Source organism: Triturus cristatus, chromosome 2_2 (genome assembly GCF_964204655.1).
Source record: "Triturus cristatus chromosome 2_2, aTriCri1.1, whole genome shotgun sequence".
In the NCBI taxonomy this organism is placed as follows: Eukaryota; Metazoa; Chordata; class Amphibia; order Caudata; family Salamandridae; genus Triturus; species Triturus cristatus.
The window spans coordinates 827095457-827167545 of record NC_140582.1 but is presented as its reverse complement, the minus strand read 5'-3'; positions in this window follow the sequence as shown (position 1 = coordinate 827167545).

The following is a 72089-nucleotide window of genomic DNA, read 5'->3' as shown; positions in this document are numbered from 1 at the left end:
GCATGGCGGTCCACTGCAGCTGCATCGGCGGGAGACAGCGTGGATTGTGTGGACGTGGACGGTCTGTCGGCAGCCCTGAGATATGGTACAGGCTCCCCCGCGATACCCGATGAGTGTGGGGTGAAGTCCTGACTACGCTGGGTCCTTTGATTGTCAGTGTGGTTGCCAGAGTCCTGCCTGGAGCGTGAGTGACCGCCATCTTAAAATCAGGCAGTCAAAGGCCTGTACTGCAGGAGTGCGAGGCTGGTAGATTACTCAGCAGAAGGAGGTGGCCCATGGGAGCAGGAATCAAAACTCACGTGTTGTCCCGTTACTAAGTGCATCAATCTCTCTCACTGGAATAGTAGCTGGCTTAACCGTGATAACATACAGAGGTGACGCTTGCGGGAGTTGGCGAAATATCGGTGTTCCCTCCACTGTAAGCACCCCCTTTGCTGAAAAAGAGCATCCACAAGTACAGCGGAGGCCTGTAAATCAAGCAGAGGCACAGTCAGTGAGCCCCTGACTACACCGACGGCTTGGAGCTATGCACAGCGCCCCATTGAAGGTAATGTCTGAAACCCTTTGGCCTATAGTTGGAGTCGGGGACAACACCGGGAGGACCAGAGTTGGTAGTCGGGCTGAGTGGGCTGTGCTGGTGTTCTCGGGCTGAGGCATACAACCTACATTAGTATTCACGCTGCTCTGCAATGATGGGTAATCAAGATGCAAAACAACTCAATCTGACTTTTGAACAGCGTCGCACCACCAGAACCACGGAACAAGACACAAAGGGAAGTGCAGAGCGTCAGCCGGATATGCAGGTCGATGACCACGGAGAGGACCTATGCACGCTGATGCTGGAAATGAGATTGAGCCTCTGCACCATTGACACCAAGCTAGACGTGCTCATGAATCAGTTGGATGCGGTTAAACAACAGGTGGGAATCCATGAAACAAGGTTAGACGTGCTTGAGAATCGCAATTCCGATTACCATAACTTCCAGGTTGAAACCAAAGAACAACTCCTGAATATGAATAAGGTCTTGGGCCTACTTCGCTCCAAAAATGGGGATTTGGAAGCCCATGCCAGTCGGAACAACCTAAGGATTACAGGTATTCCGGAAACTATGGCCATTTTAAAAATGGAGAACTACGACACCGACCTGCTTCGGTGTTTGCGGTCAAGAGGGCCCATCGCACTTTGGGGCCCAGGCCTCCTGCTGGAGCAACACCCCGGCCGATCTTGGCCATCATTCTCAACTATCAAGACTGGGATCTAATTCTGCGGCTGGCGAGGGAACATGGAACTATCACACACCAGGAAATGACCATCTCATTCTACCCAGACTTTACACCGGCAGCGCAATCAACATGCTGGGAATTCTTGCCTGCAAAGAAATTGTTGTTACAGGCCCAGATTCCCTATTTGCTGCTGTAGCCAGCCAAGCTTAAGGTGTCGTATGAGGGCACAGCTCATATGTTCACGGATGCTAAATCCGCACTTAAGTTTGCAAAGCATGTAGGGGGTAAAAAGAAACAGATGCAGAACCAGAGGACAGACAAGACATCCGGGGACAGACTGAGGGACAATGATTGATAAATGCAGAGACTAACTGAGTCTTGAACAGTGCTCTATTTGTGGTATTGCAGCATGGCACAGTATTGTTCGGTTTGAAGGGGTTGCAATGATAGACTACGATATGTTGGAAGGAAAGGGGAACAGTTCGCTCTGGTCTTAACTTAGCGATTGACTCTTTGGCCACCCTGCCTTTGGTGGGGGTGTATGCCGGCGACATCGCGCCCTCAGGGAGTTTTCACGTTGTTGGGTTTGCCCTAATTGGGATATAACCAATTTCTACCATGTTGGGATGGGAGGGTACTGCACAACCTGTTTGGGGGTTGGAGTGGGTGAGGGAGGGGCGAGTTATTCGTTTTGCTGACAGTCAAGTGTATTTTTTTACAGCTTCAATCACCTATCTGTTTTAATGAAGGTCTGGATTCCTTTGCCTTTAAAGTGGGCAGTTGCAGTTGGTATTCAATTCATTGTAGTGTGAAGGTGTTTTCAACTGAGTCTGGTTAGTGGGTCGCGCCGTGACCCCATGCCTGTATTTTGTAAAACCTCAATAAGTTGTGGCAATAACTAGCCTGAATTTCTTAACATGGAACATCCGGGGTTTGAATGATTGTAGAAAAGCTCGCTTGGTTCATTCCTATTTAGTCAGACATCACATCGATGTTTGTCTGCTGCAGGAGACACACCTGAACAGCGCACCCTCCCCCAGGCTGCAGTACAAGCAGTGGGGACATATCTACTCTTCTATGTATTTCAACTATGCTCAGGTGGTGGCGGTGCTGATAAGACGTGGCATAGACTGGAAGGATTGTCAACATTACATAGACCTAGAGGGAAGCTACATTATTTTGCTGGGTTCCTTGGGTGGGACTCGAGTAGCCATAGTGGCAGTGTACAGGCCTAATGTGTATGATCCCGTGTTCTTCCAGGAGCTGTGGGCCAGAGTGAGGGGAACGGAGTGTGACACCATTATTTGGGGGGATTTCAATGCAATGTTAGATGACACGTTAGACAGGAAGGGGGAGTCCAGATCCCTACACCCTAACGTGAGGGCCGCATTGAAGGCAGTTATGTTGGACGGTAATCTGGTGGACATATGGTGCCAGCATCATCGCCAAACTGGATAGGGCACGTGCTTATCTGAGTTTCATAAGGCCTGGTCTAGGTTGGATTATTGGCTGGTGTCTAGAGATATGGCTACTTGGGTTGGTGAAGTGGCACACCTCCCAAGATCATTATCGGACCACGCACCAAACCTGTTGTGCCTGGTGTTGCCGGGGTCACCCACTAAGATTTTCAGCTCGCGGCTTCCTTCCAACACTTTATTAGATGAGGCATTTAAGGAGGAAATCAGAGGGGATATAGAGGAATACTTTGTCCTGAACGCCAGCTCGGTCACCACTCTATCATCCTTATGGGAACAATTCATGATGGTGATCAGGGGAAAATGCATTGCTCAACAGGCAGGGTATTAAAAGCAATCAGGGGTACACTAGCATCCTTAGAGACACGGATTAAGGAAATGGAACAGAGATTTTATGACACCAATGATCCTATGCTGTTGGCGCCATTAAAAGAGAGAATCCTGGAATTTGAAGAGGAGGCTCAGCGCGAGGTCCGATTCCTCAGTAAATATGCTCAAGCTAGGAGGTATGGGGAGGGAGATAGGCCCGGGAGAACCTTGGCTACTATGCTGCGTACCCCGCGAATGTCTGCCTACATTACTGAAATAAAGGATGACCCCAATCCCGTAATTAGAGGCTCACAGGCCATCCTTACTAGATTCACTCAGTTTTACGGCACCCTCTACCAGACACCACTCTCACCTTTTTTGGACTCACTCGAACTATTGTGGCTGGGGCGGGGGCATAGGGAGTATCTGGATGTACCCATTGCATTGGAAGACGTGATGCAGGTGATTAGGAGCCTTCCATTAGATAAGGCCCCGGGATCGGGCAGGCTGACTACAGCCTTTTACGAGGCTTACGCCTTATATCGCTCTATGAAGAGTCACAGGGCATTCTCCCGTCCTCAATGCTTAAATCCGGGAAGACTGAGGACAAACTCGACTCTTACCGTCCACTTTCCTTGCTCAATATGGATGTTAAAATCCTTGCTAAATTGGTCGCTAACCGTTTGCAGCCTCTCCTTCCATTGATTGCTCGTCCGGACCAGTCAGGCTTCATACCTGGGCGCTCAACATCTCATAAACTCAGGTCTTTCTTTTGGGCGGTGCACTATCTTCACCCAGATACCAAAGCAGCTGTAATATTCCTCAACACTACCAAAGCGTTTGATATGCTGGAATGGCCTTACCTTTTTGCGGTGTTGGAGAGGATGGGGTTCAGCCCACACTTTCTCAGCCTGGTAAGGCTACTATACACTGGACCCACTGCCAGAATCAAAGTAAACAATATGATATTGGACCCATTCAAGATTTTACGAGACACAAGGCAAGGGTGCCCACTTTCTCCGTTACTATTTGTGATCGCAATGGAGCCATTGGCAGCTCGAATCAGGCAACACCACACTGCACGAGGCATAGGCTTTAGCCTGAGAAGTCTTGTGATTTCCCTCTATGCTGACGATGTCTCTCGATACCTCTGCCGTTCGCAAACAAACATAGCCGCTATCCTCAGAGAATTGTTCAAGTTTGGTGGTTTATCAGGCATCTCTATAAATTGGTCCAAATATACCATATTCCCTCTAACCGACGCCACAACGCCCTTTCCACTTGACTACCCATTAAAATGGGCCGAGGGCCCAGTAAAATATCTGGGTATTTGGCTAAGCAGAAACTTGCAGGAAATTTGGGACATGAATTATGGGCGCGCTATATCCTGGGTGAAGGATAAGATAACAGCTTGGGCCAGTCATCTGTTGTCCCTGGCTGGGAGAATAGCCATTACAAAAATGGTGGTACTGCCCAAGTTGTTGTATCTGTTTGTTAACATCCCGATCCCTCCTACGGTCAATTTCTTCAAAACAATACATTCCTTATTGATATCCAGGGTCTGGGCTGGCAGACAGGCTCGGATGTTGTGGGAACTTTTAAGTTTACTGCTGTCCCAGTGAGGTATGGGGGCTCCGGATATCCAACTATACGCTCTGAGTGCACAGGCACAGTTCCTATACCATTGGGTGCACCCAACCCCTTTTCAACCTCACACAGCTGTGGAGACGGATATGACAGTTCCGGTCCCCCTTCAGGTGGCTCTCTATCAGCCTTATAAGAGGCCTCGTGGGGAGATTCACACGGTCGAAGCTCTGAGATGGGTGTGGGATAGACTACGGGACAGGGCACATCTCAAAGTCCTATATGCTCCAGCTATCCCTTTGGCACATAATCCCACTGCACCCACAATGGGGGAGGGAACGAGCAGAGTATTGTGACAGAAGATGGGGCGGCGCACATTCGCAGCTCTGTATTCTGAGGGTAAGTTCAGGACTCCCCCGGAGCCAGGCGAGGGCTACATACCCTCTTTCTATGAATCATTCGTTTATCACAAACTAAGAGCCACATGTAGGGGACTTCATGACACTTTCTCCGACCAGCCGCCCACCTTAATCGCCTTGGAAAATGTGCTCACATCCGACTCCCCTCGCAGATTGATTACGAGAATCTACAATAACATGTAAAACGCCGCTCCCTTACTGACGCCACGCGCATTTCAAGAATGGAACATGGAATTGCACACTGCGCTAACCAAAGAACAGTGGGCATTCTGTTGCAATCAACTTACTGCCCTGTCCCTAAATTATGAACTTTGTTTGATTAATTTTAAATTCATCCATCGCTATTACAGAACTCCTTCCCAATTGCACCACATGGGTATTAGGGCGGACAAGTGTTGTTGGAGGTGTAAAAGAGCCTCAGCTACTTTCCTGCATATGGCTTGGCCCTGTCCCAGATTAACTGTTTACTGGGCTAAAGTGTTTCTCACCATACATGAAATAATTGATACTCCCAATGCTCCAGATGCCCTATTGGCTATACTGGGGTATGTTAAGCATACGCCTCCGAGGACACATAAATTGCACGCCATGCTGCTTCTATTTGCTAAACGGAGAGTAGCTATGCTTTGGGGGAGGAGTGGGATTTCTTCCACGGAAGACTGGCTTCGGGATGTGACATTTGGCCACACACAACTAATTACATTCTGGGAGATTATGCCATCGGCGTCAAGGCCAAGGGATATATGGGAGCCTTCCCTGGAGTGGGCCCGAACACATACACTGGAGGCAGCGGGTGATGCTGAGTTATCAACTGACTAGTAGACATACGGGATGCTGTCTGAAGGAGGCAGAAGGGGAGCCTGGGCACCATTCCATATTTCATGGGTGTGCGATACCGAGGTGAATACAGGGTTACCCGTCACTGCAGTAGCGCCAGGCACTACGGAGATGTTCTTATACAGTGCATACAAACGTTTAACTAGATGTACCATATATGCTCTGTTTGATGGATTTTAAGTTATCTTGTAATACCGGGCACCAAGGTATCAACATTGTAAGTTCCTTATTTCATAAGCTGTATGTAATCGTGATTATGTAGAAAACTGGATGTAATAGACTGCTTTGCTGGTTTATTGTTAACCTGTTTGAAAATGTTAATAAATACAATTTAAAAAAAGAAAAAATATTACCTACTGGCGGTCGCCAGTAGGTAGTTATAGTTAGGACCACGTTTCCATAGGAAATCCGCAACATTCTATTTTGAATAACTTTGGCGCCGGTCGACGAATCCTCGCGAATTTTTCAAAATAGGTGGGGCGCTACGCTCCGCTCCTACCCTGAAAGTCTCGGGGGGATTCGTCAAGCGGGGGCTGAGATAAAAGGGGAGTCCCAAAACGCGTTTTTCCCATGCATTTTTCCATAGGACCTTTAGACAGGGCTACAGCCCGAACGGCTGAACAGAATTAAATGAAATTTGGCAGAGAGGTAGTTCCCAGGTAAAGGAAGTGCCTTTTGTAGGTTTGGTGTAAATCTGTTCAGTAGATTCTGAGAAAATAGCCTTTAAATCAATATATATATCTGTGGCAGCTTACGGTGCGCTTACGGTGCGCTTACCGTGCGCTTACCGTACGCGTACGGTGGCGCGCGCGAGCGCGATTCTGATTGGCTCTTAGATCTTAGTAAACATTCGTATCGGTCGAAACCAGGAAGCGGCGGCCGCCATTTTCTCTCTCGCTTCCTGAGTTGGGCAGCAAAAACGAACCCCAAAAATGTGTAAAGAGGCAGTTTCATGAGATCCTAACCACCCAGCATTGATACAGGGGTCCCCAAACCACCCCCAAGCCCAAAAATAAAAATCAAAATTTTTTTTCGGAAAATCGCCGATTACGCTTACCGTACGCTTACCGTACGCGTGCGGTAAAAAATTGTAAAAAAAAAAAAAAATTATCCACATTCTCCCCACCCCGTGTGCAGATGGTGCTCGAAGGGCACCATTTGTGTATGGCATAAAACATGTAAGAAGTTAACAAAGAATACATTTCACAAAGATGCGCAAAATATGTCACCCATGTGCGCACGGTGCGCGAAGCGCATCGTGCGTACATGGCCCATCCCGCTTAACGTGGGCACGCGGTGCGCGCACGGAACGAACTGCATTAACTGGGCGCGCACGCCACGAATGGCGTAAAGTAACTTAGCATTTAAAAAACCTTGCAAATTCACTGAAAAAACCATAGGTTTCACACATGTTATAGTTAGCTGGACATTTTACTGATAAAAAACCAATGAAATTCCCCCGTTATAGTTACTGCAGGCAACTATAACTCACGCGACCGCAATCTTCTGCTGATGACATATGTGTCTTTATGAAAAAAAAATATTTGTAATATATGTAAAGCTAAAATTTAATGGAAGAAGACATGGGCAAATAAGTGTCTAAATACAGTATTAGCATCAGCAGAGGATTGCGGTCGCGTGAGTTATAGTTGCCTGCAGTAACTATAACGGGGGAATTTCATTGGTTTTTTATCAGTAAAATGTCCAGCTAACTATAACATGTGTGAAACCTATGGTTTTTTCAGTGCATATATATATTGTTAGGATCAAAAATAAGTAGGTTGCTATTCATGCTTTCATGCTGACTGATTGCAAGGAAATATGAATGAAAAGACTCATGATGGAAATTGCATCACACGCAATAAAAAGACCTTGATTATACATAAATAACGTGAAAGCTTCACAAACTAGAAATTGAGCATGATATAATCATTTAGAGGTCCAGAATGGAAAATGCATGAAGGATAAAGGAATCAAACATGTAACATAGGATCTAAAACTGTATACTGGAACGATGCAACAAAGTCTCAATTCATGTTTTAATCAGATAGGAAGGATCGTCAGTGGAGTATAAAATGATCCCTTAGATAAAGGGTATAAAGCCCTGGTCCAATGTCCACACCTCAGTCCCAGTCATCAAAGATGTTTTTCAGAGGAAATATAAAACACTGAATCTACATTTATTACTACTTACTACATATGTATAGTATCAAGGTATATCTATAAATGTGACACTAAAAAAATAAGTTAAATCAAGGTGAGATATTTCTTGGTTCCAGGAGATATCTGTATTCAAGCCATTCATGAAAATATTGAGAGAGAAGAGATCCAGAAAAAATTTCTCTAGTTACAAAACCTGTTACGATTGACATGTCAGGTGGTATAACGAAATCGCCTGCTCCCAGGGGATATCAATAGTAAGGCCTTGCTTAAAAGTGTTGAGGAAGAAGATCCAAAAGACCTCTCTTCGTTTCAATATCTCATCACTAATAATACCTGATCTGGTTTCGATCTTCTCAAGAATGACCCATTTTATATCTTCTAATATATAGCAGAGATCTAGATAGTGTTTGACCAAAGGTTCTGTTATTTTTTTGCTGCGAATGACTGATCTATGTTCCGTTAATCTGGTGCAAAATGGCCATGACGGTTCACCTACATAGCCTATGTGACACGGGCAAATAAGAAGATATATCATGTTTTTGATCTTACAGTTGGTAAAAGTTTTTAAATCACAAGGGTAACCATTGAAATTAAATGTTGCTGTTTCCCAAGTTTTGTCACATGCTTTGCATGAGGTACACTTGTAATTACCAGTTATGGCTTTGCTGTCATCTATGGTTTTTTGAATAAATGTGTTGGATGGTGTCATTCTTGACTGAACTATATGATCTTTTAAGTTTTTATTTCGCCGATAGGCAAACATAGGTCTTGGTATCAATTGATCTTTCTCTCTTTCTGTGTTAAGAATGTGTCAATTTGAACAAATAATTTCTCCCTCATGTCAAGGGCTCGTTGATCACTATGATAATGGTGCAGTTACGACATAACCTCAAGAATTGACCAAACGGTATGCTGCATTTCCGAGATTGAGGATGAACACTGTTGAAATGTAAGAGGGTGTTCTTCGCTGTCGGTTTTATGTATAGATCTACCATTAAGTGTCCATCTTGATGTTTAATAGATATGTCCATAAATTCAACCCAGTCTTTGATGTAAAGTGCAGATTGTCATTGCATGATGATGGCCCTGTGGACCACCACCCCCCTGGGCCAGCAACCTATGTATCAGCGTGCCTACCCCTGGGGCACAGCTGTTTGCTATCGCTTGACAGGAGCTTCGACAGATCCCACCAATTGAGAGCTAACAGTAAGTCTGCTACCTGTGGGCAGGAGCAGGAAATCTGCTACTGCTCACTGGAAGCATACTTTTCATCTGCATGACAGTGGGCAGGAAAACAGATGAGAGGATTTCTCCCACAGGCATGGAGCAGCATTTTTGGCTGCTCCATGCGTGCAGGAGCAATGCTGTCTCCTGCTGGAGGCGGGGAGCTGGCAGGGACCAGGGGGCATTCAGATTTCCCCCGTAGTCCCCAACACTGCACACTGGGTGGGCTTCAGGGCATCCGACATCAAGTGGCCAGGCCCCGGAAATGGGCTCCCTGGGGGCCAGGAAGGTGGGTTGTGTCGCCTGCTTGCCCATGAATGCATGGGTAATCTATTGGGGTGAACTCTTTAGTGAATGTGATGAGTGGAATCTTCCTAGGCCTCTCCTGGTGAGATAGGAGTCCATGCTTTTTCTTTTAAATCACTACAAATGCAAATGTGCAAAAACACCTGGAAGCCTCACCCATTTGACCCCACCCCATCCACCTTAGTAGTATGCCGAGGTCTTCCCACCTTTTGCCAATATGATGGGCAGTTTACTAAATGGTACCCCAGCACATTTCCCACTGATCTTGGTGATGCCTTCTTGATGCCGAAGAATAAGAGGACATCTTCACCAAACAAAGAAGCACTTACTTTATGTAGATAAGAGGAAGTAGGAGTGGAGATTCACTTCTTTGTAGTCTTGTCATCTTCTCTATAGGAGAATTCATGTTATCAGAGATTTCTGGAAAAAGGCTTGAAAAATCACATTTCCAAAATGTGATGCACAGAAGGCAACTGTAGACATCGCCTTCTGTTCCATTATGCAGCTCTCACTCACAGACTCATACAGCCACTCACACACCCACTCAAAGACCCCACCACTCACACACCCGCTCACAGACCCATACTGCCACTCGCACACCCACTCACAGACCCATACAGCCACTCACATACCAACTCACTGACCTATACAGCCGCACAAATACTCACTCTCAAAGGTTACAGGTAAGGACTAAGATTTAAAAACCTCCAAAATTCACAAAGAAATGTTACAGGGACGTTATAGTCTGAAATAAAAAAAAAACTTAGAAATTCACTGAAAAAACTAAAGGTTACAAGGATGTTTTAGTTAGGAAATAAGATTTTAGAGAACTTAAGAAATGAACTTAAAACACAAGGGTTACTGGGATGTTTGAGTCAGGCTCAGATTGTACAAGTACAAATTCAATTGGTCGCACACTGCTCGTCCTATCAGCGTGTTACCCCAAAGCATTATGGTCCATGAAGTCAGCATCAGCGAGTGCGCCTCTGCCAGAGTATTAAGCAAAATTAAAGTTGCGTTGGCCATCCCTGGACACGTGTTTCGGATGTTTGAGTCAGGCTCAGATTGTACAAGTACAAAGCCAGAGAAATTCATCAGTTATAATTACCTGAGCTAACTAAAACTTACACTCCCACAATGCACTGTTTATGAATTCACATATTACACCACTCATGTCATGGTCAGTGACATCACTGATGGCGTCTCTGATGAAATCTCAAATGACTTCACTGATCTCAACTTCTGAATAATGAACTCTAACCTATAGCTTATGTGGCAAACAGTACAATGTGGAAGGCCCTTAGTAGGGAATCACACATCAGATTTCAATGACATGAAAGGTACTTAATTGTGCATAGGATTCATAATTGCTATAACTTTCCCATGACTTACTATTGTTAAATGGTGTTTCACAATGAGTGTTAATATAGATGAAGTATAGAGATTCCTATAAAGAGGGCATCTAGAACATATGTGAGTTGTAGACTACATTGGATCTTTAGAAACATATAACAAATTCAAGACAGTCTGCAAATCAAAATCAAAAGTTTCAATCATAAACGTACTACAGAATGTGATCAGTTAAACATGTACTGCATATCTTGCTAAGAAATACAAACGCAACTTAATATGGTCTCATATACTTGTGCCACGTTAAGTACTCTATATATATATGTTTTAGAATGCGGCTGCAACTTAGCATACATTGGGAGCAGGAAACTAGCAGCACACAAAAGGGTTCTACAACATATTAGGGCAATCAATAACAATGACCCAAACTATCCGGTGGCCAGACATTTCAAAGAACATCATGGGAGCAACCTAAAAGATATAACTTATTACGTTATAGATACAGTTCCACCCCAAAGGAGAGGTGGAGACCCAGAAGGGAAACTGCTTAGAGACCCACTATGGATGCGGCAGGCATTGCAAGCTGTGCGCGCTTTTAAATCACGTAATTTCTTCCATTTGCACTATTGTTTCTATCGTTGCACCATTGTTTTAAAATTTGGAAAACGAAGAACTGAGGGGGGAAATTTAAACCATCTGTAAATTTACCTGTTTGCCTCGCCCAGCACCCCGGTCCGTCGCGGCAAGTGCCGATTGCACGGAGGCTGATTACTGGGACGCAGAATTCCCTCACTTCCTGTTAACTTTCGGATTCCGGCTGGTGAGCGGGCTAGTGTTTCGGCACAGATAGCCTATATAACAATATGCTCAAACGAACGCGCAGCGGACCCGCGCAGCGGGCGCGCCGAAGGCGCCCCAAAGGCAAGCACGCCTGCGCCCGTCCGCGTCTGTACCGAGCCTAGGGCCAGAACCCCTGAGGCAGACGACAGGAATACTGAAAGGGTAACATATACATACAATGAGCTACAAGAGCTGGGTAGGCTAGTAGGCAACCACCATTGCAAACGTCTGGATCCTATGGACGAAATCAAGCTATGTGACTGTTGCAAAATGCCCTTTTATTTTACCAGATTAGGCAAACTGGAGCCACAGAATTCCATCGCTAATAATAGAAAGGGGGCTGCGGTCTTTAGGGCAGTACTAACAAATGCAAGATCCTTAATAAAGCATAATACAGAGATTGCTGAACTATTGGAAACACATAATCTCGATGTGGCCTTTATCACAGAGACATGGGCCGATGGAACATCGGACCCAGATATTGCTTTAGCATTACCACCGGGATATACTGCCACTAGAGCTGACAGAATAGGGAAATGGGGGGGTGGGCTTGCGATCCTATGTAGGGAAGACCTGCATGTCCACAGCTCGATCGTGGGTAACTCCTCCGATTGTGAAATGATTCTATTTCAAATAACACTCTCAAAGAATTACACATTCAGAGGCCTTCTACTGTACAGACCTCCCAGGGCGAGGGCCCCTCTGATATCAATTCTAAGCCCGATCCTAGAATCAAGTTTGCTAGGATCAGACTTCACAATCCTAGGGGACTTTAATTATCATCTTGAAAAACTAACTGACATCAACACCGCCGAACTGCTCGATGCGATGTCTGGACTCTCCCTGGACCAGATCGTTAATCAAGGTACTCATGTGGCAGGACACACACCGGATGGGATCTTCTCGTCCAACTCTAATCTCGAAATCATAGATATACTACCCGTCACATGGTCAGATCATAAAGTTATCTTATTCTCAATTACCATTAGTCAGGTACAGCTTGGTCTGTCCATAAGCCAGAAGCCAGTTATATACCAAGACTGGGCTAAAACTAATATACAGCTGCTTCACGAAATACTCCTCAGGACCAGACCTGAATCAGTATTAGACAGCAATCGGCTAGTCGAGAGGATCTCCTCCTGGCTAAAGACAGCGGTAAATACGGTAGTACCTACTAAGTACTTTGTCCCAAAACGGAAAAAAACATCAGAACCTTGGTTCACAGGAAAACTTAGGGAACAGAAACAAATCTGTAGGAGGGCCGAGAGAAAATGGAGAGCTAACTACGATCTAAACCTAAAAAATGACTATGCCCAAACATTATCTGACTACAAAAAACTGGTTATCAGGGAAAAGTCCAACTACTTTATAAGTAAAATCAATGAGACTAAGAACTCCAGTAAGGAACTCTTCATGACAATCAAAAAATTAGCATGTCCCCCTGTCAGGAATCAACTAGATGGCAGCATTGATCTGTGCAACAAATTAGGAAAGTTCTTTGTGGATAAAGTCGCTAAAGTATTTTAACTATTTAAAATGAACCACACTACCATGACCTCATTAAATTGTCCTAATCCAGAACTAGATACATCAAATCCCAAAATAGGTTTCCGTTTTTCGGTTCCTACAGTAGAACAGATACACCAGGTGCTGAAAACCATTAGATCAGGTAATCCAACAGATCCCTGCCCGCCAAAAATAATGCACTTGTTTCCAGAGATACTCAGTGAACAGCTTCACGGCTTGTTCTTGGAGATAATCCACTCAGGAGTTTTCCCAGATGTATGGAAAATTGCATCAGTCAACCCATTACTAAAAAAAAGCACTCTGGACCCCCAGGACCCCAGTAGCTATCGCCCAATCTCTAGAATACCCTTCCCAGCTAAGGTATTGGAGAAGTTGATTAACCAACAATTGAAGGATATAATAGCATCCAGAAACTATCTGGATAACTCACAATATGGGTTCAGGGAACAGCATGGCACCGAGACAGCTTTGGTCATGGCAGCTGAAGGTCTCAGGAACTCTCTAGACGCAGGAAGGAAGGCCGCCTTGATCTTGCTAGATCTATCGGCGGCCTTCGACACTGTGAATCATGATATCCTCCTGGCCCGTCTGGATGAACTAGGGATCCATAACTCCAGCTGATGTCCTCCTTTTTGAGAGATAGATCTTTCTCAGTCACCTTGGGAGAATATGTTTCTGCCCCTTTCAGGACACCTTGTGGGATACCTCAGGGCTCGGCACTTAGCCCCACTCTCTTTAACATTTACGTTGCCCCTCTAGCCGCAGTTATTAGAAATTATGGATTCACACCAGTCTCATATGCTGATGACACTCAAATAGTGGTATCAGTATCTGGCAATCCAGAGGAAACAGTAGACCGTTTTAGGAACTGCATGACACAAGTGAATCATTGGATGCAATGTAATTGCTTGAAGTTAAATGGCGAAAAAACTGAGATCATGCTGCTAGGCACTATGGCTGATCTCTGGTCCCCCAACTGGTGGCCTGACACTCTGGGCAATTGCCCTTCTCCGGTAGGGGAAGTCAAAAACCTCGGATTTATTTTCGATGAAAAACTAACTTTTAATGCCCAAACGAATAAGGTGTCATCCTCCATTTGGCATACTTTGAAAATGATCAGAAGAATATGTCCATTTATTCCTTTTGACTCACGGAAAACTGTGATTACAGCGCTTGCCTTGTCTAGATTGGACTATGGCAATGCATTATACACAGGAATCCAAACTCAATACCTTACCAAACTGCAACGCCTTCAGAACGCGGCAGCAAGATTGGTGTTGGACATCCCCAGATATGAATCTGTCTCTAATAAGGTAAAGGACTTACATTGGCTACCCGTGGACAAAAGGATACAATTTAAATCCTTGTGTTTGGCATATAAGGCACTTCACGGCTCAGGATCACACTTCCTGAGAACTCAATTTAAATGGTATGTCCCGGGTAGAAACCTCAGATCCACCAACACTAAACTTGTTCAAGTACCCAAATTTAGGCAGAACAGATGGGGAGGAAGAAGTTTCCTGCTGAAAACAACTAAGCTATGGAACCTCCTACCCATCAATATAAAAAACATCCCGACGCTTTTTGCCTTTAGAAAAGCAGTCAAGACATGGCTATATCCTTGCTAATCAGTTCTGCAGAATCTTCCTGTTGTATCCAACATTAGTGCCAAGACGCCTTTTGGCATTCGTGCGCTCTATAAATGTAAAAATCAAATCAAATCAAATCAAATCATGTAAATCAAATCTATATCCTTGAGCTAGATACAAAGCAGCCTGGTGAATTAAATATGAGTGAAGACCTACATACACATTTATAAACAGTTGTAGCAGAAGTTTTGGAGAGCTGTCACAATTCATTAATTTATTGTAATGTTAGGTTCTTATATCACGTACTAGAGCCTTACCTCTTGGCCAAATTTAATTGATAAATGATTGTGGTCTGAACATTTGCACACTTCTTACAATAAAAATTTAGATAATGAGGTTTTAGAAGGAAAATATCTTTTTAAGCATTGAAAGTTTTTTTTTACTGGGTTTTAAGAAAAATTAATTGTATTTATATGAATATATATGTATTTATTTATATATTGTATTTATTTACATTTTTATGGAAATCTATTTATAATTGTGGGAATCATTTGTCTCAGTACAGTAGAGTATTTGGGCTTGTTTTTTCCCTGGACCCATTTTTGTGCATGCTGTCAGCCGCACATGGTTTTAAGGGGCCCAAATAGCAAGTCATGTTGTAATATATTTACATTGTACTATTTGTGGCAACAGACATAATGTCTTTATTTAGCACTAGCACTTTACATAGTTTGCACTGGTGGGGCATTATCGGATTACTTTGTATGTATTTTAGACACTTTTTTTCCTTTTCTCCTTTTCCTTATCTTTTGAATTTTTTAAACTAGTACATAGCTCTTTGTGGAAATTAAATGAGAAATTGCATTTAAGCAAGAAATTTCACGACGTGAGAAAAACAAGGTTGTTTTCAAAAATTAGGTTTTATATCATTCTCTGTTGAATTAATTCCACTTAAATAGAAGACTGTACATAAACAATGTTGATCTAATCAAAAGGATTTCTACTATGTCTAGTATTGTAAAACTGCACTGGCACTTTAAAAACGGGGTCTCACGCAATGTAACGCTGTCATGTGATCAAGGTAGGGATCTTCCGAAACGTGTCATGGCGACATAATGGTGTGCTGATCGAAATAAAATTAAAATAGCACCAAACCTGGGTCTACGCTTGTTTGTTCGGACTAATGAAGAAGCTGAATGTGAGAACCTTGGCATATATATATACATATATTCCTGGGTTCTGCTACTTGTGCGCTCTCCTGAATAAACGGAACGGACCATGAAATGTGCTTTTGTATGTTTATTTTAAAAGTCTCGCCACAACGCGTTTCAGCCTGCCACAGGCCTTGATCACATGACAAGAGGCACGCGTTACCGCCATGTTTTTAAAGTGAAATGTGCTCTAAATGAAAATCACGTGCAAAAACAAGCCATAGAGATAGAAGAAATGTTACACATCTTCTTAATCATCCGATATTCGGGGATTAAAAACATTCACTGCATCTATCAGTGACAATATTCACTGCATCTATACGTGACAAGTCCACTATCTGGTGATTAACAATCAAAATATAAATATAATTTTAAAAGTTAAGAGTTCATAATTAGACAAATTTAAAAGACAAGTCTTTTCATATTAAAGTCCTCAACCACGTAAATTGTAATGTCACATATAACGTGCCCAGTTAGTAATGTATAAATATACATATGGCTATGTCATTTTGTTGTGTAGATGCCAGTAAGAATGCCTCTATGTGTTCTGAATTTAATTGTACATACCTTTCTGGCCTGTCAAAGTGCTAGTGCTAATGAGTAAAGTGCAATAAAATAAAAAGTGCAAATATAATGCTGGCAACATTTCCTTGAAATAAAGTGCATAATGCAAGTTGGCGACTCAATAGCCCCTAATCTATTGAACCAATTTCTCAAAATAGATGTGTGTTCTAACAGGATTTAGAGCCCTAAATCCATGCGAAATATATAATATATATATATATATATATATTGAAACAATCTCGGTATGAATACCTTAATGTGCTAGTGTACCTGATCTCATATGAATTGAGGATTTGATGATACCTGTAGCAATACACTTACAGATGTAGTGGCGGATGCAAAAACAAATACAACTACAAATACAGATACAACTACAAATACAAAGATCCAATAAATATCTGATTGAATAAATAGATAAATGACCTAAATAAGATATATATATATATATATATATATACATATATATATATATATATATATATATATATATATATATATATATATATATATATATATATATATAGCATGGACAAAGGAAAAAGCTAAATACAAGCCCCAAATAGAGAGTCGATAATTATTGCCATAGTTGGCTTTGAGTGCTAATTAAATATTTTTACTGCAAAGAAACTCATCTATCGGAACGGAGACCTTATTTTGCATCATGTGAGTCCTTTACCAACTGCTATACTGCTGTAGTATCTGAACATTTAATAAATTTCTCAGTCAGAAAGATTACTATTTCAGGAGAAGTGCACTTACCAGAAATGTGTGCTCAAAACAGCTATTAGGCCCGGATAGCGTGAGGGAACTGTCGTGGGGTTTGCAAACTATGAATATAAATTCAGCAGTTATAGTTATTTTAAGTCACTAAAACTCGTCCCCTTAGGTAACTATAACTCACTCTCCTGCCATGCACAGTTTTCTCATCAATAATTTCAGTGCAAATGCTGTGCTAATATTATCATTGATGACCACGAGTGATGTAATATGTGGGGTAATAAGCATTGTATGTTGAAGGCAAGAGTTATATTTACCTTAGGGCATACATTATAGTTACTTGAGATAACTATACCTATAATTGCAGAATTACTATGGTTTTGTAGGTTTAAAATCTGAACCTAACTATAACATCCCAGTAACCTTTGTTTATTAGTGAATTTCTAAGGTTTTTTAAATTGGGAAACAACCTTTACAACGCAACTTTTACAACGCTATGCTATTACAACGCATTTTTTACAACGCAAAAGCTTTTACAACGCATGCATTTACAACGCATGCTGTTATATGGTAAGTACTTTTACAACGCATATACCATTACAACGCATACATTGCAAAAGCCTTTACAACGCATGCATTTACAACGCATGCATTTACAACGCATGCTGTTATATGGTAAGTACTTTTACAACGCATATACTATTACAATGCTTTTTTTTTTTTTAAGAATATTGTGTTTTGAAAAAAATTTAATTAATATTGTTTTATTTGAAATAAATACTATATTTGATAAATAAGAAAGAGTAATTATTGAGTATAATTTATTTTTTAATTTAGAAAAATTAAAAAATGTGAGTAGTTTAACAAAAGATTAATACTTGAGTATTTTTCTAATTTCAAAGAGTATTTTTTAAGTTAAATTAAATAAATATAAATTTAATAATAAATGATTTGTCTTATGAGAAATTAATACTTGAGTATTTTTTATTTTATTTTAATATGTTAATAATTTAAAAATAGAATTATTATAAATTATTAATACTAGAGCATTATAAAGAAATATATATAAAAAAAAAATTAAAAAGTAGTATTATGAAAGATTCATACTTGAGTATTTTTACAAAATCAGAGAGTTTTTTTTAAGTTAAATTAAATAAATATAATTTTAATAATAAATGATTTGTATTATGAGAAATTAATACTTGAGTAATTTTAATTTTAATTTAATATGTTAAAAATCAAAAAATTAGAATTATTATAAATTATTAATACTAGAGCATTTATTAAAAATTAATATCAATAACAATGTATGTAAAAATTATTTTTATGAAAGATTAATACTTGAGTATTTTTAACCTTCTTATATAAAGTGTAATGATTGTTAAAAATTTTTTTAAAAAAGTAAGAGTACTTTTGGAGCATTATAATATAAAATAAGAGAAATGTTAAAAAAAAAAAGATAAAAAACTAAAAATATTTTTAATATTAATAGAGTAATTAGAAATGTATTTAAAAAATAATTAAACCAAAAGAAAATAGAGCAAAGAAAATAGAACTTACTTTAAAAAAAAGTTCCCACGCTTTTGCATTGAAGTCTATGAGCTTATTTGTCCTTCATTTATTTTGGCAGCTTCAGAATATACAACCCGCGGAACAAGAAAAGAAGGATCAGTAAGAGAAGAAAGCGCAAGTTTGGAAGGAAAAAGAAAATAGAGTCGAGGTAAGGAACACATTTAGTAAATTTACATTTAAAAAATAACATTTTACATGATTAAATTACAATTTTTATAAATAATAACAGTAAACAAATAATGTTTATAAAATATTTCTTTATTGGAACAAACTTAAAAAATAAACATAATTTTTATTGATTTTTGGAACATAATGTACATTTTTTAGAAAACATAGAAATAATTTATTTACATTTATAAACATTTATTTACAGGTTAGATAAATAAAGTAGTCCGTTATAAACATTGAAGCGCGCGATGACGTCATGACGTGAGCGTCGACGTAATGTGCCATTTGAAGAGCATCGGAGGAGGAAGCAGCAGGAAGCTGATCTGCATCCAGGTAGGAAACATTTTCACTTTTAATTATAGAATAAACCTTTAATAGTGATACATATATAGTAAGAAAAGAATAAGGAGAGGTTGTGGAAAAACTAATTGATGTTGTAAATGTTTTAAATCATGTCCACATTTATGTCATTAATGTATGCCTATGTCGGGTCGCGCAAAGGAATTGGTTCATTACAAAAATGTATGTAACTGTAAAATTATTTTTAGTTACTGTTCACAAAGTTTATTTCTTAACTTAGGAAACAAAAATACTGATTTAGATCTTCATTTCTAAGAGAAAAATAATAGCGTATTCGTAAATTTTGGAAAAAAGTGATTGAATATAAATTGGTGTTTATGCAGCAATGTGCATTTTGGATAATGGCTTGACTTGTACAATTTTGAGTAGTTTGATTTTTGGTGAATTTTTAGGCCGGTAATTAATAAAGAATTTTTCTGAAATTAAACTAATGGCGTTTGGTTGTTGAAAATTTGGTCCAATACTATGGAACAGTAGATTTGATCACATTGGTAGTTTTGCTATAAATGAAGATTTGAAAAAAAATAAATAAATAAATAAAAGACCCGACTTGTAAGTTTGTAAAAATTTTTAGAAAAACATTGTATGCCAATTGTAATTTAAAAATATTTAAATTTGAAGCAAAGCAAGAAAGTAAGTACAAAACTAATTTTAGAAAGAAAGAATGTTAGAAAGATTTTCCAGGTAGTCTATAGCCACACACAACGAAAATTGTTGTACAATAGCCAATAGTCTCTCAGACATTTCCTTAGTTTTGACAGTTACTCGTGGGTTTAGACTACCTGCAAGTGTTTGGGCTATTCTCATTTCTTGAAAACTTTGCTCCTTCTTCAAAGTTTCCAAGAAAGAGTAGAAATTTGGATGAGGTTTGCCAATTGTGTGGTTGAAGGAGTTATGCCATCCCTCAATGGCATTGTTTGTTTTTGCTTCTCCCTCTAAACAACTCGTGTAGCAGTTCCACCACTCCACATGGAATCGTGGCTTCCTCTTGCGACCCGATCTGCTTAGGTGCCCAATCCACGTGTCCTCGAAATAATTTAGAATGGGTGCCAATTTTTCTTCGTTACTTGTATAATAAACATATTCTATAATTGCAGTGTAGTACTCGTCCACACTATCGGGAGCAACAAAACAAAGTGCTGTTAATTTTTTTAGTTCAAATTGTAGTTTGCTATCATGAGAATATTCTGCAACTAGGGATGTTTTCTGTAATTTACGCCAAAATGCCTGGGAAAAATAAAAAACACATCCCTGAATTTGGGTATCCGTGTACGTTTTATTGATCACATTGATCATGCTCAATTCAAAATCAATAATTATTTTCCTAGGACTTTGAGATGTTTTACTTTTAATAACTGATAAAAGTTCAGTGTATGTTGCAGAAGTCTTATCAGGTAGCAAACTATATACTAAGGGGATTACACTATTGTTAATTTTGGCATGTATAGTGTAAATTTGAGTGAAAGGATGGGGTGTACTTTTAAACGTCCCATCCATCATCCAAATTTCACTACTTATTAACTTTGCAAGGTTACGTGGGGTACTAAAAATGAGAATTCGTTTCTGAGGGTTTTCGTTATCATGCAGAAGGAAAGGTTCATCAGAAAAAGAAATAGAAAGATCATGTGGAATTCTAATGTCAGAGAAAGAATGTGGTGTAGATAATTGAATGTTACTTGCCTGCTTTTGTCTTTGAATAATTCTTCTCAAATTAGGAATTATAGGCATGTTACTAGCAACATGACTGGGGACATGCTGTGCAACCTCTCTTAAAATGGATCCTGTAGAATCATTGGAGGTGCTTGCAATAGCTTTCATTTCATTAACTGTTTCTCTTATTTCTACCTCCATTGCAGAGGCAGAGTGGTTATGTTCTGTTGTTTTCACAACTAAATTATCAAGAGTAACCGCTCTGCCACTGCAATGGGTAGTGTAGTATTGTACACACCTCCAATGATTTCTAGGAAAACGTATTCTTTCCTTACTATATATGTATCCTCCATGGTTTAATAAATTTTTGCCCTTCCTGGATTTAATGTACTTCGCAGCTTCAAGACTAGACATTATCTGAAAAGAGAAGAGAAGAAAAACAAATTAGGATGAAAAAGTAAATGCTATACCTCAAATGTTACCCTTACACCTTCCAACACTTTCCCTACTGCTGCAACTTCTTGGAGTTAGAATAGTAAATTGGACCCCTACACCATCCAACACTTTCCCTACTGCTGCACCTTCCTGGAGTTAGAATAGTAAATTGTACCCCTACACCATCCAACACTTTCCCTACTGCAGTACCTTCCTGGAGTTAGAATAGTAAATTATACCCCTACACCATCCAACACTTTCCCTACTGCTGCACCTTCCTGGAGTTAGAATAGTAAATTGCACCCCTACACCATCCAACACTTTCCCTACTGCAGCACCTTCCTGGAGTTAGGATAGTAAATTGTACCCCTACACCATCCAACACTTTCCCTACTGCTGCACCTTCCTGGAGTTAGAATAGTAAATTGCACCCCTACACCATCCAACACTTTCCCTACTGCAGCACCTTCCAGGAGTTAGGATAGTAAATTGCACCCCTACACCATCCAACACTTTCCCTACTGCAGCACCTTCCTGGAGTTAGAATAGTAAATGGTACCCCTACACCATCAAACACTTTCCCTACTGCAGCACCTTCCTGGAGTTAGAATAGTAAATGGTACCCCTACACCATCCAACACTTTCCCTACTGCTGCACCTTCCTGGAGTTAGAATAGTAAATTATACCCCTACACCATCCAACACTTTCCCTACTACTGCACCTACCAAGAGTTAGAATAGTAAATTGTACCCCTACACCATCCAACACTTTCCCTACTGCAGCACCTTCCTGGAGTTAGAATAGTAAATTGTACCCCTACACCATCCAACACTTTCCCTACTGCTGCACCTTCCTGAAGTTAGAAAAAAAACTTCTTCCAACTGAAACCCTTATGTTATATATTTTGGGATTATATTAACATTAATAAGTAAATGGTTTGTCTAACAAATTGATGGTTTAAATACAATGCTGTTTAAAAATACCTTGTTTTTTTGGAATTGGTTTCCTTGGTGAGGCTTCTGAAGTGGAATTGGCCTGCTGGCTGGAGTTGTCACTTATGTGTTGGACGGAATCGTACAACAAAAACAATTGTCTGGAAAAATGAAAAAAGAGAAAATGAGAAAACTGAACGTTGTTGACAAATGCAAATTTTGAATAACTTTTTGAAAATATGATATTCAATATAACTAATAGTACATGACACTTTCCCTACTGCTGCACCTTCCTGGAGTTAGAATAGAAAATTTGACCCCTACTCCATCCAACACTTTCCCTACTGCTGCACCTTCCTGGAGTTAGAATAGTAAATTGGACCCCTAAACCATCCAACACTTTCCCTACTGCTGCACCTTCCTGGAGTTAGAATAGTAAATTGGACCCCTACACCATCCAACACTTTCCTTACTGCTGCACCTTCCTGGAGTAAGAATAGTAAATTGCACCCCAACACCATTCAACACTTTCCCTACTGCTGCACCTTCCTGGAGTTGGAATAGTAAATTGCACCCCTACACCATCCAACACTTTCCCTACTGCAGCACCTTCCTGGAGTTAGAATAGTAAATTGGACCCCTACACCATCCAACACTTTCCCTACTGCTGCACTTTCCTGGAGTAAGAATAGTAAATTGCACCCCAACACCATCCAACACTTTCCCTACTGCTGCACCTTCCAGGAGTAAGAATAGTAAATTGCACCCCTACACCATCCAACACTTTCCCTACTGCTGCACCTTCCTGGAGTAAGAATAGTAAATTGCACCCCAACACCATCCAACACTTTCCCTACTGCTGCACCTTCCTGGAGTTGGAATAGTAAATTGCACCCCTACACCATCCAACACTTTCCCTACTGCAGCTCCTTCCTGGAGTTAGAATAGTAAATTATACCCCTACACCATCCAACACTTTCCCTACTGCTGCACCTTCCTGGAGTTAGAAAAAAAAATTCTTCCAACTGCAACTCTTATTTTATATATTTTGGGATTATATTAACAATAACAAGTAAATGGTTTGTCTAACATATTGATGGTTTAAATACAATGCTATTTAAAAATACCTTGTTTTTTTGGAATTGCTTTCCTTGGTGAGGCTTCTGAAGTGGAATTGGCCTGCTGGCTGGAGTTGTCACTTATGTGATGGACTGAATCGTACAACAAAGTTACAAACAATTGTCTGGAAAAATGAAAAAAGAGAAAATGAAATAACTGAACGTTGTTGACAAATGCAAATTTTGAATAACTTTTAAAAATTATGACATTGAATATAACTAATAGTACATAACACTTTCCCAACTACTGCACCTTCCTGGAGTTAGAATAGAAAAATGTACCCCTACACCATCCAACACTTTCCCTACTGCTGCACCTTCCTGGAGTTAGAATAGTAAATTGTACCCCTACACTATCCATCACTTACCCTACTTCTGCACTTTACTGGAGTAACAATAACAAAAGGAATGACTATTCCATTGTGGAATTTATAACACTGAAAATTTAAAATACCTTTTTCTGTTGCTGATTGTTTTCGTGGCTTTTTGGTACTGCTGGCTGCAGGATTAAGTTATTTTTTAAATTGATTTAATCCACAAAGTTGCAACCGATTTACTGTGGAAATGAAAAAAAAAATTAAAATTTTATGTTACTTAGCCAACGTTGCTTAAAAAAATAAAAAAAAAAAAAGATTGTAAATCTGATATTTTATTTCACTCTACATCACATAACATACTTTTCATGGTGCTGCATGACAAATGAGTATGAGTAACAATTGGTAAAGCAAAACATAATACACTTTCAATGCATTATTAAATAAGAGTAATAATGGATACCCCTACACCATCACTCAATTACTCTACTGCTGAACATTCTGGGACTTACAATAGTAATAGTTACCCCAGTAACATGAAACGCTTTTTCAAATGCAGTACCTAACTGAAGTCATATTAGTAATTGTTACCCCTGCACCATCTCATAATTTCGTTTACGATGCAGTGTGAATGTGTAAAAAATTAATATAATCCCCTTTACCATACAACACTTTTGCTAATGCTAAAAATATATTTTTAAAGTAAAATAATTACAAATAAATAACATTTACCTTCACAATAGTAAAGGTGAGTCGATTACGTTGAGGTGATGCAAAATTAGGTACACGAATTCTTGAGTTTTGAAAAATAACAAGTTTCTGTTTTTGGAAAAGAAAGTAGTTGTTTTAAGTTGGTATATATTTTTAGTGATAAAAAATTAGAAACAGTACATTTTATAAGTTAATATAAAAATTTTAAAAACATATTTTGTATGGAAAGCAAACATATTTTACGCTAAAGCAAGGTGTTAAAATATTTTAGTGACTTACTAGTAGTTGCAAACTAACAATGCTTTTCCAAACGAATTCAGTGCTCTCTCAGAGGAGGTCGCAGTGGAGGTGTCAGAGGGTCAGGTTTTGACGTCTGGTCTCTCTGGTAGTTGATAATCAACTGATTGCAAAATGGTGTCTTCCTGGTATTTATAATTTTTTGTCAGTGTCACTATTAATTTTTTTAAAAACTGCGTTCGTTGTGTTTTTTATTATACTTCATTTTACTGCGGAAAATGATAATTTAAAAAAGCATTTAAAAATGTATTGTTTTCATTCATTTGCTCCGTTTTGGCATCCATTTTGGAACATGTCTTTTGCTATTGTTTTCACAGAAAGTGTTGTAGGACAAGTTTTACAAGTGAGATGGATAAAATGGCGCCTATGTGTATGTGTCTTCTGTTTTACTCTGTTTACTTATTTTCCGATATATTCATGATAAAAATGTGTATGAACTGTTGTTAATTTTTTCGTTCTTTGTGTAAAACTTTGAAATGTGTGAAAAAGGAATTTTTGGGGGGAATTGGAGTATTCATTTTAATACTCGAGTATTAATTTTAATACTCGAGTATTAATTTGGTAATGCATTTGAGTAGATTTACGTACAGTTTATCTCCACATTTTAATACACTTCCCCACCCTAAAACCCCTAATTTTCCTGCATCCCGTGCCAGATTTTATTGTACTTTTTAGTAAAAAAATATTTTTTTCGCGTTGTAATGGTATGCGTTGTAATGGTTTTCGTTGTAACAGCACTTTTAAGTATTTTAATAGGTTTAGCGTTGTAAAAGTATTCGTTGTAAAGTAAAGCGTTGTAGTAGTGTTTGCGTTGTAAAAAATGCGTTGTAATGGTAGGCGTTGTAATAGCATGCGTTGTAACGTCATACATCCTTTAAATTATATTTCTTAACTATAATTTCCTTATAACCTTTGTTTTTTTCTGTGAATTTCTACATTCTTTTAAGGCTATTTCTTAACTATAACGTCCATGTAACTTGTTTTTTTCTGTGAATTTCAATTTTTTTAATGTTATTTCCTGACTATAGTTTTCGGTAATGTGAATATATCAGTGACTGTATGGGTGACTGAGAGGGTGTGTCAGTGACTGTATGGGTGTGTGAGTGGGTGCTTGAATTTGTATGGGGATTTGAGTGGTTCTCTGGGTCTCTGAGTATATGTATCAGTGCCTGCATGAGTGTATGAGAGGGTGTGTGAATGACTATATGGGTGTGTGAGTGGGTTTATGGGTGTATGACTGGGTGTGTGAGTTGTTGTGTGGGCGTATCAAAGAGTATGTGACTGGATCTGTGAGTGGGTGTATTTTTAATTAGGATCTGGATTCACAGATCTATTGCAGATTCACAGAGGGGGTGTTGTTTGAATGTCTGCATGTATATATCAGTGGTTGTGTGAGTTTCTGTGTGGGTCTGTGAGTAGGTATGTGAATAGTTGACTGGGTCTGTGAGTGGATATATCAGTGAATGTATGGATATGTGAGAGGGTGTGCAAGTGAATGTATGGGTGTGGGAGTGGGTGTGTGGGGTGTGAGACAGTGTGCAAGTGAGTCTGTGAGTGGGTGTATTTTTTCTTGGGATCAGGATTTGTGGATCCATGGTAGATTCAAACAGGGGTGTTGTGTGACTCAGTATGGGTGTGTGAATGGGTGTATGTGTGCCTGTGTGTATGTTTGAGAGTGGTTCTCTGAGTCTGAGAGTGGAAGTATCCATGACTGTATAGGACTGCGACAGGTTGTTTGAGTTACTATATGGTGTGTGAGTGGGCATATGGATGTGTGAGTGAGTGGGTGTGTGAGAAAGGGAGTGAATGGGTCTGTGAGTGGATGTTTCTTTTCTTATTGGGATCTGGATTGTGGTGGATCCACAGATCCTTGCACACCCAAAAAAAAAACATTTTGAGGCAATTTCTTGCCCATTAGGGAGCCCTCACAAACCCTTCCATCAGTCCCATTAAGTCAGGACACTTCTATCATAAACCATCATATTCTCTCTTTACTAAATTTTCCCCCTGGGATCCAGGTCCCAATTCACAAATTGGTTGCTGCAACTTTTCTCTCAGATTGCTGCCAGCCAATCATCCTGGACTCTTCCCTCACGATGACCAGGCAAGTCAACGCCGTCTTGTCCTCCTGCTTTAACACCCTGCGCATGCTCCTGATAATCTTCAGGTGGATCCCCACCGAAACTAGAAAGACCGTCACCCAGGCCCTCGTCACCAGCCGACTGGACTATGGAAACGCCCTTTACGCAGGAACCACCGCCAAACTTCAGAAACGACTTCAACGCATACAGAATGCCTCCGCACGACTCATCCTCGACATCCCTCGCCACAGCCACATATCCACCCACCTAAGAAACCTGCACTGGATCCCTGTCAGCAAGAGGATCACGTTCAGGCTCCTCACCCACGCACACAAAGCGCTCCACGACATGGGCCCCGAATACCTCAACGGCCGCCTCTCGTTCTACATCTCCACCCGCCAGCTCCGCTCTGCCAGCCTCGCCCACGCCATTGTCCTGCGGATTCGCAGAACTACCACAGGAGGAAGATCGTTCTCCTACCTGGCAGCCAAGACCTGGAACTCCCTCCCCGCACACCTACGACTGACCCAGGACCACCTCACCTTCAGGAAACACCTCAAGACCTAGCTATTCGAATAGTAGCAGCACCCCCCTCCCCTCAGCGCCTTGAGACCCTCACGGGTGAGTAGCGCGCTCTACAAATGCTCTGATTGATTGATTGATTGAATCACGCCATTGCTGTTGGTGCATGGATCCGCAGATCCACCTTCATTCGTGTCTCTAGATATACATATTTTTCTTCAATAACTCCAAAACCATTGAACAGATTTACATCAAATTAAAAACACACTCTTTCTGGACAAGATCTAGCTTTCTGTCAAATTAGGTGTAATTGCATTCAGCTGTTCGGACTGTAGTTGTATCTAAAATCCCTATGGGATATTGCACGAGGGAAAAGCATTTTGGCATCCCCCTATATCCCGGCCCCTGCTTGATGTATCACTCTGAAACTTTTAGACAGCAGTTGAAATGTGTGGCAAACTAGTTTTGAAAATTTCGTGAAGTTTCATCAAATGAGGCAAAAAAGGCTTTTCCTATGGAAACTAGGTCCTAACTATGACTACCTATTGACGACCGTCAGTACGTAATATGTGTGTGTGTGTTTATGCCCTGAATACCCCGATTTTTTGACAGATACTGATAGTTACTTATTCTGAATGTGCCCTGGGCCCTGCTAACCAGGCCCAGGACCAGTGTTGTGTTTAAAAGGTATATGGTAAGTGGTGTAATTACAATTGGTTCAGACAACATACCTGTAAGTGCCTAGAATATGGTAAGGCATTTAGATTTAGAGGCCCCAGTGGATTTAATGCATTTACGTGTGTACTGCTGTAGTGTCTTCTGTCATTTTAAAGCCAGCTCTGCCTTTACATCGTGGTTTTAAAAAAAATAAAAGTGTGTCCAAATTCAACTTTGGAATTGAAAGAACTCTAAAACATCCTTTTTATTACAAATGTTGCCCTTAAGGTCTGCCCTAGGTGCCATAAGGACAGTACGGTATCTTGTTATAAAAAGTAGGGACATTATTTGAAAAAATGTATATGCCTTGTTGAGGGAAAAAATGCTACTTTCGTTGTCCCCATTGAAATGCTGCTAGCACCATAGGCCTACGCAGGAAGGCTTTATTAAACTTTAATAAAGTCTAACTTTTGACAGGGTTGAGCTTGAAAAAAAAATCAAAGTATCAAAATAATAGTTACAATTTTAGTTTTAGAACTTGCTTTTCTGAAGTTACCTAAAGCAGCCATGTAGCAATCTCTTCTGATTGGCCAGTCTTTGACAGCCTGAGTCAAAGACTGTTCCAGATTAGGTGTGAAGTGGCAGCCTGGGCTGAAACAATGCACCCCTCTGCTGGGAGGAGATATGCTGGCTGAAGATGCCAAGGCAGGAAAGATGCTGGGTAGTCAAACTGGTCTTCAAAGTGAGAAGCACAGATAGCACAGGAAGCAGGCCCACCCCCACTTCCTGTACCCTGAGCCAGATGGGTGCCCCTCTAATTCAATTAGGAGGGGGGCTGGAAGCAAACAGTAGGGAAACATTAGCCACACCTGGGGTTGGGTTAGCCAGACCTGAACTCCCAGGAATTAATTTCTCAATTTTTATTTTTGCTGAGATATACGTTCTGAGACAGAAATATGCCACACTTCTCAAGAAGTGGTCATCACAGAGGGTGGCAACTTGAACCCCATTGGTTAGGGGTGCCCCCATTGCCTGCTCAGAATATGGAATAAATATGGGAGAACTGCAATGCACCTCAGACCCCTGCTTGGAACTATCTGGAGAAGAAGGACTGTCCTGATGGACCCTTGGACTGCACAAATGGAGGACTGTACTCATAAGGACTGCACCCACTGCACTCTCAAGGCTTCACAAAAGAGGACTTTGCCTGTCTTAAAAGATCAAGAAGTGGACTCACTCATCAGCAACATAAAGAAAAGTAATGAAAGAAGTCACCTGCATCTTTTACAACAAGCCAGCTGACCAGCTATACCTGGACTTTCCTTGAATTAGACAGGTGCATTGTAAGAGTTAGAGTCCCCAATCCCAAGAGGGAAATCCGAGCTTTTGGACCCTTGGCTGTTGTTATGGACACTTCCTGACTCTCAGAGGACCTTTTCAGAAGACGTTCTGAAAGTTTGGACACTTATTGACAACTTTTGGTAAAATGCTCCTTCAGAAGACCAACCTCGACAGAGTCAAACAAACAACATTGAACTGTGACTCGGCCTGATAGTGCAGGTTTGTCACAATAAAAACACCAGAGCTCTTTAACTTTAATGGCAAAGAACTCCAGGATTCACCGATGCATTACACTACAGCAGACTGCCGTCATCTAACTAAAATCCGGATTGATGAAACTGATTGCTTGACGTCGAGAGAAAAAACACCCAAAAAGTACGAAGGTAAAATCTTTCCCCCAATCATTCAATGTATCTGACCCATGCTCAATCTAAGTTGGCCTAAACATTGACTTGGTCCCGGTCCAGTGTGACCGGCTTGACGAGCTTGGCACTTTTCACGTTTAGGAGCTAGAAAGCATATCTTCGGTTCCCTACATTGTCGTTTTGGTTTCATTTTATAAATAAATAACCTGTCAACACTCACTGTAGTAGCACTAAGGGGGTTGTGTAGGGTTAGGAAATTACCAGCTTCCACCACTATTAGTAAGTCACAGCTCGTGAAGTCCCGTACAGCCTGGTCAGATGCCCAGCGTGTAGAGACATTCTCTGAGACAGAGGAGGCTCCAAAGGTAGAATGGTAGGGTGAAGTATACCCCTCCATCCTCAGTGATGAGGAAAAACACCTGTACACTTACACAGTAACCAGGCCCACATAGCCCACAAAGCTTTAGAGGCAGAGAAGTTAGCCCTTGCTAAAAAGAAGTGGGTGAGGGAACAACAAATAGATGGTGGCAGAGAAAAGGACATGGGGATGTCTAGGGTTGGTGGATTAGACCCAAGTGTAAAGATCCAAGCAAGATAATGTGTATAAATCTTCTTTATTCTCCCAGCACAGTACAACAGGCCTGCATGCAAGCTCGAAAAAGAACAATTGATGGACAGAATGCAGATCAATGTCATACATTCACCCCAGTACAGAAATCTAGGCCTAAATCCATAATTTTTTTGCTCACCATGCCATTCCAGTTTGGACCCAGCCATATGCAAATCAGTCTAGACCCTGCGCCCAATGGGAACAGTCTAGCCCGAACTGTCAGGCCAGGTCCTCCCTGGACTGAAACAAGCATCCTAGGATCAGTTCCGGGCTTTCAGCCCTCATCGGCCAGGATAGCTTGACTCCAGTGGCATGGAGAGCACAGGACCCACGTTTGGGCATACCCATCCCACTCGGGTTGACAAATGCAAAAATAACAATTGATGGACAGAATGCAGAAAAATGTCATACATTCACCCCAGTACAGAGATCTGGGCCTAAATCCATCGTTTTGTTGCTCACCAAGCCATTCCAGTTTGGACCCAGCCATATTCAAGCAGTATTGACCTTGCGCCCAATGGGAACAATCCTGCCCGAACTGCCGCAAGCTGGACCACTGGAAAACAGTGTGCTAAGGTATTCTGCAATACCCCTGGAAATAGTGGAACACTAACTATATATTAATGATGAACATGCACATGACTAAAAAGACAAATGTAACACATCCCCCCTTCAAAAAAAAATAAAAAAAATGCAATAATAAAAACCCAAATGAAACTTACCCCAACCTTTAATAGAAAACCCATGGTCTCCACACTAAAGCATAACACTAGCTGGAGAACAACAAAGTGCCTCCTGCGCAGACAGCTGCAGATCTTCCTCTATACCTCTGCACTTAACAACTCTCTTCACATTCAACACTTCACCATCCTGAGTGAACGAGCTATTTTTATTGACTTTCACTACTTTAAGAGCACAACAAAACTTGGAACCCCCTTTCACAATGAAACAAGATTTGAGTATCCTCACCCAATCCCACACAACAAAAGTAAGTTATCTCACTCTTCATTTCTCATCATACCTCACTTTCATCTTACCCTGCTTCTCTCTCACCTTCTCAGCCACCATTCCAAGATCAACAACATTCACCATTAACTTCTTTATCCACCATGGACACAGTTTGGAAATCGGATCTCCTTTCAATAACTGTAAAGGACTCACCTCAGAGAAGGCATTAGGTGTAATGCGATACATTTAGAGTCTTTCACTCAGTACTCTTTTCCACTCACATCCTGAATGACCTGCCACTTCAATGCTGTCTTTAAGGGCACGGTTGAAGCACTAAGTCTCATCATTCCCCTGTGGCTCCTATAAAGATGTAGTGACATGATTGATGCTACATTTAGACAGAAACTCCTCCATCTCCCATGACTTAAGATGCACTCCATTATCAGTCACTAACACTTCTGGTCACCCTTCAAAAGCACAAATATCTCTATAGAATTCAATCACAACAGTAGATGTGGAATGTGCAACAAACTTGACTTCAGGCCACTTCGAGTGATAGTCATTCATAACCAATGCAAATCTGGCTTGCTGGTGCAAACTGTTAAATGGACCAGAAATATCAAAAGTCACTTTCTTCCATGATGAATTTGGCCAGCACACAGGTTTGAGAGGAGCAGGGAATATTTTAATCATTCTGTCACTGTTCACACACACCGTGCACTTCCGCACCAACTGGTCTACCATAGCATCAATTCCAGGCCACTAAAAATTAGCCCGGATTTACCGCAGCAACCGATCTCTTTTACATTTGTAATCTCCAGCCCCACTGATGAGCTTGAAAGGGGATGTGCACCACTGGAGGGATCTGCAACTCTCCTTATTAGGGTGAGCAGCCCTTTTCAAAATGATGGCGCTACCCTAGATTCTATCTATACTGCAAAACACACCGTTCCCAGTCCGTACATCATACTTTGGAGCAATAGAAAGTGAACAGAGAGCATTACTGTGGGATGGAAAACCCACATGGATAGCTAGAAAGAAACTGGTGCAGGGATGGTTTGATGGGGGAAAGCATTGCCCGACATGCAGAAGTACTGCTGGGAAGCACAGCAAACAGTAATTAATCAATGGGTACACTGGCCATACACGATGGATAGGTCAAACCCTAACTAAAATAGGTAGGGGATTGGACTTTAGTTGTAGGAGACAGTGTGGCCAAGAGGGTACATTTTAGCACATCATATGACACTGTCCATTTGTAAAATGGTATTGGATAGCAATCACTCACTGTTTGAAATATCAGGCGTGAAGATAAAGCCAACGCCCAAGTGGCGCCTACTAAATGTGTGGGAAGCAACTGACCTAAATAGCAAGGAGTGAACGCGGGTGACACTAGGAATAGTAATAGCAAAGCGTAATATTGCAAAAATGTGGGGAGCGCCCAACGCACCAACGCTCCGAGAATGGGTCAAAGACAGCGGTGGCTAGCACAGGTAAGTGCGGCGGGCTGGTGAGTGGGGCAGTGGGGCAGCATCGGTTAGGGAGGGGAGAGAGGGGGAAGTCGACAAATGACAGAATAGGTATAATTAAATAAATAAATAATACCTATTCCGTTGTCTGTCAACTTCACCCCACCGTGCCCTGTCCCACTGCACTTACCTGTGCCGGCCGCGGCTGGTAAAAGATATGGATTGATGTATGGTGGCAGAGAAAGTGTTGTATGAAAGTAGGGGCTGTCTCAAAAAATGGGAACAGATCTGAGGCAGATGGAACATTTATCGGGAGAGTGCATGACACCCTTGATGCGAGCACCCAGTTTGACAAGTCTGTGAAAGGTGGACACTCTAGGGGAGTGGTTTGAATTGAATTGGAAACTGTGGACAATGAAAAATGTGTTGTTCAATGTATATAGCAAGTTATGCTGGCTCTGAGTAACACTAATGTCCATACTGTCGCATACCCTATCAAAGAAACTTTGCCATGTCAAGCCTTTTTATGGATAACATTCCTTGGTTCCCTTCATGTGCAACTCCAAAATTTGCCCTTGCATGGTGTTGGGAAGAACACACTTCCCTCCTTTAAAGATTAAATCACTCTCCATTTCCAACTCACCCGAAACTTCAAAGGGAGGCTGCACCTCAGAATTCATACATTTCTTCTTAGGCCATCCTTCCATCTAGTATTTCTTGATCAGCAGCCACACTACATCAGAATTTGTCTCTTTTGTCATGCGTACGCTGACAAACCCCTAAGTTTCTGATTCACAAAATCACTAACTGTTGTAATCATTTCACCTCATTGTGCTCTTCACTCTTGCCGGCCACACGCTCGACCCCGTCTTCTCCTCAAGCTCCCACGTCTCCGTCAGCCACACCACCGAACTCTCCTGGACCGACCACCGCTGCATCCACTTCACCTTTCAGAAACCCACCACACACCACCGAACCCAATAGATCACCCGCCGCTGCTGGAGCAAAATCACCGAAGACCAACTACACGCAAACCTTGCTCTCAGCCCACCCACCGAACTCTACAACACCGATGACGCTGCCCACAACCTCAGATGCTGGATCGACAACTGCGCCAACACCCTCGCCCCACTGAAGAAACCCTCCTACAGAGACACCAGCAAGAGGGCCAGCTGGTTCACCCCTGAACTCCTAGCCTCCAAGCGAGCCTGCCGGAAACGAAAGAAGAAATGGCACAGTGAGCAGACTGCAGATAGCCACGCAGCCCACAAGGATGCCACCCGCAACCACCATCACCTCATTAGGACTGCCAAGAGGACCTCCTTCAAAGACCACCTCAACAACAACGCACACAATAGCAAGGAGCTCTTCAACATTGTGAAGGAACTTTCCAACCCCAGCTCCAACCCCAACGACATTCCGCCGTTGCAAGCCCAGTGCGACTCCCCCGCTGCTTTTTTCCACCGCAAGATAGCAGACATCCACGACAGCTTCAACACCCAGACAGCCCCAACAGACATCAACACAAAAGACTCTCCCCACACCATCGACCATGACCCCCTGCTAGCCTGGGCTAACGTGAGCCTTGATGACACCATCAAGACCATGAGCACAATCCACTCCGTCTCCCCGTCAGACCCTTTCCCGCACCACATCTTCAACAAAGCCTGCAGCTCCATCGCACCCCATCTGCGCAACATCATCAATCTCTCCCTCGAGACCATGACCTTCCCAGAGAGCTGGAAACACGCCAAGATCAACGCCCTACTCAAAAAACCCAAGGCAGACCCAAGAGACTTCAAGAACTTCCGGCCCATCTCCCTGCTTCCGTTCCCAGCCAAGGTCATCGAGAAGATCGTCAACAGACAGCTAACTCAATACCTTGAAGAAAACAGAATCCTGGACCCTTCCCAGTCACGGTTCCGCAGCAACCACAGCACCGAGACTGTCCTCATTGCCGCCACCAATGACATCAGGACCCTGCTGGACAACGGTGAGACCGCGGCCCCCATCCTCCTGGACCTCCCCACCGCCTTCGACACCGTCTGCCACCGCACACTATGCATACGCCTCCACACCGTAGGGATCCGAGACAAGGCTCTGGAATGGACCACCTCCTTCCTCTCCGGCAGAACCCAGAGCGTCTGCCTCCCCCCTTTCCGATCCGAAGCCTCTGAGATCATCTGCGGCGTACCCCAGGGCTCTTCCCTCAGCCCGACACTGTTCAACATCTACATGGCCCCGCTCGCACACGTCGCCCGACAGCACGACCTCAACATAATCTCCTATGCCGACGTCACCCAACTGATTCTCTCCCTCACCAAGGACCTCATCACCGCCAAATCCAACCTTCACGAAGGAATGAAGGCCATCGCCGACTGGATGAAGATCAGCCGACTGAAGCTGAACACGAACAAGACGGAGGTCCTCATCCTCGGCTCCAACCCTTCAGCCTGGGACTGCTCCTGGTGGCCGACGGCACTGGGGGCAGCCCGACACCCACCGACCACGCACGCAACGTTGGAATCATCCTCGACTCAACGCACTCCATGACCAAGCAAATCAACGCCGTCTCCTCCTCCTGCTTCAACACCACCCGCATGCTCCGCAAGATCTACAGGTGGATCCCGACAGACACAAGAAGAACAGTCACCCAGGCCCTCGTCAGTAGCAGACTCGACTATGAAAATGCCCTATACGCAGGAGTCCTGACCAAGCTCATCAAACGACTGCAACGCATCCAAAACGCCTCTGCACACAAGGCACTCCACAAGACCGGCCCAGCCTACCTCAACAGATGACTTTCCTTCTACATCCCCAACCGCCAGCTCCGCTCTGCCGGCCTCGCACTCGCCACCGTCCCTCACATCCAGAGAACAACCACCGGCGGAAATCCTTCTCCCTCCTTGCCGCCAAACCTGGAACACCCTCCCACTGAGCCTACGACAGACCCAACATCTGCTGACCTTCAGGAGGCTACTCAAGACCTGGCTGTTTGACCAGTAGCGGCACCCCACCCCCACCTCCCAGCACCTTGAGACCCTCGCGGGTATGTAGTGCGCTCTACAAATGATTGATTGATTAATTGCCATATGGGCATGGCAGTATGGAAAGACAATGAGCAGTGACATCACATTTTCCAGGCACATATTTAACATAAAAAATGTATTCCTGCAATCTTGAGTTAAGTCTTGCAGTGCGTGCAGTGGCATTCCACCCATCCCCTGGTGATACAATTCCCACCGGAGTCTTATGAACAGTCCTCAGAATGAACCTACTACCCCACACATAATTTCAGGTATGTTTCATGGCCCGCACACAAGCAAACAATTATTTTTCAATTACCGCAAATCTTCTCTCGGTTTTCTTGAGCTACTGAAAATGACACACACCATTCATCTTTACTAGTCTTTTGACCCAAAACTCACACCAATACCATATATGCTGGTATCTACAATAACAATGCAGACTTTGTTAAGGCAAAAAGGTTTAAGAGTAGGAGCATGTGTATTTTCCCCCTTGAAAAGTTGGAAAGCTGCCTGTTGATTTTCTATCCCAATGAAACCAGCTTTATTCCTCGGTAGTTCCCTAAGAGGTTCCATTTTCATTGCAAACACCTGTATAAACTTGCTGTAATACTTACACAGCCCTGCAAGGGACAACAACTTATCCTTGTTGTCAGGGGATGGAGCATTTACTATGGAATCAATCAATGATTTCTTTGGAACCACTCCATTTCCAGCCAGCGTGTGTGCGGGGAAGTCAACAGAATCACATAAAACTTGCACTTTACTCATTTCAACGTTAGGCCATGACACTCCAAGTGTTTGCAAACCTCCACAACATGCTCCATGTCTTGAGAAAAAAATCTGAATATCATTGTAAAAACATTTTAGGAACTTCTCCAGGTCTCTGAAAATACAAACCATTGCTCTCTGAAAAATGACTGCTGCAGACGCCAGGCCAAAAGGTATCCTGATGAATTGGAAAAGGCCTTGTGGAGTATGGAATGCAGTAAAATGCCTTGGCTCTTCTTTTAACTCAACCTGGTGGTATGTGGAAGGTCAGATTTTTCATTGCGAATGGTTGCATATGCTCGCCACCACTCACATTGAGAAACCGTCTGTTCGGGTCGAGAAAAGCTGCAGCTCGAGTAAAAATCTACCTGAGCGGCAGAAAGGAAGCAGCAGCCGCTTGCACTGTGCATGGCGCCGTTCTCGATCATTGCACATTGCGGACAAGCAACTGGCACTGAAAATCACAGCAAACTGGCATTTATCTAATGCACTTCGCTGCTCGTGGAGCTTCGCGCAGTGAAGCGGAGTTTTTTTGCACTTTGCGGAGTTCTGCGTAGTAGAACTCCACGAACTACATCCAGGCTTACTGCCACAACACTTTAGCAGTGCTGATGGCAAATTACAATTTAGTATCACCCAAAATCCACAACTGTTTCTGAACTTTTTACTCTTAGCATGCCCAATGATCTGGTCTCTTATCATCTTGTCAGTGATGGGTCCAAAGTTGCAGTTGGTGGATAAAGCTCGTAGGCTAGTAAGAAACTCATTGAAACTTTCACCTCCCTCTTGGGCCCAGGTGTAAAATTTGAACCTGTTCAGCTCAACACTAGACAAGGGCTGGAACCGATGTTCCATCCTCAGCATGGCCTCCTCATACACATTTCTGTCACCCTGGCCCTCCATAGGTGGTAAAGTCCTGAAAACCACCTGATCCTCTGAACCCAAACAATGTTAGAGAATGTTTTTCTTTCCTTACAAAGCCATTCTTTCTCATCTATGGCCTTAAGATAAGTCGCAAATTATTCCTTCCATCTCACCCACGGAATGGGTGATTCACCTTTACTCTGCCAGAACTTAGATGGAGGGTCAAACTGCATGTCGCTGGTATGCCATATCTAAATCCAGAAAAATATATGAAAAGAGTTAAAAAAAACTCAAATAACAGTGCTCCACCCAGCTATAAAAATAAATGAGGTAACATCCACAGTGCTGAGAAAACTAACATATCCAAAATGTTGCTTAGGATTTCCACTGTAACACAAGAGCTGCCAGTAATATGGGATATTATTTTCTTATCATTGATTTTTTTTCATTTTCAGAACATCCAAACACAATAGAAGGTTATGTGGCCCAAATAAAACAAACGCAAAAGGTTAAAAGTGTTAATAACATGAAAGTACTTTTGCACCACTTACCACTGAGCTGAACCTTGTCCTTTATGCGGTGCAGATCTACTGGAGACATGGTTAAATTACATGCTGGACAAAGGAATGAGGAACGCAACACTGAGCGTACCCACAGTGACGTGCTGGAAACCGGCTACCACCCAGCATGCATGTCAACACAAGCATGTAACCCTTCACGTCTTGATGAATGCACTCTCACTCGCAGGCTTTACCGTTGCTTGGCAATGCAAGCATAGCAGTATGTGGCACTGAGGAAACAGCACATTCCTGTAATACCATTGCTAAGCAAGCTCCTCCAGGCACAGCACTGGTAGAAAAATGACTAGACTCACCCAGAACCATGTATGCGCTCCGATGACAGATGAGCCTCCAAAATACTGTAAAGCACTTGAAATTGTACAAAAAGGGCATACAACATCCGAGAATTTCAGGTAAAGAACTGTAAGTTTTGGGTAGCAGATTACCATGTGATGAAATTATCCTGAAGCACGAACAACATAGAACAGTACTTATAAAGATGATATCACTCCTGTTATATGGCCCTTAGGGTCATTGTCGACATTACTAAATTAGCATGAGCTTTGCTACCATGATGCTGTTTTTGCGCATGTTACTACATGACTTATTTTTGCAAGACTCTGTTTATGCCTTTCACATGAGAACTGTCTGCCTTTCACGTTCTCTGCTGATTTCTTAGAATTTAATCTGAACATGTTGTGCAAGGTCGATAAACAATGCCCCTTGTTATTCTGTTCTGGTCAATCCCTAGCACCTAGACATAACATGCTAAACACGGCTGCACAGCTGGAGACTCGTACTTTGATATTACTTGGATGCATGTTGTTTTAACACACACTTGGAGAGCGCCCTTTCCATGGTGAAGAGCTATGCTGTTCCTATAATGTAAACCTTACATCCAGGCTTCAAGGTATGGGGTCTGCTGACAAAGCCCAGAGATCTTCCTTTTTATGATAAACTTCTTCCAGCCAAGGGGAGGGTGGTTAGGCCTTATAGTCCTTTTTCCACTGTCTTTATGTAATGACTTCCCCTTTTGTACTCTATGGAATTGTAACAATGCTAATTGTTTTGAGTTTATGCATTTTGCTGCTGGTAGTGGCTCGTATATTGTACTGTAGAGCATGATAGCTAAATAAATATTTTGAACTATTACAGTAACTCTACCAATTCCTATTGTGGACAAGTACGAGTGAGCAAGTGAAAGGGTGTGTCTTGCTACCGCGATTCCTGAGAGAGTTGTGAGTGTTGTGTTCTGGGTTGTCTAATCATTTGTAGCTTCGTGATTTTGGAGGAGAATGAATGAGATACTGTAGCTAGTCGGTTTTGGGATTTTGGGTCCTAAGGTGATAGGTTGGTACACCTCTATACACCGAGGTCCTGTTTTCCAGCCCCGAGTTATGTGTAGGAGCAGAATCCCAGCAACACTCCTGTGCTGCAAATGTAGCCAATACCTCTTCAACTTGTCACCATTTGTAAAAGATTCAAGTAAGATAATTGGTATAAATCTTCATTATTCTTATAGCACAGTACAGCAGGACTGCATGCAAGTTGGTCCAGTGGAAAACAGTTTGCTCAGACATTCTAGAATACCCGTGGAAAATTTGGAACTATAACTATATCTTAAAGATAAACATGCACAAGGCTAAAAAGACAAATGTAGCACAAAAGAGATTGTCCCTAAATATGAGGAGGGTGATGGTATTGATAAATGGCTGACAGCAATTGAGAATGCCCTGAGGATGAGGAGTGTGAGCTCTCAATACTGTTGTTCACTCCTTTGGGAGGTGATTCCAGTAGCTGAGAGGCACAGGTTCTTGACCTTAGGGGGGGGGGGGGGAAGCTGAGTCCTATTCCCACATGAATCAAAGTCTTGTCAGGAGAGTTGTGGCAGTACAGTGAGTGGCCCAGGAGGAAGAAGCTCCTGACTGCATGAGTGGTTTATAAATTTCACTGAGATGGAGTCTTCTTCTTCTGTTATACTCATGGGTTTTGTTAAATTGCGTGACAAATGGCAATTTCCAGATTCACTAAAACCACTTGTGCAGTGTCCTAGACACATAAGTCCCTTGGTTGGGGCTACCTAGTCCTACCTTATTACACTGTATGCTACTGCTTGGTTTTCAGAGGGGGTCCTGATTGGGATGATTCTGCAACCACTCGGTAGTCCATGTATAGGTTAGGCCTTTTATTAATGCACTTGAGTGAGTGAGACCTTCTGGGAAATGGGAAGAAGGTTACAAATACATTAAGGATAGCACATGTGTTTGGCAAATGAAAAGAAAAACTTCATTGTGGGCACTAATTACTTACCGCTACCTTCTCTGTTTTCCTGAGGGCTCTGGTGGTGGCAATCACCTTCTGAGATCTATGGAGAAGGAGGAAGAACAGCATTATCACCTACTACCTTGCCTGGAGAATGAATAATGACACCCTCCTGAGCCACGAAAGACCCCTGTGGAAAACCAAACCATACATTGTTTTGTATATAGATCGTACCAATAAGAAGCAAACATACGTCTAGCTGACAAGCCTCCTAAGTAGGGGTGGGCGGAATTTGCGAAAGCGACTTTCGCAAATTATCGCGAAAATGTTAAAAATCTCCGCAAACAAGCGGAAATATCGCTAAGATGCGGAAGTTTTTTTCCCGCCCGTTCGCGATATTTTTTGCATGGTTGTGGGTCGCTAACTTACCCCTGTGGTTGCTCGCGGGCGTGGCCATCTTGTTTTCAGTTGTCTCGCGGTGCATGATCGCGAGAAAGAAGACGTGATCGCGCGACGCATGACGTCACTGCGGACGCGAACTGTCGCGAGACAGCGCAAATGGCTAAAACAATACAACATCTCATGGAGAACGCGACCGGATCGGGAAAACTTGTCGGCGAACGCAGGGATTCAGGTAAGGCGATCGCGCGCGCTCAAGAATGTATTATTTTACAGCGCGAGCAAGAACCAAATTATCGCAAAGCTGCGGAATGCGGAAATTTTGACATTTCCGCGCTCTCCGCGGAACGCGGAAATGCCAAATTATCGCAAATTCCGCGAACGGAACGGAAATTTTGCCCAGGCCTACTCCTAAGCTGTATTGCTGCCTGTTTCTCAAACAAGCACATATTGAGTAATTGCCCCTTAGGGAAGTTGCACCAGTATCTAGTTAACTTTAAACTGTCTAATCCGAGGGAACTGGATGTGGAGTAGATGAGTGGGTTCGCACCAGGATGACCAAGAAGAACCAGGGAGGTCATCAAAAGAAATGAGGATAGGTCCCCTGCCAGGGAAAAGCCCTAGGTACCCAAGATAAAAAAGCAAAATCGCCCTCTAAAGAACCACAAACCCCTGCATAAAGAGAGGGTCTCTGGCTCATTCCACTTTCAAGAGGAATGGGTATCAGGGAAAGTTCTTTGACCCTACAAATGCAGGGAAGTGTTTTGACTGCATGCAGCCAGGACACAAGAGAGGAGATGCTGTCAGTTACAAGAAGCCCCCACTGGTAGACAGTCTCAAGGGATTGCTAGTGTAGGTGTGGGGGTAGAAGTTGGTCCAGAGATGGGGAAGGTGTATCCAGTGGTGATCTTAGTTTTTGTGGATGGGGAGGGAGTGGCAGCCCTGACAGCCTTACCATGCCACAAGATATCCAGAGGCAATACCCCTCAGGTGGGTCACTACTCCCACACTGGCCAGAGCCCTACTCGGTGTCTTCATCAGCGTGGATTTTCCAAAGGAGGTGGTCTCAGACGGTGGGAACAAACCTTATATCTGCTTAGCTGGAGATGATGTGAGAGGAATGTGGTGTTATCTACAAGTTCGCCACCCCATATCATCCCTAGACCAATGGTCTGGTGGAACGTTTCAATAAGATTCTGAAGGGTATGAACATGGGCTTGTCTGACAAGCTCAGGAGAAGATGGGATGTTATCCTCCCAGCCTGCTGTTTGCTTACAGGGAGGTACCACAGGAAGGGGTTTGTTTTATCCCTATGAATTACTGTTTGGGAACCCTGTAAGAGGGCCATTGTGTTTGATGAGAGAGTCTTGGGAGAAGCCTCTAAAGGAATCAAAGCAGAATGTACTGGATTATGTGCTAGGCTGAGGTCTCGCATGGCTGAGTAAATGAGCAGAGCAAGCAACAACCTGGAGGTCAGCCAATAGTTCATGAAGCTTTGGTATGGCCAAAGGGCTACTATGCCTGAGTATCATCCAGGACAAATGGATTGGGTCCTATCCAATTTTTGAGAAGGGTGAGGTAACCTATTTGGTAGACCTTGGAACCCCCAGGAATCCCCACAGGGTTCTGCATGTCAACAGACTGAAACCCCACCAAGACAGAGCAGACTTGACCATGCTGATGGTCACAGATGAAGGAGGGGTGGAGTCGAGTGAGCCTTTGTCAGACCTCATCTCCACCAATGTGCAAGATGGGTTAGTGGAGGAGATTTTAGTCTCTCCCAAATTGACCGACTAGCACTAAAAGGACTGCAGACATGTATTAAAGCAGTTTGCTGGGCTGGTCTAATTGACCCCTGCGATAACCATGTGGTGTGCCCATGATATTGATACTGACTCAAAAACAAGCTGTACAGTTTGTCTGACCAGGTCAGAGACAGCATTTAGGCTGAGCTAGCCAAGATGCTGGAGTTTGGGGCAATTGGCCCCCCTGACAGTCCTTGTGGCAGTTCAGGGGTACTGTGATTAAAACTAACCCCCAAGGGGGAAGAAAGAACTGAGGGTTTGGGAGGCTACAGAGGTTTGAATGCAATCACCAAGACTGACGCTCACCCCATATCTATAGCTAATGAGCCCATTGATAGGTTACGGGCTACAAAGTACATGAGTGCCTTTGATCTGCCCTCAGTTTACTCTCAGATTGCCCTCAATCAAGAAGCAAAGGAGAGGTCAGCAACTTCCTCTCCAGAGGGCCACTTTCAGTTCAAAGTGATGCCCTTTGGTTTCAACAATGCTCCTGCCACCTTCCAGACAGAGTCCTGTCTGGGTTTGAATCTTTCAGTGCAGCTTATCTTGATGATGAAGCTGTATTCAGTCCCACCTGGGAGGAGCACCTGGCCCACCTGAAGGAAGTACTTCAGGCCTTGCAACAGGCTGACTATCAAGGCACGCTAGTGCCAGATAGAGCAGAATTTAGTGGTGCACTTGGGCCACCTGGTTAACCTACCCAGCCCAAGATCAAGACCATCCTGGATTAGGAGGGTCCTAAAACCCAGACATAGGTCAGGGCCTTTTTTGACCTGACTGAGTACTAGAGGTGATTTGCTCAATATTATAGGACCATTGTGGCTCCCCTGACAAAACTCACCTCAAAGAAGCAACCCAAAAAGGTAATTTGTGTCAGATGGCCTATGACACTCTGAACTGTATGGGTTTAGCACCTGTCTTACTGGTCCCTGACTACACACTAAGGAGTTTATGGTTCAGAACAAGGGATAGGGGCAGTGTTGATAAATTAAGAGGGACAGGATCAGCCAGTTGCATTCATCAGCAGGCAACTACTCCCCAGAAAACAAAGAAGGAGTGCCATTGAGAAGGAAGCCTTTGCTGTGGTCTGGTCCCTAAAGAAGCTGAGACCATATCTGGTTGGAACTCTCTTCCGTGTACAAACTGGCCACAAAACCTCCATATGGCTCATGCAGATGGGGGGTGGGAATCCAAAACTGTTGAGGTGGTCCATTTCCCTACAGTGGATGAAATTCACAGTGGAACACAGATCTGAGATTGCCAATGCAGATGGACTTTTCAGGTTTTTCCACTTGGCTGACTAGGACTACCTGGGTGTAGGCTAGTTACCCATCACCTTTTCTCTCGGGGAGTTGAGAAAGCCATCCTTTTTGCCCTGATCTCCCCCATTTTTTGACAAATACTGGGGGTTACCAACTCTGAATGTGCCCTGGGCCCTGCTAACCAGGCACAGGGCCAGTGCTCTGCTTAAAAGATATATGGTAATTGCTGTAATCACAATTGGTTCCGACAACCACTCTGTAAGTCCCTAGTATGCGGAAAGGCATGTAGGTTTAGAGACCCCAGTGGATTTGATGCATTTAAGTGTGCACTGCTGTGGTGTCTGATGTCATTTTAGAGCTAGCACTGTCTTGGATTTAAAAGTACGTCCAAAGTTAACAACGACCTCTTTGCATATAAGTCATTACTAAGGCTGCACTATGTGCCCCAAGGGAAGGGTGCCTTGTTAGAAAAAGCAGGGACATTATAGAATATGTTTTATTTGCCTTGGTGGCGGAAAAAACTGTACATTTCTTTTCACACTATTGTAGTGCTGCTAACTCCAAAGGTTAACATGGGAACGCTTTATTACACTTTAATAAAGTCTAACATTTGATAGGAGTGAGCTAGAATAACAATCAGTATCAAAATATCAGTTTCAATAATCCGTCAGTTTTCCAAGGTTGGATTTATTATACCTATTCCAGGAAAGTAGTTTTAGAGCTTACTTTACTGAAGCTACCTAAATCAGCCTTGTCGCAGCCTCTCCTGATTGGCCAGTCTTTCCCAGCCTGAGTCAAGAAGTTCCTGATTAGGTATGAAGTGGCCTGTGCTGAAATAATGCAACCATCAGGTGGGATGAGATCTGCTTCCTGCAGATGCCAGGACAGGAAGGAGGCTGGGTAGCTAAACTGGTCTTCAAGGGGAGAAGCACAGATAGCACAGGAAACAGGCCGACCCACACTTCCGGTACCCCTAGCCAAATGGGAGGCCCTCAAATTCAATTCGGAAAAGGGCTGGAAGGAGAGTGTAGGGAAACTTTAGCCACACATGTGAATTGTATTAGCCAGACTTGAACTTCCAGGACAGAATTTCTCCATTTTTATTTTTGCAGAGATTTGCAGTCTTGGACATAAATATGCCACACATCTCAGGAAGTGGTCATCACAGAGGGTGGCAACTTGAACCCCATTGGTGTGGGTGTTCCCAATCTTGCCAGCCCAAAAATGGAATAAATATGGGAGTGCTGCACTCAACCTCAGATCCCTGCTTGGAAATATCTGGTGAAGAAGGACTGCCCTGATGGACCCTTGGACTGCACAAAGAGAGGACTGCACTCAAAAGGACTGCATCTGTTGCACTCTCAAGGCTTCACAAAAGAGGACTTTGCCTGTCTTAAAAGATCAAGGTGTGGACTCCCTCATCAGCAACAGGAAGAAAAGTGCTGATAGAAGTCACCTGCATCATCTACAATAAGGACAAGTTCAGCTGGCCAGCTTCACCTAGACTTTACTTGGACTAATCAGGTGCATTGTAGGAGCTGGAGTCCCAAACTCAAAAGCCAAATCAGATCTTCTGGATCCTTGGCTGGTATTATGGAACCTTTCTGACTCTCAAATGTTTTTTCAAAAGAGGTTCTGAAAGTTTGGGTACTTCTTGACAAATGTTGGTAAAAACATAAGACCGACCTCGACAACAAGAGTCAAGCCGGCAAGTCAAATTGCGACTCGGCCTGACTGTGCAGGATTGCACTGTTGCAAGCTCCGGAGCTCTTTGACGCCAACAATGAAGACAAAGACCCCCAGAACTCACAGAGGCATCACACTACAGCAGGCTGCTCTCATCGAACTGAAATCCGGATTAATGTAGCCAATCGCTCGATGTCGAGATAAAAGGCTCCAAAAAAATGACTAAGTGCGGAGGTAGAAACTTGACCGGCCCCAACCACTTGACGTATCCAACCCGTGCTCCATTGTGGTAGGCCTGAAACTTTGACTTGGTCCCGTTGCCGCACAACCAGCTAGCCGCGGTTGGCGCTTTTCACTTTTAGGCGCTAGAACACATGTTTTTTGCATTTAATTTTCAAAGATTCATAACTCTGGTTTACTACCTTGGATTTTTGTCGTTTTGGTGTTATTTTAAGGATACAAATATTCTCCATTTTTATAAATTGATGTTGGATTTTTATTGTGTTGAGTATCTTACTTATTTACTCTTTTGTTGATGTTAAATGCTTTACACACTTGTCTCCTAAGTTAAGCCTGACTGCTTGTCAGTCAAGCTACTCAGTGTTGAGCATGGATTAACAAATTGAGACTTGACTGGACCTTATTTGTAAATGTGGTGTTATTACTAGCTATAGGTGCCCACCTGCACATACTAATAAACCACCTTCCAAAAATAGACAGACAGACAGACAGACAGACAGACAGACAGACAGACAGACAGACAGACAGACAGACAGACAGATAGATAGATAGATAGATAGATAGATAGATAGATAGATAGATAGATAGATAGATAGATAGATAGATAGATAGATAGATAGATAGATAGATAGATAGATAGATAGATAGATAGATAGATAGATAGATAGATAGATAGATAGATAGATAGATAGATAGATAGATAGATAGATAGATAGATAGATAGATAGATAGACCGAGAGATAACATGTTTCACTTTTAAGGGCAGCTGTTTTGTATATGAGACAACGGGTAGACTGAGTAAACAGATGTGGAAAGGGCAAGCTATACTTATGCAGACATCTCTATTTTTAAGTATTTTTAGTGCTTTTAAAAATTACATCATGCCTCAAATTACTAAAAACCCATACCTGCTCTCACACTTTTAACCTACTAGCTTAATGTGGGCCGAGGCTTAATTTTATTTACGTTGGAGGAATCAGAGGAATTTTGATAATTCCTTGGTACTATTTTACTATACTGATAATAGATGCCGGGGGGTAGGTTGTGGAAGCGTTCTACCCAAACAGCACATTTAGCGCTATTTCTTAGCACAAAATACCTCCTTGCACCCATTTTGGATACAAGGGGGCCGTTTTGTGATGGAATAAATTGCACTTAATGCCAGACTAAATTAGTGGAAAATCCTACCCTAAGATCACAATTAGCAAGAACAAGTGGCTAGTCCACGCTTGCTATTCATGTTCTGTTGCACTTAGCACAAAAATGCAATCTTGCACCTATTTGGAATGTGAGGGGGTATTTTGCGATACGAAATAGTGCAGAATTACTCTTCACGCATATAATTATGCATAGTCTCGCAGAATATTTAGCTAATTCCGCATGAATATGCTACACTGAAATACACGAGTGAGCACCACCCCTAGTTTAATGCTGGTATTAAAGTGTCAGTTCTCATTTACTTCAGCCTGCTCTTCAGGAAAGACTATAAATTCAACAGCTCCTATTCAAACAAAATGGCATTCAGGAGTCCCTCATTTTTGTTTTTTAACACAAAAATTTGGCGCTTCAGTTATTTATTAGAACTCTGAGGTAAAGCTGCAATTGGTTACCAGGAAATTACCTTACAGACTGCTACTGGTGTTGGAAGTGTGTTTCACTGTGCTTGTTTGAATATTTTACTCACACATATCAGAAATATTTTTGAGAACTCACTGGAAATGTGTCCTCAATTTAGCTTTTTAGGGCACTAAACATAATTTCTATTACAAAAAGACTCCCCTCCTTTAGCTTATTTACTGCATGCAGTATCCTCTGCGGAAAATTATCTCAGCTCAGTTTTACAGCTTTTGTTCCATCAAGATGATGTTCAGAAGTGCCACACATTTGTCACAACTACAGAATATTAGAACTCTACTTGTTCATTAGAACTCTGTTGTGGTGCTTCTAGAGAGTAAACCAACAGACTGCTGCTGGCTTTGGAAGTGTATGTTTCAGAACTCTTAGACAATGTCTTAAGTTTAGCTTTCCATAGCACTAACCATTTTCATTACAAAATGACCATCCTCATTTTGTTAACTTCTAAATGATATACTATCAGCTTTAGAGCTGTGATTATATCAAGATAACGTTCAGGTGTTTTATGTTTATGGAATGAATACAGAATGTTAGCCCTCTTGTTGTTTATTAGAACACTGTAGTGAAACTACAGAAGAAAACTGAATACATCAATGGACAGTCTGCTGCTCCTGTTGGAAGTACTTGTTTTAATAATTCGCTATTCTTGTATGCTTAGGAAGTTTGCGTGCAGTTATGGAAAATGTGCTCTCAATTTAGCTTCTGAAACTCCTTCCATAACCTTTGAGAGAAAACAATTTTCTCTCAAACATTGATGATTGAATCGAAGCATAGGATCAGCATTTTACACAATTCGTATTCCTAAAATGCGTAGGACACCACTGACAAATGACTTATATTGTGAGTAAAATCTATCATCCTTTTTGTCACCCTCAAAACCTGAAATTCATTACAACGCATTTCAATGATGACCCTATCCCTGAGTCCTGTAATGGCCTATACATATGTGAGTGTGCTTCACATTGACCTATTTTTCCTTATTTTCATTGTTTGTTATGAAGCACTTGATTTCTTACCCTGCAACACACAGGCCATGTAAAGTGGTGTTTGGCTGGAGGGCAGGTCTGGAAGCAGCCAATTGCCTGAGATGCCTAAGCATGACCAGGACCTGCATCTATCCTGATATGGGCAGTCAACTCCCCACCGCCTAGTGGGGGCAAGGAGGCTGCATAAGATGCAGCATCAGCTGTAGTGTTGTGTGAGTTAGCAATGCAGGAACTCTTTCGGCTCCTAGTGGACTCCATAGAACTGTGATGTAAGTGTTAGAGCATATCGAAGTGAAGTGTTGGCAGGTTTAGAATATTGAGTATGCGGTGACATACAAAAGAATAAAGACTTGTTATACTAAGCTCAGTGTGTGGCGAGGTCATTAGCGGGTACCCAGGCTGGGTAGGAATCTACAAATGGCAACCAGTTAGTAACCTGAAGATCAACAGTGCTCTGCCAGATATTTTGCCGTGGTCTAGCAAACTGCTTGTGTGTGCCATGTGTGCCTCAGTCGAAATACGAATCGACACTAGGCGTACGTGGAGTCAAAGCATAACTTCCGGCTGTGTAAAGCATTTGAAGAGAACAAAAGCTTCACTGAGAAGTCTACAAATCTTTTGCCTAGAGCCTGCATGGAAGGCCGTAAAATGAGGCCTTCCCTACACAACCTAAAGGTACACATCTTACAAAGTGATAACGCTAAAGGTGGATAGAACCAGATTTTGAAAGAGCAGCAAATAGTGACAGCCAATTGCAAGATAACGCTGCGAACTGAAGCACTGCAAGGCAGAGAGAAACCAGGTATCAGGCATTACAAAGAGAAGCTTACAAGCAAAGCAATTCAAATACAAGAAACGGTCATCTGCTTACCAGAAGTAAGTAAAGAGAGTCATCGTACCACAGAGTTTGACAGAGTACTCCAGAAGAAGTGCCCAGAGTTGTGTTTGCATAGCTCCCCATACCCAAAGTGGCACACTTTCAGAGCTGCTGAATGGCAGCTCAGAGCAACTCCAGTCTGTCCCCTTGGCCAGTCGGTATAACTGTGACCTCCTTTCTTGGTCTCCATCGGAGCCCTTCCCTTTTCTGCAGCCCAAGAAAGGAGGTCACAGTTCTGCCGACTGGCCAAGGTGACCCAGAGGCTAGAACAGCTCAGGGCCTTAGACATGGTATGAATGAAGCAGGTTCTTGTGGAAAGCATACAATGTCAGGGAGAAATCCACTCTCAGTGTCAGTCAATCACACAACTTGCAATAATTCCGCCTCCTTCCTGATACCACCAAAAAGCTGGATAATGTGGACAGATGGATTTGCTAGATAAAGACATTAGATGATTTTATTGATGCACTAAAAGAAACAGATAACTTGCAGTTTATCAAATAACTTAAGAATTTAGCTGGTGAAGGTGTAAAAGTAGTCATAAAGAAAATGCTGCGCGTCGAAGATGACTTAAATCTCAAGTTCAATCCAACACCAAATGTAGATTACGAAAGAGATGTTCTCTGTCAAGAACACCAGATTGATGGTAAAACCATCAGCAAATTTTGGGATACATTGGAGCCACTCATCGAACTCTGTAAGTTGAATCAATTCAATGATGAGGAAGCTATATGCCCCAGAGTTATGGATCAATGGCTGTCAGATTCATTCAAATGATGAATGCTGAGAAAAACTCTTAGTCTGGAGTGAGTTCTCATGACTGCCAGAGCTGAAGAGCATGCCGATCGACAAGCTGCTAAAATGGATTCTGGCACGTAAAAAGTAAGCCAAAGCACAAGACAGAGGGACCAGAGTGATGAGAGGAAGTTGTGATGGAGGTGTGGATTTTCATTTCAACATGAAGGTAAATGTCCCACCATTGAACAGGTTTTGAAAGCCTGTGGGAAGGAGAACCATTGTGTAATGGTTTGCAAGGCAAAGGAAGATTAGGCGTTTTTGCCTAGTCTGGCGGGCAGGCCTTTGGCATTGTAATGGGAACACCAAAGCATGTTCCTGAACAGCATGGATTGTAAAGTCTATGCTGTACAGGAACTGGGCATGCACGCAGACAGGGGGGCACACCATGGCATGTGGGACAAGGTGGCCCTGTAGGCCCCCCTTATTTGCCGTACTGCAATGAGATTCATGACGTGAACACCGCCATGAGACCGCTGGCAGTGAGGAAACTAGTAATATGTTTGGCAGGGCCGCAGAAGCCCTGCCAACCTTACTGCAGCCTCACACCACCGCACCACTGTAAGAATAAAATTATGCTTCTTCATTGTTTTACATAAGTTAGCATTTGTGGCGTTATTTTGTGTACAGGTGCCATTTTGTATCATGATTGAAACTAATTCTTTGCTATTTCTGGGAAGCAGCCTTCACTAGGTTATGTTTCCTTGGAGCTGAGTTCTGCCACATTAATGAATGTACTGTTCTTAGCAACGCATACCTTTCTTCTTAGATGTAAATCTTCTCCCACTTGTCTAGTGGCGGGCATGGGCAGAGTAACCTTGAGAGATAGGTAATGTGTGCCCAGCTTCGGAATCGATACTTACTCCTTTGTAATTTACTGTCCAGCTGCATCCCTCTGGAAAATTCCATGTTGCGAGTGTTTTCATTTGTTCTGAAATGTACATAATGTATCGTTAAGCTTGCTGATTTCAGATTCTCTCTGCAGCACTCTTAGTGACTGGGCAGACAGGGCTCTGCTTTTAGCGAAATTTGAATAAACTATTATCGGTTTGTATTCTATACTGTCTGACCAACTCTTCCTTTGTATGGAAGGCTGAGAGGTTGTCGTGAGTGACCCTAGTGACCCTAATCGGGTCACTTCCTTCAGTTGGTGCCTGAACTGGGACTCTTTCGGGTGAGTGGCACTTCCCCTTCAGTGGACAGGGGGAGACGAGGCTATCGTCGGGTTGGACAGATGGATCAGGGATCCTGCATGAGGAGTTTCCGATAAACGCAGCTGCCCCTTCTGTCGGGCCGGTCGGTGCCTCACCCAGTGGTCATCCTGACTGGAGTCCTGAACGGCGAAACCCTTGGATATGACCATGTAGTCTGAAGAGTCGACAGTGGAGAATAAATTAGTATGACCAGCATATATCAGGTGAGTTTGTTTTGGTTCTTTGTTGATATTGTGCTATTTTGGTTTGTATTTGGTACGGTCTAATGAACATCCATGGGACAAAAGCAATTGCAATTATTTTGCTAGGCATAAAATAGTGAACTTGTTTTCTTTTAAAAATGCCTAGTTTTATCAAATTGTTTGTCTTGTGCTGTCGTTGTTGTTCTACTGATGCTCGGTTGGAAGAAAGTCAGCCAGCGCCTCCAAAAGGCACTCCGAATTTTGGTATGTATGTGAAGCATGGTCTTGGCCCTATTATGTTTAGTACATTATGGCACAAATTTACGAGGGACAATGCCCAGTTGCAGTGGCCGTTGACGGGCACTTTTGATGAACAAAAGATTGAATATTTACAAGAACAGTTGTTTAAGAAATGAAGCAGGGAGTCTATGTTTGATTCTCTCAGAACTTGGCAAAAAGCAGCTAAACAGAGATGAATGAAAGCAGAGAAAGAGGCCCGGAAAGGGAGAATGCAGATGCTGTCTCACAAGGCTATAGCATATGACACGGAAGAGCAGGAGAAGGGTATTGAGCGTGACGATAGACGGTTTCAATTACATATTGACAAATCATATGTGGCTCAGGAGGAAGATGATGCCTTTGTAGAAGAATTGTTGGATGCTCGATCCCCACCTCCATATGCCCCGCAGAGAATATATCCTACTGTTCCTGCGACTGATAGTACCCCCGTCACGCCTATTGGTTCAGCATCCCTTTCACCAGCTCTACTCCTGCGACGCAACCCTTAGCATCAATAGTACCTGGCGCTTCCGTTGCTTCTCCTTCTCTGGTTTCTCATCCTCCAGTTTATTTGAGCGATGGAATGCCTGTGTGTGGGTTTGGGATGGAGATTGGACAAAGTTTAAAGAGCCTATGGGTCCATATGTGCGGTCGGAAGTAGGAGATGAAGAGAAAAAGGTAGTGACGTATCAGGCTGGATGGTGGGGTCATAATCCCATGTATAGTGTGGAAGATGTTTGGAGCGTAATGAAAGATTATGATCCCTTAGTACAACAGCATGCCCTTAAGCAAATGTCTGCTACGCTTATTAGTATTTGGGAGCAGTGTTTCAAGGATGCTGCAACACAGATTTTATATGATATTAAAGATCGTGTGTAGGTTAGTAATATGAAGGCTGACCAAGTCCTTGGTAGTGTTATGACATTGATTGCTTACAGGGGTAGGCTACTTGAGAAGAGTCGCACCACAGTGTCTCAGTTTGCAGTGAGAGTGGTTCATCCCATCTATCACCCCGAGGTACCAGCATTAACAGATGGCCGTGGTAATGTTACTCTCGCTGCAGTGGCAGCCCGGTTTCACGAGCAATGTGTTTATACTTTCTTTGGACTAATTTCTCTGATCCTAGGAAGAATCCCACTGCTTATTATAATGAACTGACTGAAGCTGCTTCCTCCATGGTGATGACTCTTGCTGATAAAGAAATGTTCTTTGGTTTGCTTGTTCTGGTTGATATTTGGAGGGAGATGCATACTTAGGATCATGTTCCAGACCTGGGTGGTACTTGGGATCAAATTAAGGCATGGAACCAGAAAAGAAAGCCAGGTGATAAGCCACGGGCAGAGATACTCGCTTTGCCAGGCTGCATCATTACATACATGCATTCTCTTATTCCACTGAGAAAGGTGGACTGAGATAAATTGTCAGCTTGTTGACAGAAGAAAGATGAGAGTTTGTCTGATCTTTTCACTCGATTTGATTGTACATTTTTAGATTATAGTGGACAGGATTTGTCTGTCGAAGGAGGTGTTCGTTGTTTGTTTAATAGATTTGTTTCTAACTTGCTCTCCGAACATTTGACGCGATTGCAAGCTTCTTAGAGTACTTGGTCCACCTCCTCTCCCTCTGTTAATTTGAATATGGTATAATATTATGAGCATAAGGACAATGAGGAAAAGGAAAGGACAGAAAAGAGGCGTAAGGATTTAAAGATGAAGGTGTTATTGCAGCAAGCTTTTAGAGGGAATGGAAGAGGACGTGGTGGTCCTGCTCGACAGCTTCCACGCACTAGTATGCAGCCCACTACCTCTGCTTTGGGTCCGAATCAGTGTGCGTACTGTAAAGAGGAGGGACATTGGCGTAGCGAGTGTCCTGTGCTTTTGCAAAAGGTAGCAGTCCCGAGGGGATGAGGTCATTGTGGGCAGGGTTGTGGAGCTGGTGTGGCCTCACAGGGTCATTTTGATTCTAATTACTTTGATGACCCTCATGACGGACAGTATTACCATGATGATTTTGATGTAGAAGAAGTGACAGGGATGTCTTATAGCTAGGACAGCCAGGGGCAGAGCGAGGGACCAGTTCCGATACCTGTACACCAGCGTGGTCCTTATGTAACAGCAGAACTGCAAGGTTCGACAAAGGAGTTTTTGGTGGACAAAGGTGTGACAAAAAATTCTATTTCTCAAAATATGGTCCCTGGGGCAGCTTGTCTGGCCATTGGCCATAATAATGTGACAGTTGGCTTCTCTGCTGTACCGGTTGTAAGCCCCATTTTAAAACCCCTTTTATTGACCATTGGTCCTTTTACTGTGGATTCGCCATTCTTGTTGACATCCAATTGTGGTGAGAATTTTATGGGTTTGGATTTGTTAAAGAAACTGCATGCCACAATTTATTGTTTTCCAGCAGGTGTCTATATGACCATGGGCCCAGCTGTGGCACGCGCTAAGCAGTGTTTGTCTAAAGATGCACCCCTTCCTGTTGAGTTTAAAGATGTGCCACCCACTCTGTGGCCGACAGGTGACACAGATGTGGGATTGTTGCAGATATCTCCAGTTTCAATTCAGAATAAGGACGGTGCTATGTTGCCTCGTATCCCTCAGTATGAAATACCACAGGCAGGAGAGCAAGCCTAATTGCAAAGTATACAGGATTCAATTCAGAACAGGGTGGTTGAGGAGACAACTGCTATTTTTTGTAATAGTCCTATTCTCAAGAGGACGCCTTCAGGTTTCCTGATGACCATGAAGATATTTATTGTTTCGTGATGGATTTGAGTGAAGTTAATAAAATAATGGTCCCTCAGTTTCCAGTGGTTCCTGATATTGCTACTCTTTTGACAATGGTTACTTCTAAAATGTTTCTCCGTCACTGATTTGAAAAATGCGTTCTTCATTATTCTTTTTCATCCAGATAGCATGTTCTTTTTTGGTTTTACCTTAGCTGGTAAAAGTTTTAGATTCTGTCGAGCTCCTCAGGACTATACTGAGAGTCCAAATATTTATAGTCAGGCTTTAAAGAGCCAATTGGATTCCCATTCACTTCTCGCAGGTAATGTGAAGTATGTTGATGACTTGCTCATCGCTTCTGATATGGAAAAAGTTTGTAGACATAGTACAATTAAATTGTTGTTGCATTTGGCTCAACATGGCCATAAGGTGTCTCTTTCTAAATTTCAATATTTTCGACTGGAGGTCACCTATCTAGGTCACCTAATGTCGAAAGAGGGTAGGAGATTGACCCAGGAGCGCATCAGTACCATTGTAAAAATGCCTGTTCCACAAACTCAGAAAGATGTTTGCGCTTTTATAGGTATCACTTCCTACTGCTGCAGTGGATACCTAGCTACTCGCTATTAATCAAACCCTTGCTTGCTCTAACATTAAAGGACGTGCATGAGCCCCTGCCTTGGATGCCCAAATGTTAGCATTCTTTTGAACAATTGAAAACTGTGGTTTGTTCGGCTCCAGTACTTGGCCCCCTAGACTACACGTGACCATTTGTGTTGTACATCCATGAGATGGCTGGTTGCACACTTTTTGTTTTAACACAAAAATTTGGAGATAAGCAGTGGCTGGGTGCTTATTTCTCTGCTGTCCTTGACCCTGTCGCAATAGCCCTCCCGAGTTGTCTAAGAGCCGTCATGGCTGTGGCCGTCTCGATAAGACAATTGGCTGGACTCGTAGCTGATACTGACGAGGGGTGGGTAGATTTGCGTAGTCGGGCTACGCAAAGCTCCGCAAAGCTCCGCAAAATGGTAAAAAATCTCTGCAAGCACGCAGAAAATTCTGCAAATACGCGGAATTGCTTGTTCGCAATGCTTTTTCCCTGTTCGCGAACGCTCTTTGCGTGCTTGGGGGGAAATATCTCGCGAACACGCATTTTGAGAATGCAAACAAGCAAAAAATTCCGCGAAGCCGCGGAAGGCAGAATTTTGGGCAATTCCACATTCTCCGTGTAACGTGAAATTACCCAAATTCCGCGAGCAGAACGGAATTTACCGCCCAGGCCTAATACAGACCTCACAGTCATGGTACCCCAAGCTGTGGATATACTTTTGAATCAGACAAAGATACAGCACCTCACCAGTGCATGTCTAACTGGCTATGAATTAAATTTGTTTGCAAAACTCATTACGATTAAAAGATGTGCCACTCTGAATCCAGCCACTTTACTACGCCACATTTCTGAGAACGATGCAGTTGATAAACATGATTGCATCTTTCGGACAGAAGAAGAGATGAAAAGACAGGTAGACTTATCTGATGTTCCCTTATCTGACCCACAAGGGGAACTTTATGTTGATGGCTCTTTTTTTAAATTACCAGATGGCACCACAACTGCTGCGTATGCTGTCACCACGCTGTGTACAGTAGTTGACACATGACAAGTTCCCTATCAGTCAACCCAAGCTGCAGAGCTTGTTACCTTGATCCAAGCTTGCGAATTAAGTGAGGGGATTGTTGTTAGTATTTGTACTGACAGCCAGTATGCCTTTGGAGTCACCCATAATTTTGGGTGACTCTGGGCTGAGAGAGGATTTCTTACTTCGCATGGCACCAGGATCCAACAAGGGCACCTTATATTGAGGCTTTTGCCTGCTTTGGCACTCCCTAAGAAATTGGCAAAAGTTAAGTTTAGTGCCCATGGGAAAATTACTGATGATGTAGGTAAGGGAAATGCTTTTGCAGATCAGACAGCTAGTGAAACAGCCCGGACCAAAATCAAAAGACTATTTGTAGCAGGTCCTGCTAGGTGGGTGCCTGAAGTTATTTTGTTTGAGGACCCACTTGAGAATGTGAAGGAGATACAAAGTGAGACCACAACAGAAGAGTTAGCAACGTGGCAAGGAAACGCTGGACAATTGAACAGTTGGGGGTGCTGGATTGATAAGTCAGGGAAACAGAGATGGATGCTGCCGGATGCGTATGTGCTCCCTGTAGTTACGATGGCTCAAGGCCCAGCCCATATTAGGGCAAAGGGTATTTGCAAGCTGCTAGACACTGTATGGCAGAATGATAATATCGCAAAGACGGCTGCACATTTAGTGAAATACTGCATGGTGTTATGATGCATAATCCTGGGAAAGGTACTCCTACACCTCCTGGTAATTTTGCACCACCCACTTTCCCTTTCGAGGTCCTTCAAATTGACTATATCGAACTGGAAAAGTGCAAGAATTTGAAGTATGTTCTGGTGGTGGTCTATGCATTCAGTAAATGGGTTGAGGCTTATCCCACTAAAGATAATACAGCCATTATGACTGCAAAGGTACTCCTAAAGGAGTTCTTTCCTTGTTTCGGCTTGCCCCATTTGATTTGGAGTGATAACAGAAATCATTTTATTGCCCAGGTGATTCAGCTGATTTGTGATGGCTTGCATATAAAACAGAAGTTTCATGCTGCCAATCACCCACAGTCAGCGGGTTTGGTTGAGAAGTACAATGGTAATCTCAAACTGAAATTGGCAAAGACTCAGGAGACAACAGGGTTACAGTGCTCAGATGCTTTACCTTTTAGCTTTTTTGTCGACAAGAACAACAGAACATTCTAGGGCAGGATTGTCACCGTTCGTGTTTGGATGCCCGGCAAATGTCTGGGGCGTCCAGCGTCCCCTCTGATATTGAGTACCCCTTGTTAATTGATTAGCTGTGCCAGTTAAATAAAATGTGCATTCTATTCACCAACAGGTCTGTGAGTCTCTGCCAGCCACACCAGAGGAGCACGGACATGACATTCAGCCTAGTGACTTTGTCCTGGCTCGCAATTTTCAGAGAAAGAAGAGTTTAGAGCCACATTGGAAGGGACCGAAACAAGTCCTCTTGGTTAAATTCACTGCGGTCGAGGTTGCCAGCTGTAAGAATTGGGTGTATTTCACTCATTGCAAGAGGGTTCCCCTGCCTTTGCCTTATGACCAATGGATCAAAGATGGAGTAGGAGACTCTGAGTGTGAGACGGTGCCTCCGTTTGTCCCTTTCAGTGATGCCAAGCTGACTTGGACCAAAACGGATGCGGAGAATGATGCAGTGCTGTATGCAGCAGTTCCATCGGAGATACAAGCTATCCAGGAGCCCTTTTTTATTGAAGTAACCAGGCAATATCTGCATCCTCGGCTGAGGAATAATGCGCCAAAGGAGAAGTCAGATTAGTCAGGGATGGACTGTGTAACTTAGGGTGTACTTTGGTATAGTACCAACGGAATTAGTTTAGGTTGTTTAAACATTGGACAGGATAGATTGAACGTACTTCCTTGGGGGAGGGTGGTGCATTATCCTGATCGGCGTGGGATACATTAAGAGCTTAGGACAGAGCAAGCTCCACCACCAGTGCTCAAGTGCGCCAACGTTTGATGAACAATAGGAGCCTGTACCAGTGAGGCTCTGACAGACACTGGGAACTTGTATACTTTTCTTGCTGGCAATTTGCCCCTTTGCTTTATCATTTGTAATGCACCCCTTTGGTAGAATGGTTGCTAACGAAAAGAAGCCAGAAATTCCCTTTGTTCAAGTACGGAGATTTTGGTCTACCAAAGAAAAAATACTCTGTGCTGTTCTTGCATTACTGCTGTTGTTGATTTTGGGTGGGATGTCTTGGGTTTTGGAAAGTGATCAGAATGCCCCATCATGTATTACACAACAGATTATTTCTCAAGTTTGTCCCAAAAGGATAGTCAAAGCAATGTATTCCTAAATACGCATAAGAAATCACCTTAGTGGTTTGGCGTTATCAATATTGGATAGTTTCTCGAAAGGCAGGTTATTACCCTGAATGTTGTCGGATAGTAAATAGTACTGACACTTTTCTATAGTTAAATTGTTCCGGAATAGTATTGTTAAAAAAGATAATGTCTTTAGTGAAAAAGAAGGATCCGAGTACAGTGGGAATGAACACCAGATCTGCTCCTGTAGATTATCTAGGTCCACTTTATGCACACCCAGGGTTTTATTTTCTGTCCAATGGTACTTACTCAAACGTTTATAATGGTACAGGCGACATTGCTTTAGGATTGGTGCTTCCTCTTGGTGTGCCCTGTAAGTGTAGTAAGCCAAATATAAGATGGGTTAAAAGAACACTGACGAAGGAATTTTGCGATGGAGTAACAGACCTTGAGGTAGATAACTATAGCAATGGTATCATCTTTGGGTATATTCTTTCCTCTATTATTACCTTTGGTGGTACCTCTATGGCTAGGGGTGAAAGGGCTAGGGAATATTTTGGATGTAAGCTGCAGATACTGTCAAATTCCACAGTAGCAGCTTTACGTGACATCACCAACCAATTGGAAAGTATGGGAATATATTTGGAGCAAACCAAATATGCTGTTGACTTCATCCTAGCTAAGAGCATGGTGTGTGCGCAGTCGTAGGAGATCAGTGTGTAGTCGGGATCACAAATATGGAAAAGAATATTACTCAACATATTTTAGACATCTTGGAAAATGTTAAAGGGATGGAGAGTGGAAATTGGAGTTGGTCCCTCTTTGGTGGATGGAGTTGGATCCTTGAAAGGGTGATCTGCTTTATTGTGATTCTGATTGTTGGCTGCATTCTAGTGCCGTGTCTCCCCTTATGTTGCTCTTATTACACCACCCTTCTCGCCCCTAAGAGTATATTGAGTCATGATACAAATGCGACAATCATAATCCAGAAAGAAGTGACCGATCTTATGCAGATAGACAAGGGTATTTTTTAGACTTCTTCCCTCCTTACTATTTCTCCCCTTGAAGCTGAAGATTTGGAATGCTCCTAAATCAATTTATCATGTTTTATTGAATGATATGTATTTTGTTATCATATATAATTGCTTAGCTCATGCTAAAAGGAGGGTCTGATAGAATAAAATTATGCTTTTGCATTGTTTCATGTAAGTTAGCATTCGCTGTGCCATTTTGTGTACAGGCACCATTTTGTATCATGATCGAAACAAATTCTTTGCTATTTCTGAGAAACTGCCTTCTCTAGGTTATGTTTCCTTGGAGCTGAGTTCTGCCACATTAGTGAATGTGCTGTTCTTAGTAACGCATACCTTTCTTCTAACATATAAGCCTTCTCCAACTTGTCTAGTGGCGGGCACGGCCAGAGTGACCTTAAGGGGTAGATAATGTGTGCCCAGCCTCGGAATCGAAACTTACTCCTTTGTAATTTACTGTCCAGCTGCCTCCCTCTGCAAAATTCCATGGTGGGCGTGTTTTCATTTGTTCTGAAATGTACATAATGAATCGTTATGTTTGCTGATGTCAGACTCTCTCTGCAGCACTCTGGGCAGACAGGGTCCGGTCTGAGCAAACTTTGAATAAACTATTATTGGTTTGCATGCCCTACTGTCTGACAACTCTTAATTTGTATGGAAGGCTGAGAGTTGGTCGTGATTGACCTGAGTGACCCTAAACGGGTCACTTCCTTCACCACCACCGTTCCTTGGCGGTTGTAGTGGTACAATGGTGGTATGACCACCAAAATTGCAATACGGCGGTCCGACCTCTGGTGCAGCGGTGGCTGGACCACCACCGCTTCTTCCCCATGATGCTCGTAATCAGCCCTAAGTTTTGGTGTGTCATCAGCTGCAGAGCTGTTTCAAGGTGTCATTCAACTTATCAGACAACCTGTCATGTATGTGATTAATTACAATGATGACATATTGGTTTTTGGAGCTACATAGTAGGAGGGTGATAAAGCTCTCACGCAAGTGTGTCATTTACTTGCAGATGTGGGGTTGACTTTGAATGTCCACAAATGTGAGTTCCATAATAAAAAGCAAAAATTATTTGGCTATATCTTCTCTGGTGGGAGCATGACACCCAATCCAGTTAAAGTGCAAGCGTTCAACTATCAGTCCCCCACAAGATGTTTCTACGTTTCGTTCATTCCTTGTCATGGCCAGCTACTGCTCTAGATAGATACAAGACTTTACCACCGTAAGTGCTTCGGTGATGAAAAAGAATGTTTAATTCAATTGGTCACATGAACACGAGCAAAGCTTTAGGACGATCAAACAAGCTATTGAGAATGCTACTGCAATGGTATGCTTTGATCGAAAGCTTAATATAGAGGTTGCTGCTGACGCTAGCTCAGTCGGGTTAGGCACAATCCTTGCACTGCACAGTAGGCCACGCAAATGCTCTAAGGCATATTGTAGAAAATGCAAGTAGACGTTTGTCCAAAACTGAAGAGCTTCTTCAGACCCTGAGAAAGAAAGTTTATCAGTGGTGTGGGCTTGTGAAAATTCCCACATATTCTTATATGGAAAGCCTTTCTAGATTGTGACAGATGATCAAGCATTGTTGACCATCTTTAGCAATCCACAGGCCAAGATGCCTCCTCACATTTGAAAGTTGGGGTCTACGATTACAAGAATACCACTATGCAATTGTGCACCATCCAGCGAAAATTTTAAACCCTGCCGACTGCTTCTCACAAGGGCCTATACAGTGCCATGTACCCCTTCTAAGACAGCTGAAGCCTACATAAATTTCATTGTGAAATATAGCACACCAGCTGCCATTTCGTTGGGACAAATTGTTACTGTCACAAATCAAGATAGTGACATGTTAAAATTGAAAGACATTATTGCACATCAGTCTAGGAACCAGCCCTTATCAGCGACAGTGAATACCATAAGTTTAAAAATGTTGAAGATGAACTGTCTGTTACTCAAGAAGGCGTTATCTTGAGAGGTTTGAGAATTGTTATTCGGGAGAGTCTGTGACAACAGGTAACTGGGCCCATGAAGGAGATCTTTAAATTGTTGCAACAAAATGAGCTCTCCAAGACTGAGTCTGGTTAATCCATCTCGATGAGAGAGTGGAAAGAGAATTGAAGTCCTGTCATTTATGAAACTGCCTTTCATCAGAAACCACTCAACACACCTTAACCATGTCAGAGTTGCCAAAGCATGCATGGGAAAAATTGCAGTTGACTTCTTCAGTCCTCTTGGCAATTGGCATCATTTGAGGGTGATTGTTGATAAATAATCCCATTTTCCATTGATAGAAGATCTCTCCTACATCACTCAAGAAAGAGTCATTGAGAGATGAGACAGCATCTTCACGACATGGGGTGTTCTTGCACACTTAAAATCTGACTCCGGCCCAACTTTCAACAGTTGAGAATTCAGTGACGTTCTCAATCATCGGAATGTGAAGCATCAGAAAAGCACATCTCTTTGGCCTCAGACCAAACGTTTCATGAGTACTCATAAGTAAGCTGTTCAGTGTTTATGTACTGGAAAAGCTTGACCTTTAAACTGTCTTGGATTCTACTCTTCCAGCTTACTGTTTGACCCCTCATTATACCACAGGTGAAAGCCCTGCAACCTTAATGTTTGGTAGAGCCCTGATGACCAAGTGTCCTCAATGGACCAACAGAAGATCAAGTACCGAGGAAGAAACTCGTATAAGAGACTTGGATTGTAAAAGAAAAATTAAGGCCTATAAAGGCAAGCGCCAACATGCAATAGACATCACGTTCACTAGAGGAGATCTAGTTCTTGTCTGATAGCCTAGAAAACAGAAATCTGATGCTTCCTTTGATTCCATTTCATGTTATGACCAACAACGGACACAAGGCGACTGCCCAACCTCCCGTAAATTTAATTACGTGAGATGTGGCTTAATACTTGTTAGGCACTGATGTCAATTTCGAGACTGGGTCTGAAACGACAATTCGGCCCCCGCTGCTGTTCCTACATCATCAAAGCAGGTCATGGACACTTCGACTTCCTATCCCCAGATTCCAAAGACCCGGTTGGGACGTGCGATCAGAGCGCCACGAAGACTCATTGAAGAGCTATGAATGTATATATTTGTACAAAACTTGCAAAAACAGAGGGGGAAATGTAGTGTTGTGTGAGTTAACAATGACGGAACTCTTTTGGCTCCTGATGGACTCCGTACAACTGTGATGTAAGCATTAGAGGGTTGTGAAGTGAAGGCAGTTTTAGAATGTTTAGTTTGCAGTTACATGCAGAAGAATAAAGAATTGCCATACTAAGCTCCATGTGTTGCATAGTCATTAGTGGGTCCCCACGCTGGAGAGGATGCTACATCTGCTGCATACAGTCTTTAGAAGTGTGTTTTTGTGTATTTTGCAGTTCTATTTATAGAAACTGTTGAGCTGTTGTTTTTTAAAGTTTTTTGTTTGTTTGTGTTACTCAAGATCTTTAGGGTTTTTTCGGTTCAACCTAACATGGACTTCTTTTTTTAAGAATGCTTTCAGCTATTGTTTGTCAAAAAATGTTTAAACATTTTTGAAACATTCAAAGTTGCAAACTTTTTGCTGGTGATAATTTTTTTAATGCCCTTTTAATCAATGTGTAGATCTTCAGTTTTCCTCTCCAAACCAGATGATCTTTTCAGCATGTCTTGCATGATGTGTCAAACATGGTTGGCGTGGATCAGACTCCTTCTTATTTGCCTGAAGAACATCGGCTGGAGTGCGTTCGGCTTGTTCCAGCTGTTTACTCAAGAGCTCTGTCCCTGTGCAAGAACACTTGTTTGGTATAAAGCATTTAGATCATACAAGTAGTCACAAATGAGTATGAGCCAGGGTAACCTCTCCAGTACTTGGTCACATAAAATGCACACCAACTTACAAGCATTCCCTTTTTTTCTCTCCTTGCGTTTGTGGGCAATTTCCAGTTGAGTAACTCTCTGGATGTGTTTTCTGGGGCTTTAGAAGTTGAAGGAATTTCTTTTCTTCTTCCTCCTCCAATGGTTGTGGGAAGCTGCTTGCTCTGTTATCACTCGGAGGTGCTGACTTACTAGGACATCTTCCTTCTAGTGTAAAAGGAGTTGCATGTGCTAAAAATATATTCCTCTGCACAGAGTGGAAGGCAAAATGGTGCCTTTCAACAACAGTCTTGGGCTCCATGTTTCTTGAGGCAATGGGCTTGTTTTTTTGATAGTGCAAGATGTGTAGCTAATTGGATCCCTTTTTTCATGTTTGAACTGTTGCAATATTTCTGGTTACTCCGGTATTCCGCCACTAGAAACAATAGTACGATGTTGCGAGTCTTTGTACAGGTCCCTGACCCTTGCATATTTCTGCAAATCCAAAAACAAGTTCAGTGAACCATAGACAATTGTGTTAAAGTTGTATTTGATTTCCAATTGAATAGCAGTTCCTTGTTTGAGGGCTGGGGTTACCTAGGTGTGACTAAAAAGCCACACCAGTAGTGGTACATTTACATTTTTCCACATTTTAAGCCTCGGTAAATTTGTTGTACAGAGAATCAGAACCACAAGTCCAGGCCATGCAGGATCCAACTATTCCCATTCTTTGGAACCAAGGGGGCCATGGCAAAGAGTTTGATTTATTGGATATGTAGAATGTATTGCTCCATATAGAAATAGTTCTTGACTTTTAAACACAGATCACTACACTCCTCAACATGGAAGCATTCTGCAGCAAAGGAGACTAGTTGGTTTCATTTGCTGTACTATTGTTTTTTGAGGAACTAAATCTTTTCCTACTTTTCTGATGACTTCTAGTCAAGGATGATAGGGGAGGAGAAATCCAGAAGAAAAAGAAGATGAAAACAAAATTAAGAGCAGGAAATGTTCAGAATCAAGATTCCAGTTCACCACCTGAATTCATTGTCTGGATGTTTCTGGCCATTCCACTCATCACCACACAAATATGTGATATGCACTTTGTGTGATCAGAATTTCAGCAGCTGTAGCAAAGGAAAACACAGCGTCAGAAACTCAGGTGATGCACAAGTATCTTTATGAACGCCATGAACAGCAGACCACTACTGACAAAATGAAGAGTAAGAGGGATGCTGAAATTGTCAGTACATCTTCTGCAACCATTACCTATGCCGTCCTTTCTGGAAATTAACTGCCAGAAAATGATTACTGGGGGAGCAGTTAGCCACCGATGTCTGTTATCAGTCTGTGGGATTACATTGTTTTCTGTGTGTCACAGTCATCTTCTGCAGTGAGCAGTTTTGGCATTCCCACGGCAGTGCCTAAGAAAATGGGAAGCGCAATGGGAAAGTCAAAAACAGTTCCTGCATGGCATAGATTGAAAAGTCCATGCCATGCAGGAACTCGGTGCAGGCACGCAGGCGGGCACATGCTGTGCCCCACTACATGCATCCACATGCGAAGATGGCACAGGGGGCCCTGCAGGGTCCCCTTTGTTTCCTCTCCGCCATGGTTTTCGTGAAGTAGGAACCTCCATGACACTGCTGGCGGAGGGTAAACTTGTAATATGCTTGGTAGGACTACGGCAGTCCCGCCAAGCATATTGAGGCCTCCTGGCTGCAGTGACACCGTCAGGGAACAGTGATTCCCTGGTGGCTGCAGCAGTGCAATGGCGGCCCGACTGCCCTATTTGTAATAGGGCGGTCTGGATACCCCCACTGCTGCGCCAGACTCGTAATCAACCCCTAAATGTTTGACTAAAGTAAATCAAAGAATATGTGAAGATATGCAAAAATATTTTCTCTTCAGTTATTCCACTTTTTACTCCCTTTTGTATTTTTTGTGAGACCTATTAGTATTGTTACTTTCTAAATGTTTTCGTTTTATACAAAACAGCAAAACTTTAAAAAATAAATGTCTCTAAAAAATGGTTTGAGTACCCTCTTTACTGGTATAAAAAGATCAAATATATGGTGCTTGTTTTAAACATGAGAGAGTGAGAGAAGTAAAATACCAACCCCAGTGTGCACGACCTTTGACCACATGCAGAGAACATTAGACGCCTGCCCTTGCCTGCTAGATATCGTTATCAACGAACAAAGAACAAATACCATGTATTAAGCTTCCTGCCATGTTTTTCTCCTGATAACAATTTTTTTGTTTTTTTATGCCACTGGTAAATTTGTGTTTTAATCACGGTAGGCGCGTTAGTTGGGGCATATGTTGAGTGTGTACTGATAATCATTACTGGTGATTTTCAGTGGTATTACACGTTTGGATCAGAGTCAAAACCTTGTTTTTAAATTTGTTTTTTTTCAATGAATTTAATTTGTTTTTAAGTGGTACTTAATTTCTGACCTCTGCTTCCACAGTGCAGAGCTGGTTGGATGCAACCCAGAGCAGTTGGACGCTAGGCCTGGCAAGTGACCAAGCCCTGCAGCAACTTGAAGGAGGCATTGCTCAGGGGAAGTTGGTGCAGTGTCTTGACTGTGGCCAGAAACTACAACCCACACCCTGTCCACTAAAGAAAGCCAGACACTCATTCAAGTGTTTTTTCTTTGCTTGTTCTATTTTTTTATACCTCACGAATCAAAAGGGAATGGATCACTTGTAACTGAAAATAGGGGTTCTTAAACCGTTGTTTGAACCATTAATACCTGAATAGGTATTATGAGAACCCTCAATCACGTATTTTAGGTGGTATTGGCGGTTTATCTAGATTCTCCGCCTTATTCATACGTGTCAGCATTATCATTGGGTCTCTTGTGTATAATGCTTCCTCCACCTGGAGGGAACCACTGATTCTCAGTAGTGATCAGAAATATTTGTGCAAAAAGGTGATATGGTGATGTTAAAAATGTCTTACTCACACTGCCCTCAAAAACAATATTTATTCTGTCAGGTGTGTGAGGAGACTCTTAAAAAAATAAAAATAGTAGTGCAATAGGTCAGATAATGTAACCAAAGCACTTTTTTGTGTCCAAATCAAAAAAAGGTCGACATGTTTCTGCCCTTCTAGTGCCCCAGGAGGGGGTCGTTGGGCGTTCTTCAGGACCTAGTGGTTGTGAGAGCCGGTAATGCCCAGTTCTGAAAATAGGTTTATGATTGTCTTCATAAACATGAGGTCTAACAGTACCTCAAGGTTATTGTTATCTACAAATAAAAAGACAAGTGGGATTGAAAGAGACAAACAATGATACGGGCACTGTACTAGGTGCTTGTAAAGCAGATACTATTGTGAAAATGGCAATTCTTTATAATACTGTAAAGCAATGTTTAAAATGGCAAATCTTTATTGTACTCAGAGATATCGGCCAAGGGAGTGGGGGGAGAGGAGGAGGTTTCTGTTAATGTGAATCATTAGCACAATAGGAGAAGGGTTTCTCTATCTAGACCATGGTTGTTGCGGCAAAGCGATCATAGCCAAGGGGGTAATGTTAGAACAAAACATAAAGAGAGATCGCTAAGTCATAGTTCTCTAATGAGGAATTGCTAATCTTATAAGCGGTATTGTGCGTTTATACTCGGTAAAGCCCCTTGGTGATTAGTGCGTTAAGAAGAAAGAAAAACGAAAAACGGGTTACCTTGGAGCAGATCCGTATTGCGGCTGCTGCCTTGCCACCGTAAGCGCGTAGCCTATTTTGTGGAGAAACGGGGAGAGGCAGAGAAGGAAGGAAGAGGGGGGGGGGAAAGGGAAAGGAAGGGAGGGAGGGAGGTAGGGAGGTTGGAAATACCGTTAGGTAGTTGCTTCCAAAGAGACTGGTTGCCGTCGAGAGGATTCTTCCTTGATGATCGTACCTCCTTTGTGGGCTAAGCACGACTTGTGCTGACGCTGGCTTGCAGGGCTCATACTGAACGAGATCCCGTGTTTGGCCGATTTTTACCCTGTCAGTGAAAACTGAGGGAGGACTATGAGAAATAGTGTTTCTTAAGAGTGTAATGCAGAAAGGAGTTGGGCTAACGATTAATTACTGCGAGGTGGATCCTCGATGTGAAATAAGTGGAGCCTTCTTTGAGATGTGTAATTAAAAGGTGATTTACATGAATCGATGGTTTTTTAGTAAATTTAATATTTGGCGTTTGGAAGTTCTGTGGGGCTGATACATATGTATAGCCACATGAAAAGGGTAGAGCAAGTAAAAATCAAAGCTAACCATTAGCGTATCAATCAGAATATTTTAGTCAATTTTCAGGCACATAGCTAATTTGTAGTGATATATCAGCCATATTACTTAAAGTTCAACCAGGGTATATTATCATTCAGGCCCTTGGTGTCTGTACTGAGACGATGTACCCATCTCTGTTCTCTTTCAAATAAGATTTTCTCTGCATTGTTCTTTGTTCCTACTAGTGTTTCAATTATGATCCATTTTAGGTCATCCACAATGTAATGTCGGCTCATTTTTGTGGTCTCTCGTTTGCACTTCACGTTGCTTCTGTGCTTGCAGATTCTCACTTTGACTTTCCTGCACGACATGCCGATGTATCTTAGGTTGCAGGGGCATGTGATCATGTAGACAACATAGGATGTGTTACAGTTTGTATGTTGTTTTATGGTCCACTTGAGGTTGTGTGTTAGTTGGACAGTCTTGGTTGATGTTGTAAGGTGACATACTGAACATTGTCCACATGGGTAGTGTCCTATGACTGGTTGTAAGTCCCACAAAGTATTAATCAATTTTGGGGGGGCAGGAGGTCGTGTACGTACCAATATGTCTTTTATATTTCTTGTCCTTTTGTTGACAAATCTGGGTTTATGCCTTTTTAAGGTGCTGGCTTTATTATTATAAATGTTTTTTTTGTTGATTGTGTAAGTTCGCCAATTTGGCGAACTTACACAATCAACAAAAAAAAAAAACCATTTATGAATCTAACCAAAGCTGAAAAACAAGCTTTGGAAACATTGAGAAACCACAAAGACATGATAATAAAGCCAGCAGATAAGGGAGGAGGTATTGTTCTAATAAGCAAAGAAGGCTATAATCAACAATGCCTAGACCTACTATCTGATGTTAAATTCTATACCGTAATTACAATTGACCCCACAGCAAGACTGCAACAACCAATTAAGATCATGGTTGAAGAAGCTGAAATCAACAGGTGGATATCGCATAACGAAGCAGATTTTCTGAAAACGACCTCTCCAAGAATACCATACTTCTACTCCCTCCCCAAAATACACAAAGAGAGGAGACCACCTCCAGGCCGCCCAATCGTTTCTGGCATAGGATCAGTCCTAGAGCCACTTTCACAATTTGCGGACCAGTTCTTAAAACCACTGGTTCAAAAGACACCAACCTACTTGAAGGACACTCGTGACCTACTGAATTTTCTTAAAAATGAAAACTTCTCCTCTGACACAATGCTCTTGGCGGGTTTTGATGTAGAAAGTTTATACACCAGCCTGCCCCAACAGAAAACCCTAGAAACCCTTGAGGCAATACTTTTTGACCAAGACTGGTCATATCAAACCCCACGGCACTTCATTTTACAATGTTGCACGTTGGGGCTTACTGAGAACTATTTCGAGTATGAAGGGAAACTGTACCAACAACGACACGGAACATCTATGGGCAGCACATTTGCGCCGAGCGTAGCGGGACTCTACGTAAGCACTTTTGAAAAAATGTACATACATAATGCAAGGAACCCATACCAAACTAACATCCGATTCTGGAAACGATATATTGATGATATCATGGTGATCTGGGAAGGTGACCAACAAAGCCTGAGTAACTTTCATGAATGGATGAATAAACAAGATGAATGCTTGAGATTCACCTACACAGCTAACAACACACAGCTAGACTTCCTTGATCTTACTATTTACATTGAAGAAGATACTGTTAAGACACGAACCTTCTTCAAACCTACTGCCAGAAACAGTCTACTGTCATTTAACAGTTTTCACCCTCGCCCGTTAAAAGAAAACTTACCATACAGCCAGTTTTTACGGCTGAAACGCAACTGTAGCGATCTAACAGAATACAAAAAAAAAGCAAACGAATTAAGCTCTAAGCTTTTGAAACAAGACTATCCGACAAAAATAATATCTAAATGTAAGAAAAGGGCCAGAAATCAGCCAAGGGAGTGTCTACTAGAAACAACACAGAGGGACCCTACCGATGATACACCTACCTGTGTCACGACCTACAGTGCAGCGAGCAATGCTGTCAAGAAAATAATTAATAAAAACTGCCGTATCCTGACCTCAGGCACCTTAAAATGGCATAAACCCAGATTTGCCAACAAAAGGACAAGAAATATAAAAGACATATTGGTACATACACGACCTCCTGCCCCCCCAAAATTGATTAATACTTTGTGGGACTTACAACCAGTCATAGGACACTACCCATGTGGACAATGTTCAGTATGTCACCTTACAACATCAACCAAGACTGTCCAACTAACACACAACCTCAAGTGGACCATAAAACAACATACAAACTGTAACACATCCTATGTTGTCTACATGATCACATGCCCCTGCAACCTAAGATACATCGGCATGTCGTGCAGGAAAGTCAAAGTGAGAATCTGCGAGCACAGAAGCAACGTGAAGTGCAAACGAGAGACCACAAAAATGAGCCAACATTACATTGAACAAAAACACTCTGTGGATGACCTAAAATGGATCATAATTGAAACACTAGTAGGAACAAAGAACAATGCAGACAAAATCTTATTTGAAAGAGAACAGAGATGGGTACATCGTCTCAGTACAGACACCAAGGGCCTGAATGATAATATACCCTGGTTGAACTTTAAGTAATATGGCTGATACATCACTACAAATTAGCTATGTGCCTGAAAATTGACTAAAATATTCTGATTGATACGCTAATGGTTAGCTTTGATTTTGACTTGCTCTACCCTTTTCATGTGGCTATACATATGTATCAGCCCCACAGAACTTCCAAACGCCAAATATTAAATTTACTAAAAAACCATCATTCATGTAAATCACCTTTTAATTACACATCTCAGAGAAGGCTCCACTTATTTCACATCGAGGATCAACCTTGCAGTAATTAATCGTGAGCCCAACTCCTTTCTGCATTACACTCTTAAGAAACACTATTTCTCATAGTCCTCCCTCAGTTTTCACTGACAGGGTACAAATCGGCCAAACACGGGATCTCGTTCAGTACGAGCCCTGCAAGCCAGCGTCAGCACAAGTCGTGCTTAGCCCACAAAGGAGGTACGATCATCAAGGAAGAATCCTCTCGACGGCAACCTGTCTCTTTGGAAGCAACTACCTAACGGTATTTCCAACCTCCCTACCTCCCTCCCTCCCTTCCTTTCCCTTTCCCACCCCCCTTCCTTCCTTCTCTGCCTCTCCCCGTTTCTCCACAAAATAGGCTACGCGCTTACGGTGGCAAGGCAGCAGCAGCAATACGGATCTGCTCCAAGGTAACCCGTTTTTCGTTTTTCTTTCTTCTTAACGCACTAATCACCAAGGGGCTTTACCGAGTAAAAACGCACAATACCGCTTATAAGATTAGCAATTCCTCATTAGAGAACTATGACTTAGCGATCTCTCTTTATGTTTTTTTCTAACATTACCCCCTTGGCTATGATCGCTTTGCCGCAACAACCATGGTCTAGATAGAGAAACCCTTCTCCTATTGTGCTAATGATTCACATTAACAGAAACCTCCTCCTCTCCCCCCACTCCCTTGGCCGATATCTCTGAGTACAATAAAGATTTGCCATTTTAAACATTGCTTTACAGTATTATAAAGAATTGCCATTTTCACAATAGTATCTGCTTTACAAGCACCTAGTACAGTGCCCGTATCATTGTTTGTCTCTTTCAATCCCACTTGTCTTTTTGTTTGTAGGTAACAATAACCTTGAGGTACTGTTAGACCTCATGTTTATGAAGACAATCATAAACCTATTTTCAGAACTGGGCATTACCGGCTCTCACAACCACTAGGTCCTGAAGAACGCCCAACGACCCCCTCCTGGGCAGAAACATGTCGACCTTTTTTTGATTTGGACACAAAAAAGTGCTTTGGTTACATTATCTGACCTATTGCACTACTATTTTTATTTTTTTAAGAGTCTCCTCACACACCTGACAGAATAAATATTGTTTTTGAGGGCAGTGTGAGTAAGACATTTTTAACATCACCATATCACCTTTTTGCACAAATATTTCTGATCACTACTGAGAATCAGTGGTTCCCTCCAGGTGGAGGAAGCATTATACACAAGAGACCCAATGATAATGCTGACACGTATGAATAAGGCGGAGAATCAAGATAAACCGCCAATACCACCTAAAATACGTGATTGAGGGTTCTCATAATACCTATTCAGGTATTAATGGTTCAAACAACGGTTTAAGAACCTCTATTTTCAGTTACAAGTGATCCATTCCCTTTTGATTCGTGATACATAATTAGGAAGAAGAATGGATGACTGCTTCTTCTAGCTCCACCCCCTCTTTTTTGATTATAAACTATTTTTTTATACTGCATAAAACTCACGAATCACAAAAATGACATTTGAATCCAGCACCTATAATGGCCTCTGGTGAGCTCGGAAGTTGTCTCTTGCTCGCGAGGCACACGCCATTTTGGGTGTTTTTTCTCTGGAGTGGCACCTGATCGCTGGCTTTGGTTTGGTCATGTTTGGGTTTTGCCCCTCCATGACTGTGGGTTTTTCCACAATGTGAAATTCGCAAGTTGGACCGAATTTC